Here is a 72,089-nt window from a genome sequence, read left to right as displayed (position 1 = left end):
TTCGGTGTATTTATGTCCTCCATTTTCTTTTGTAAGTCCCTGATTTGTTGTTCCAAACTGCTCTTAGGTGGAGATTGACTTCTTGGACCATACCCCATGCTTGAGGCACCAATTAGAGGAGGAGCATGTTGCATATATGGATGATATTGATCATACACATGTTCATATGGAGGAGGTCTATAATGATGTTGTGTATATGGACCACTTGGTATAGATTCATGTTGAGGAATCCCATATCTATTTTGGGCATGTATACCATATTCTACAGGCATGTCATGTTCCATTGTGTTGCCCCCAAATTTGACATGAGGTTTCCTTGTGTCCAAATTTTGAGCATGCCTTTGAACATCCAATTGTTTTGGTGGTTGATCCTTAGCATTAGTATGTGATTGAGCATATTTGTCTGCATAAAATTTCCATAATGGTCTACGAAGGTAAGTATCATATGTTTGACCATGTGTATGTGGGACCTCTAGTTTTTTAAGCAAAGCTGATGGTGATTCAGGTACCATATGTGGTCCTATATTTCCTCCACTATTAGGTCTCCTTTGATCCATGTTGGAGTGAGGTTGTTGCAAAGGTCAATTTTCCATTATTTGAGACATGTCAAAATCATGAGGTATCTTGGCTCCACTTTGTGCCATCATTTGTAAGAAGTATTGTCTATCCCTCCTCATTATTTCCTCAACCAATCGATTGAAATGGGGATTCATAATGGATTCTTCCACATCTGCTAAATGTACTAAAAAGTTGTCCACATTGTCATTGTGTGTAGCATTTTTGTTTATAGTGTCCATGTTCTCAACATTTGGAATGTTTCTATAGATATCCATGTCAGGTAATGTAGTATGATCAGAATTGAAAAAGATATCATTGTCATACTCATAAGAACTCATGTTTGCGAACTCTTGAGCCTCTTTAGTTTCTCTCCTAGATTTTTGAAGATGGGTTTCAACCATGAACTAGGTATTGACCAAGATGTGTGAGACTAGATGAAAAAAATGGAAAGAGTATGGAAGACCAAGAGTTGGATGGAATGTAAATGAATCTGAAGTGTACTTGCAATGTCCAAAGTGTAAGACCAAGTATGTATGTAGTAGAGTAGGTGTGACTTCCAAAGAGAGGATAGTTTCTCTTGATGAGGTAAGTTGACCTTGACTCTAAGTAAAACCAAATGAGACCCAAAGGTAAGAAACCTTGATGAGGGACCACTTAGCAAAGTGTTGTTGTATGTAGTGTGTTGACAAAGTATAGTGAGGACAAGCAAGTGACCTTTTGACTCAAGTTTAGACAAATGTGAATGTAATGTGAGATGTAAAGCAATGATTGACTTTGTGAGACCCAAGGACAGGTTGAATGCTAAATGAAACCCTAGAGAGATGACTTAGGAAGCTCAAGAATTCTGAAACTGACTGTGTTGTTTGCTGAACTATAATAGTTTTTCAATTCTGGACACAGACGCGCCTGTATACTTCACAGACGCTACTTCCCAACATAGATGCTACTATGTTTAATACAGACGCGCCTCTGCAATTTTCTGTCAAATGTAACATTTTCTGTTGGAGCACAGACGCGATTCTACCCTGCACAGACGCGGCTAGGCAACACAGGCGCTATTATGCCCGACACAGACGCGTTTCTGCAAATTTTGTGCAATTTTTCCAATCTGTGAAGTTGTTTTGTTGTGACCAAATCTGACTGTTTGACTATTTTTCATGACAAGAGGACACAATGTTGATGAGGACTCAATGTTTGCAAGTGTTTAGACTGACAATGACTCCAAGAAAAGTGTGTTGTTTGATGTAAAATTGTTTTGCATACACTTGAAGACACAAAAGACACAATGTTTTTGTTGTTTGGTTTTGAATGTTTTAACATAAGTCAAGCACAATTCTTATGGCTGGCCAAGACAATAGTTGTTGATCCCACATGGGGTTTTACCCCCGAGGCTATGCTATTCAAAGCGGATACTTAGATGCTTGACCTCACTGGCTCCACCCTTGGCACTCACTTCTCGGGTCAGCCAAGCATCAGTCCCCACGAAAACTCCCCGTGGTGAACTTTGTATCTCTACTAAGAACCGTATGTGTGTGGGCCACTACCAGAGGTCCGACCTCCTACCCCAACAACTAGAAGGATTTGGGCTTCTAAAACAAAAAGGTGCTAGTAAGGGCATCTGCTCGTGTGGCAATACATGCGGCACTTTCAGCTCTATAAATATAGAAGGCTCCCAGCCGGTAGGGGTTACGCCCTACAAATGATCAAATAAATTTGATCAAACGGGTTTATGGGGAGACATAGTGTCGGTATGAACTAATCAGCACACGTTATCCATAGTTCTCACTATGAATACAGTTGTTTATAGTGGTTCGGAAGAGGTGGGTTTTCCTCACTACCACTTGGGTCGTTCTCTTCTCACTAGTAGTCCTAATGACCACACGGGAAGACAGGCCCTCTAAAGATTAAACAAAAAGAGCCTATTTCTCAAGACACAAAAGACAATGATTCAATTTTAATGCACCAATTGAAGTGTTTGCTAGTCTATGAAAACAAGGCACACAATAAAAATCCAAAAAACCCTTGTCAAGGACCTGCAACAAAGATTTATTAGTAGTTTGGATTGTTTGAAATAATCACCCTTTCCTGCAAGCACACAAGTTAGGTAAATTTTAAACCCAAAAAGATTTTGTGAAAATAGGGGCCTTCAACCAAATGATTTAGCCTTCAAGAGAAGCTGCACCAATTTTGTTAGCTAGATCTGAAAATGTTAGCTCAAAATAAATCAGATCTGAAACCCTAAATGCAAAATCCAAAAAACTGAATCAATGAAAAATGCGAAATTCAAAATTGGTGAACACAGACGTGGTTACCCTCTACACAGACACACCTCTGTGATGCAGACGCAGTTCTGTGAATCACAGACATGCCCAAATAACACAGACGTGCTTCCAGGACACAGACGCATCTAAAAACAACTCAGACGCGACTTTAAAACCTAGACGTGCTTTCCTGGAACCTACAAAAAATAAAATGATGCCAATAACATAGACACGATCCAAGATGTCGTAGACGCACCAGAGAATAAAAAATGCAATCCGAAAGTTCGCAAATGCGGAAATGTCGAAAATATTGTCGAAAACATCAAATCTGCAACTTCAAAATACAAAATCTGCAACAAGATGTTAAATGCAAAAAGGGACAAGAGTCCCACCGGGCGTGCCAAAATGTATATGGTGAAAATGGATAACAATAATAACAATATTGAAAGGCTAAATGAATCCAACCACAAAACCCTAGCCTAACAACAACAAAGATCCACCATAACATATGAAGATTACCTAAGACAATGCAAATCACATGAAATCACAAAGATTATACCATCACATGTCCAATAGGGTTTTGATCTCCATTCTTCCTATCTCCATTGATCTTGCTTGATATATTTGCTCTCAAATTTTATATGCACAAGAGCTCAACAAAGAACGGAATGTGGTTGCAAGTAGGATCGTAGTGTAGTCAATTGATCAAGTAGTTAGCTCATTAGGGTTTGATAATGAAGGAAGCATCTCCTTATATAGAAGACACTATATGAAATGGAGGGATAAGATTGAGAGGTGTAAAAGGAGGTCAGCTATGATTAGAGGGTAGGTAAAAGAAATAATAAAATAATGAAAGGGGTAGGTAGTGTATGAATTAAGAGATGAATGACATGTGTCATAGGTAGAAAAGGCTAATGAATTAATTAAATAAATAAAGATTTATTTAATTAATAGAAGAAGTGGGATCAATTAAATAAATAAGATATTTATTTAATTTAGGAAAAGGATAATTTAAATAAATAAATGTATTTATTTAAATGAGAAATAAGGCTAGAAGAGGATAAATGAATTAATTAAATAAATAAAGATTTATTTAATTAATAGAAGAATTAAGCTTAGATAATTAAATAAATAAAATATTTATTTAATTAGACATGACAATTTTAGGTGTCTACAGGTATTATTACTATAATAGTGATGGGGATCAAGTTTATTATGATGAGGAGGTGGCTATTAAGGTCATGTCCTACATTGATCTTCCCAAAGGGTCATCTAAAGTCCAAGATAAGTAGGAAAATAGGGTGAGAGAGTTTAGTTCTAGGTTGGAACAAATGGCCAAAGAGTTCTAGGAAAAACTTGAAGAGGAAACACACAAAGGCTAGCTAAGAAAGGAATTAGAAGCAAAAAATAAGCAAGAGGAAGATCTCTTTGCTGGTATGTTTATCAATACTACCACAAAGCCCCTTGTATTAATTGTCCCTTATTTAAATGTTTCAGTGCTCCAAGACAAGGGAAAAACAATTCTAAATGACTCAAATGTGTGTAAAACTTTGAAGGTTGGGACCAAGGAACTCACCAACCAAGAGTTGAGGGAAGAGGTTGAGGATTTGGAGATAGAGTATACTAGACAAGACATGTTCGTAAGAAAGGTTGAATTGCTTAAAAGAATGTTGGATCTGGATAGTCTATCACATAAAGGTATTAAGACTTTATAATCATGAGAACCAGTTCTAAGTAATGTTAGTGGGTCTCTTGTTATTGATCAATTAACTGGTGGTGAAATCATATAACCTTCAAATGTAACCAAATGTATCTATTAATATACCCATGTTTCTATACCACTAGGTCGCTAGTACCTCATAATAGAAATAAAAACACTTTTGGAACTAGGCAAAACCACACAACTACTAATACTTTAGCTACTGCAAATGTTGTAATCTCAGCTTCTCAAATACCCCAACCTTTGGTGCCCCAAAAAATGAATATGCAACATAATCAACTTTACTAGTAGTTATTACAACAACAACAACAATATAAAAAAACACTACAACAATTTCAAAACCTACGAGTGCAAGAAAAAAATGCACCTATTAATCTGTAGGCTCCCAATACTGCTATTAATCACTAAGTTAATGTCCTACAACCATATGCTACTAATATACCCCAAAATATCCCAACTCATAAACCTCGTGTTGCCCCAAATGTAAGGGAGGATCCTTTTGCTAGACCCCCATTCCATATGGACCAGTATAAGAAACTTGACTTTATGAGTATCCCTGGATACTGAAACCCTATAGATAATGATATAAGGTTGGAGTTGCCAAAATTTTCAAGTAGTAGTGTATTATTAGGAGATGATCATAGTAAAGCATTCATGAATGTCATGGACAAATTTGAAGTTTAACATGAGGATGTCTTGATGAAATTATTTATTCAATCATTAATAGATGATGCAAGATATTTCTATAGGAGTCTTCCAAATGCACACATCAGTAACTGGTTGAAGCTTCAAATATTTTTTAAAGAGTAGTATGGAGACCATGCTGATGTTGGCTTGATGATGATTGTAATGTATTAATCACTTGTTGTCATTGATGAAACACTTACACACACACATATGCTTACATTGACTACCGGTGTAACTTTAATTGGTTTACACTGTCAACCAGTATGTTTAAGGTTTATCTCTAACCGGTACTTTGTGTCAACCGGTATGTGCATAAGAGACAACCTCTGGCTACACTAAGTTGGCATCAAAATGAAGATGAAGATGAAGATTGAAATCAAGAGAAAGATTCCAGGACAACAGTTCACATGTTTTGTTCCAATCGGTATTGACTGTTCTACCCGATATCTGATTTTGTGATGAGTTACCAGTACCGGCTTCTTGGTGGTCATTTTTGTGATGAGTTTTGATCACTTGTCTAGATACATTGTACCTAAGAAATTTTGTTTTGATTTCCTTAGGCTGACATAAGATTTGAATGTCTATTTTAAGACATCTTAGTGAATCATTTTATATACATAGAGAATGAGTATGGTTATGATGTTATGTGAATACTGATATACATCAAGAGTGAAAGCTTTTGTTGAATAGCAATAAGTGTTAAGATGAAGAGTAGTGTTGTATGTACTTAGAAGGATCTGATCAAGCAAGTATTGTGCTACTTAGAATAGATCAAACCATTCTTGTTGTTTTCTAATCATTACAACAGAAGCAAATCCCCTAACTAGGTAAGCTCTAACAAGCTTCATTGTACAAATCCTCTAATAAGGTGATCCATTAGTTTGGATTCTCAAATCCTCCAATGAGGTTACTCCTAATAGGGTAGTACTCTTAATAGGATATAAGCTTCTAATCAATCTTTGGGATCTCTAACAAGATTCGCTCCTAGCAAAGCACTTTGTAGACCTTAACCGGTCAGTTATCTATTACTGCAGATAGTTAACTTGTGAGTTCCATCTCACCGTGGTTTTTACGTATTTGGGTTTTCCATGTATAAACACTTGTATTATGGTGGATGATTTACTTTTTGTGGATGTTTTTATATCATTTTGGATAGAATGTATTTTGTTTAAATGCTTGGTTAAGCTCATCTATCGGTTAGTGTTTGAAGTAGTGTTTTATTTGGTGTCATTGATTCACCCCCCCCCTCTCAATGCTTTTCAAGTCCATCAATTGGTAATAGAGCCTAACTTCTTTGAAGCCTAACCGCTTAGAAGGGAGTCTTGAAACTACCATGGGGGACAAGAGCTACTTCGAGATGGCGAGATAGCTAGAAGCTAACAGAGACGAAGTTGAATCCATTAGGGGAAAACTGAAAGCTTCTTAAGTCAAAAGAAGAGAGTTATCTAAAAAACCATTAGAAATATCTGATAATAGTTCTTCAAATGAAGCCAATATTATATCTTTAGTAGAAGAAGTTGAAAAGTTGAATGGCGAGAAACTGAATCTAAGGAGAGAGCTGGAAGGTCTCACTATCTGCATGAGTCGGGAACTAGAACCCAGAAGAGCTACTGAAGATCTTATCAAGGAAAGAGATCAAGAGATTATAAAGATAAAATGGGAAAAAGACACTATGCATGAGATATTGATTGTTGAAACAAAAGAAAAGGAGAACCTAAAGCTAGATCTTGAGCTACCATCATCTCAAAAAGAGAACTTGTCTAAGCATAATGAAGATCTCATCAAAAATCTTACTCAAGCCAATGAGAAATTGGAGAAGTTCGTCAAAATTTCTACCATGCTGGAAGAAAAAATTCAATCATAGAGAAATAAAGGTGATATCTCTAGACTTGGTTTTCATACAACTGAAAAAGGTGAATCCTCTAATATAAAGAGAAACTATCTATAAAAAAAAACTGCTCCTAAAGTCAATAAGACTACTGGTAAGAAGGTTTTTAAACCTGTCTGCTTTGTTTGGCATAAGCCTGGTCATACTATAAATGTCTATAGAGACAAACCTAACATAAATACAAAATACAATAGTAATGCTAGTTATGTGTCAAGAAAGTTTGAAGGTCATTGCTTTACATGTGGAATGTATGGGCATAGACATGTTGAGTGTAGATATGGAGCAAACAATCTTGTACCACACATGCATCCAAGACCAAATGGTGACCGGATAAGGAACTTTGATAACCAAGTAAACCTGAACTAGCAAAGATCCTACGGTAACTAGTTTAGTCCATTCGAGATGGAAAAGGTAACAAATGTTATTTGCACCTTCTGTAATAACTTTGGTCATGTGGCTATGAACTACAGAAGAAGAACAGGAAGACAAAATGTAGGACCTTGGAGATCATCTGGTATGGCTTGTTACCACTGCAACAAACTGGGGCACTCAGCAAAATTTTGTAGATCAAGAAATAGCAAACCGACCAACTCTTTCAAGGATTAGAAAGGAAAGCAAAAAGTTGATGTTGAGGAAACCAAAGAGGATATGAATCAGATTTGGAAGAAGAAAAGTGATGACTCACCTGGAGAAGAAATTGTTCCTTCACCTAGTGAAGAGAACCCAACACCGATGACTTAAGCCTGTTTTAACATGGCTAAGGGGAGCTTAATAGTAAAACATCTCCGGACCCCTTGTAAAATGAGCGGCAAAGAATTTTTGAATCATGAATTTTGGTGACTTTTTGTTGACATGTTATTAACCGGTATTTCACTTGAGTGATGAAATTAGGGTTTGTAACCCTAAAGTGAAAGCATTTATTGTAGTTGGTAAAAATTATAAAAGCAAGTTTTACTTTGTCATTTTTACCCGAACTCTTTCAAGAAATAAATTTGAAGCGATTGCAGAGCCGAATAAGATTGTCTTGTTGTCAACTGGTGAATTGTTTCGTGATTAGAGAAATTAAGTTGAATCAAAAGTTGCAGAGTGGCGAACTGGTGTGCATTTGGGCATTTCAATTGGGAAACGAAGCAACATGCAAGAAACAAGGTATTTATTTGAGTATACCACTTTGAAACTTTCTTATCTAGAATGGCATCTACTTCTAAGTCTGTAGAGAGGTTAATGATCACTATTGAGCCTGAGAAAGATCTAAAGGCAGACTAAATTATATCTAATAATGCATTGTCGCAAGTCTGGAGCGGAGTTATGGTCAAAGGTGACTTGTCCAGTTATATAGACTGCAAGATAGAAGATTTAGGAACTCTACACATTTATACACAGTTGAAATCACTCTGTGATAAGAAAGGAAAGATTGAAACAAAATATGCTAGGGTTTTTGAAAAAGGTTTTCATAATGTCGCCTACTTTCTTGAATATTTTGAAGAAGAACACATCAGAATCATTTTGAGTCAAGTTCACAAAGAGAACATGTATTTAGAAAGGACTCACACAATAACCAAGGAAGCTATTCAGGCTGTAACTAGTTATTTCTCAACTGGTGAAATTTTTGTGCTAAGACGAATTTCAAAGGATACTGTCTTCAAATTAACTGGTTCTACATCTGATGGGCATTCTTTTTCTATCAACAATATTAAAGACCCTGTAGTGAAACTAGCAACAATGGTGATAGGCTACCAAGTATTTTATTCCAGTAGACTTAATAGTGTTCCATCTGTAGCAATTCATACAACACATAGAATGATTGTTGATAATGCAAATTATGATCTCTGTGAAGCCATTAGAGGGAAATTATTTAAAAAATTTCAATCTATTAAGAAGGAAAACACTCAAAAGTTCAAATATGGTCAGCTATTAGTTGGGTTATTTTTCTATTTCCACAACTTCCTATCGGGAATTGGAGACATTGAATGGTCAAAAGGCCTACCGGTCAATGCACAGATCAAGAACATCATTAAGGTTGTGAAGAATACCTTTTTAGCTACCTTGAATAAGTCTTTTAATAAATTTCAGAAAAAGATGAGCATGAGAATGAGATTACTTGAAGATGTGGTAAAACACTTTGCAAAAGACATAGTCTTCACTGTTACCACTGACTTTCTCTTGATGCAAGCAATTGAGCCCAGAGAGGAAGAGATGGAAGATATGAGCTATGAGGTTAATCATTATTTAATGGTTGGCTATGCTAATACCCTATTAGCATCGCCTAAAGATAAACAATAGGCAAAATTGTACACTATGGCAGTCAAAGTTGTACCAACAGAAACCTGTATTGTACCTGTAGCTAATGTGAAAGAAAAGAAAAAGAAGTCTGATGAAACATCTCCTATGATAAAGACCACAAGGGTGACTCAGAGTGTCCTAACCAAAAAGGAACTGACGCCTAAAGTATATGTAAAGAAGGAGAGTGCACCAAAGAAGAGAAATCAAAAATTGATTTTGCAACCAGAGTCTGAGGGAACAGATTCTGAAGAAGAACCAAAGAAGGAAAAAGAAACTGGAAAAACATCCAAGAAGGTAAAGGTAGTGCCAAAAGCAACTACACCTATTGATATAGCTACCTACAAACCTGACATAGTTTTTGAGAGAACAATGAAGACACTAGGAAGGAAAAGGTTTGACAATGTCAAAGAATATTTTGATTCTTTCACTGAAGATGAGTAGAAGCAAGTCATTCAATAGGTAATCACTTATTTGGGTCATTACAATAGATTTTCACATGACTTGGAAAAGGATATTTCAATCTCTTTGTATAATACTCTTTTAGATAAATGGGAGGAAGCTATTCAATTGGAAAAGAAAATTATTGATGAAATATTTGTACAATATTTTCCTAATTTATCCTCAGATGGAATTAGTACTTTAGTTGAGAGCAATAAAAAGTAAATTTTAATTTTAAAATGAGAAGATTGAAGCTTTTTAATGCAAAAAGGGAAATTATTAAGTCTGAGACACATCAGATAGCCTATGTAATCAAATAGAGGGAAGAACTCGTCCACTCTAGAAATAAGGATAATACTACAGATGATGTTCCTCTACCGGAAATGGATGAAGAGGAGATTGTTCAACCTGACATAGTCTATCCAATGAAGAAGAAGGATGATTCCATTATTCTTGTTGATGAAGATGTTCAGAACATAGTGGACCTATCTGGACACAACACTACACTAAATATGGAGCCTCCTACAATTACTCAAGTACAAGTTACATTGGTTGATCAACCGGCTATTCAACTAAAAGTGGACAATGAATTGGCAACATAACAACTGGAGAAACCCCAATCTCCACTGGTCGTTGAAAATACTCAAAAGGAGTCTACTAAGAAATTTGTCACTCAGTTACTTGAAAAGACAAGAGAGTAGAATACAAAGAGAGCTATCATTAAGAGTGTACCTCCTGAACCGGCGAAACAGAAACTACTTGAAGATGATGATGATGATTCTTTAAGTATTTTAGGACCCATTGATATGAACACTTTGAGTGTTTTATAAATGTTGAAGATTGCTAATGTTATGCAATCTAGAGCACATAAGAAGAGACTAAAAGAGCAAAGGATTGAAGCAAAGACAATCTAGAATACGGTAAAAATTTTGTCTGGTTTACTACAAGAAATAGTTGTTGCACATCTTCCTACACCCATTAGCAAACTTGGTCATTTAGTTGCAGATGCATTTGATCAAATCAAGTCACTTGAAGATGCTACTCAATTGTTTGCTGAGAAGAGCCACAAGAAGAAATATGGAGATAAACTGACAAAGAACATTGAAAGTGGCAAAATGGCTCTATCTCATAATGGAAGTCTGTTGAGAAAAGCTATTGAATCTAGAGGAAAGTAACTTGCCTTTTCTCCAATGTTTCTTTCTTTTATTTTGACATTTATAAGAGTCAAGTTGAAACCGAGAAAGAAATGGAAAGTATATGCAAGGCATATGTCCCACTCTAGGACTCCATTCATTCCTTTAACCCGTCTGTAGATGATTTGCATGACAGATTAGATAGGAATGATAATGAGAAGGCTAAGAGACTCTATTCTCTAAAAGAGCTCAAGAGTTTGCTCACATCACAAGTCAACATTCTTCAGAGAGCCTAATCCAATGCAGAAGCTATTCTTGCTACTCCTAAAACCTGCACGCTAGACTCAATGGAAGAATTTCATTCCCAAGTGATGTCTACATTTGAGTATACTACTAACATACTGGAATCATGGGAAAATGCTTTCTCACCGATGACACAGAACTTCAATGATTATTTTTTATGAGATTAGCCAATGAATGAACTTTTTTAAGTTGTTAATATATGTTGAAGAACTTTGATACAGATTTTCTATATATATGTATATATTTTACTTTTTCATTTTGGCATTGTTGTCAAAGGGGGAGTAGAAATATGTATGTTTGTTTTTGAAAATTTTATATTTATGCATGTATTAAGGGGGAGTATGAGTATATGTGTAAATTTTTTGTGTATACACACTTAGCGGTATTGTATTACTCTAAAATTTTCTAAGTGTTGCCATCAATGCCAAAGGGGGATATTGTTGGCTTGATGATGATTGTAATGTATTGATCACTTGTTGTCACTAATGAAACACTCTCACACACATATGATTGCATTGAATACCAGTGTAAATTCAATTGGTTTACATTGTCAACCATATGTTTAAGGTTTATCTCTAACCGATACTTTCTATCAACCAATATGTGCATAAGAGACAACCTATGGCTACACTAAGTCGACATCAAAATGAAGATGAAGATGAAGATGGAGATCAAGTAGAAGATTCTAGGACAATGGTTCACATGTTTTGTTCCAACTGGTATTGACTATTCTAACTGGTATATGATTTTGTGATGAGTTACCAGCACCGACTTCTTGGCGGTCATTTTTGCGATGAGTTTTGATCACTTGTCTAGATACACTACACCTAGGAAATTTTGTTTAGATTTCCTTAGGGTGACATAAGATTTGAATGTCTATTTTAAGACATCTTAGTGAATAATTTGATATACATAGAGAATGAGTATGGTTATGATGTTATGTGAATATTGGTATGCACCAAGAGTGAAAGCTTTTGCTGAAGAGAGATAAGTGTTAAGATGAATAGAAGTGTTGAATGTACTTAGAAGGATCTGATCAAGCAAGTATTGTGCTACTCAGAACAGATCAAACCATTCTTGTTGTTTTCTAATCATTACAATAGAATCAAATCCCCTAACCAAGTAAGCTCTAACAAGCTTCATTATACAAATCCTCTAACAAGGTGATCCATTAGTTTGGATTCTCAAATCCTCCAACGAGGTTACTCCTAACAAGGTAGTGCTCTTAATAGGATATAAGATTCTAATCAAGCTTTGGGATCTCTAACAAGATTTGCTCCTAGCAGAGCACTTTTTAGACCTAAACCGGTCAGTTATCTATTACTGCAGATAGTTAACTTGTGAGTTCCATCTCATCATGGTTTTTACCTATTTGGGTTTTCCATGTATAAACACTTGTGTTGTGGTGGATACTTTACTTTTTGTGGATGTTGTTATATCATTTTAGATAGCATGTATTGTGTTTAAATGCTTGGTTAAGTTCATCTATTGGTTAATGTTTGAAGTAGTGTTTTATTTGGTGTCACTGATTCACCCCCCCTCTTAGAGCTTTTCAAGTCCATCAGCTGATGCAAGATTCAAATAGGGAGAAATAACTACTATACATAAGAATCAAAATGAGATGGTTGTTGAGTTTAATACAAGATTTGTGAAAATATTGAACAAGATATTGCACCATTTAAGGCCAAATGATCAGATGTGTTGGATATTTTACATGAAGGCATATGATCCTAAGTTTTGGTAAGAACTAAGGTCAAGAGAGCCCCCTACCCTTAAAGATGCTTTCAAAGTAGAACTCAGCATTAAGAACAATTTTAAGGTTGTTGGGAAAGTTGGAAAAAGAGATGAAATGAAGATCCTTCAAAATCCAAAGGGACATTAAGGTATGCACAGATCAAGGAAGAAGAAAAGTCTGACAGGTTTATGAGTGCATTGAAGGATTTGAGTTATAAGATTACAAGAAATTAAAAGGGGTTATCTAATGAGAAACCAAGCTTCCAAAAGGGTGATAGACCAAGACTTCATTACTTGCCATATAGTACTAATTAGCATGATGGAAAACCTGTCAATAATTTCAATAATCAGAAAGGGGCCTCAAGTAAAGATACTCCTAATCCCTTGAAAAGGCCGATAGCAAATATAGTGGATGAGACCCCTTGGTGTTGTGTGTGTGTGATCTCCCTCATTCCCCTTCTCAATGTAGAGTCTCTCTAGCATTGCAAGATATAGATGAAGCCTATGATCAACAATGTGATGATGAGCAAACTATAAATATACTCTCTCTGGGCCCAAATGTAATTTTACATGAGTATGACTCATCAGCTGATGAAGTAAAGGGTAATGATGTAGATAATAAGAGACAACATGGTGATGTCATGGAATAACAAATATTTTCTGACATAGAAGATAATCTAGTGGAAAATATTATAGTGGGAATTTTTGACCATGCTCTTGAGAAGGTAAGTTTGAGGAGGCCTTTTGAAGAAGAGATTAAAGCACTCATGGTTGTAGTAGTAGATCAAGCCAAAAGTAATTATCATTTAAGAAATAGAACTATGAATGTTAATCAAGGTTAGCCAGGTAGTATGTTTGTGAAGAAGTCTCAAGCTAAAGAAAAGTTGGTGAGTCAAAATCTTGAAGAAAAATAGAATATTCCTGTGAATCCAAAGAATTATCATTCAGCTTCAAAAGAGGATAGTAAGAAATATCCAGAAAATGACAAAGTCTAGGAAGTAGATGCTGTGAAATCTAATATCTTTGTTGAAAAGAAGAAAAATGATTCAAATGAGATAAGAAAAGGTGGTTTTTATCTTACTCATAGTGTTTCTTTTTTTTATATCGCATAGACTTTATCTTAGATAAAGGTGTTAGTACCTTTGTTAGATATGATAAATATTGAGGAATATAGGAATAGTGCTATGTCTCTAATTTCAAATATTCCTACCCATTTGTTGAGCCTTCCCCATTAGTATCCACATGAGGGAAAGTAAACAAATAGATAAATGCCACTCGGACTAAGAAAATGAAAATAAGTGAAGTCTATTTAGGGTCAACTATTACCCAATGCCCATCCCAAAGTGACCCTTTTTATTTGACTTTATTGATTAGCAATAAGTTAGTGAGAAATTGTGTGATAGACTTAGGAGCAGCTATTAATTTAATGCCAACAACGATCATGAAAGAGCTAGAAATAAAAGTGGATACCCTATATGAGAAGTGTTATGCTATGGATAATAGGTCAATACAAGTTATAGGTGTCATAAAAAGGTTTGGAGTTAAGGTTAGCATCATGTCTTGAAGTGGCATATAGAATGGATGTGACTCTACTAGACATTGGTCCATATTATGGTATACTATTGTCATGATAATGGTTAGTTTTTGTGGGTTGAAATGTACAACTGGACTTGTCTTATTCCTCTATCTCAGTAGGTGGACACGATGTTAGGGTGGATAATGAAAAATTAACCAGGCAAGTTGTTGAAGAAGTAGATCCTGATCAGTTGATATACTTTTGTGATATTGACTAACAATTTTAGAGTTGAACAAGTGGAGCCAATGTTGTAGAACATTGACCCTATGATCGATGAAGTTATTAGTGACTAGGAGGGGATATGGAAAAAATTCTTTGATGGTTCTTGTAGGAGGGAAGGGTCAATAGGTGGTGTGGTTTTCAATGTTCCTAATGGTAAAACTTTTAAGTGTATACACCTAAAAATGGTCTGAAGATAGTTAATTAAATAAGCAATTATTTAATTAATCCCCATTCCTAATTTAATTGAATTCATTAGGCAATTTGATTAAAATTTCCCTTTCATCTACTTATAAATAAATCTAAGGATTTATTTAATAGGTTCATTTCCATAGTCCCCTTTGATTAATTACTTCAAATTAATTAATCTTCTCCCATTTCAATCAATTCTTCTAATCCTCTAATTAATTAAAACAAATCAATTTATGAGTTCTTGAGAATTAATTAGTCTTTTCCTATTATTTGAATTTTTAAATTCAAATTACCCACATGAATCCTAACTTCTAACCACGTAACCTAACCATCCCTCTAACCTAACCCATTCCACCTAACCTTGGGTTTTGCCTAACCCTATCCTATCTTGCACATTCTAACCTCCTTATCCTAACCTCCTATGGTGTGGATATTTTCTTCTTGAGACACATGACACTTTAGCCACATGTCTCCTCTCTTGGACACTTGCCCTTTTATGAGCAAAGCTCCTTGACACTTGTCACCATAGAGATGACAAGTGTCTCTTCCTCCAACCTCTTCTCCAGCCTCCTCTAATTTCACCCTTGATATCTTCAGACTCAATCTTGACTGTTGATTCCTGCCACCTCACCCCTAGCCTTAGAAATCCTATAAATAGCCCCCATTTTGGAGCAATAAGGATCCCATCCCATTATAAATTTAGGCATTGTTACTATAGGCATATTATTTGAGCATTGTTTTTATAAGCAATTGCATCTTAGATTTAGTTTAATTTGATCATTTTCTAGCATACTTGTTGAATCACGTAGCTTAATCAATCTCTTTTCTAGATTAATTACATCATCATCATAGCTTAATCATGCATATCATTAGCTTAATTATTCTCTTGGATCAATCTAGCATAATCAATCTCATATTTGCATATCATTATAATTTCAAATCCTTTGTCTAGGTGTATTCAAGTCACTGGGATTGCTTATCTAGATATGAGAGAAAATCCATACTCACATCTCTTAGGAGGCGATAGGTCGCTTTGTCATGGTTCATCTTTGTTTGCTTATTATTTTCTAATCATGTTTGTAATGATCTATTGAGTATTTTGTGTTGCAGCTGTAGGTATCGCACTTCACAGGCATGATATTTTGGTGCCCACCATGGGGCTGAGAATATCATTTTTGGCCTCTCAATAATCATCAAATCTTCATTTCTAGTTGGGTCTAAATCAAAATATCGTACGAGTTCCTTTTCAGCCTCATACAAGCTCCTTTGTGCATGTAGATGAGAATTCTTTCTACTCGTACGAGCTCCATTTTGCACTCATACGGTCAGGAAAGGATACTCAAATGATTAGGTAATAGTGTCGTACAAAGTTATGCTTCTGTGTTTTCAAAGTGGATTGCTTTTTAGGGTTTTCATGCTTCAATTTGACTATTACTAATGCTAACCCTGGTCTATTTGTGAGTTTTTTGGCAGCCTTACTAGTTTTTGCAGGATGATTATTGAAGATTACACTTGTCAAAGCTTCATTTCACCAAAACACATCATGACTACTAATGCATCTATTTTGTAGGTTGCCTAGGAGGACTCAACCAAACTTTATGTCTTCTTTAAATTTTCTAGGCACACTTGTTTTTTCTAAAGGGAATGAACAAACATGTATAATGTGTTTTGATGATAAGTGAGTATGCTCTCACCTTTCTAAGGTGATCAGAAAGATAGACTCATCCTTTGCTTTAAATAGTGCTTATCTTTAGCTGGCTTGCCCTCCCAAGGAGCTAAAAACTCTAAGCCATTAAGGTCAGTGAGAGGGGAATGACCCAAGTGGTAACAACTAATGCCAAGTACTCCAATCCACTATGAAATAAATGTGATTTGATGAAAATCAAGTCAATGACAATGCTTGAGAATAGCTCTCCTTCATACCTTCAGGTATATCAAACCTTGGTTTTCAAGGCTAGGAGACCTCTTAATTAAGTTTATACCCTAATGCGTCGAATGAATCCCTTACTAGTTCCAATTAAATTAGAAGCTGCCTAATTCACCTTTGAAAGGGGGATAACATTTGTACAAGAGAGATATTAACTCTCCCAACCCTCTTGCCATATCATGCCCCCATTAGCATTTGGAGTCAGATAATACGATGTTGAGAATCCATTGTGTGAGACTCAGTGGCCATATTCTGCTTAGCTATTGGGTGTGTACCTAAGCTTGCAAGCAAAGGTTTTCTCTCTCAGCTAACTTCCTTAGGTAGCTTAATATGCTTGAGGTCACTTATCATATTGCGTGTTTGTTGTGTCTTTATACCTTAAATAGAAAATCAAATCTTTAAAAATGGAAAAAAGAAGCAAAACATCAAACTTCAATAATCAAAAATCTGTCCAAACAACATTTTTTTACCTCTGTTCTATCTTGAGTCATATGAGCTTGTGTTTTGTCGTACAAGCCTTCTTGTTTGTCATATGGTTTAGAAATTTTTGTCGTACGAGGCCTCTAGTTTATCATTTTCCTCAATGGGAATTGTTGTATGAGCTTGTGCTTTGTCATATGGGATTCCTAATTTGTCATATGGGCCTATATGTATTGTCATCTGAAGCTGCTTAAACTATCGTACAAATTTCTATCTCTGTTGGTCCAAAGTTGTCTTCTTGCACATCTTTTTCAGATTTGTCATATTTTCTTGGTTAGTTTATAGTGAGCACATACACCTATTATCTATCATTTTGTGCTTGGATTGCTTTATTGGTTTACTTAGTGTTGGTAAATAGATTTGTATCTCTTCATTTATTTAACCTTGCACATTATGGCTCACAAAAAGAAACACATTTCCCTACCAATCAGTTGGAAAATCATTATATTTGATTAACCTCTGAATTAAGGTACAACTCCCTCTAATAAATATTCAATCGGCTCCAAATTACACACAATCAATAAAATTCTTTTCACCAGAAAGTACCAAAAGGTAATTGCATTCACCAGTCAATACAAAATGAATGCAAGCACTAATCCATATATAACTCTTTTTATAAAGCCAACAGACTTCACACATACACTAAAATAAAATGAAAAGCCTTTTAAAGAAATTCGCTAATAATTTTCTGCACACATAGAAAGTATAATGACTCCTTCCTTGAAACAGATTTTCACAGAAATCAAATTCCAAAATAACAAATGCACAAATTTGAAATCAAAGAGAATTGTTAATGATATTTTCATTCATTGATGAATATCCACCTTCTGCATACACAACATCTTTAGCTAATTTAAAAGATAGTCTTTTCAAAAACTTAGTGAGCCCTTTCAAAGTCATTACAAAACATATATATAGGCCACTAGACCAATAGTTTTTAACCAAATTAAAATTAACTCATAAAAGTTAATAGAAAACAACCTTAACTGTATAACCAAAACTAAGGAAAATGACTAGACTCGCTAGCAAACAACTGCCCATAGTGCTAGTCATGTTGTCTGCTCGGTCCCAGTGTGATCACTCGGGTTGGTGTTTTGGACAGACACCATCACCGCCTTCACTGCACTCCACTCTTGATGCACCTTTGAAAATTATTGAATTACAGTTAGGTGTCGCAAACTGATGTGAATTACCCTCTGCTTCCAGAGCTCCTTCTTTCTCTTCACCATCTGCACTTTGTCTCTATGAGAATCCAGGTGATCGAGGAAAACTATGATCATCGACTCCACTTTGGAAATCCTCGTGAAATCTTCCACAGCCAAGGATTTCTCCACTTTGATTTGTTTAATGTGGCTGTTGAACTGGTTAATCATCTTTGTGGTATCTTCTAGGGTTTCACTATCTTCTTTAAGCAATTGAACATCCACGCAATGCAAATCCTTCTGCATGGTTGCCCTTAAATCTATTAATTTGCCACACAGACTAGCTAATTCATTGTGACCCTGTTCAATAATCTGGTTGCACCATTCAATACTCTCTTTGCAAATAAACATTATATCTTCATTTAACCCTAGCACTTGATTTTCAGCAAGAAAATTCATCAGACCATAACGTTGAATATCGCGCATCTATTTTGAAATCACTGCCCATTTAGTTTTCTCTTTCCGCCACGAGATTAAGTTGGAATCCAATGCTTTGGTGACTTCATTAGCATCTTTAAAGATCTGGACTAAATCTATTATGTAACTGGTCACTTGATGCATGATCGAGGTGAGCCATTCCGTGAAAACTTTGGCAATCATCCTATTTCGTTGAACCTCATCAAAGAATTTCCAATTACCAGGTGATTTTGGGCTAAATGGTCTTGAAATTTGAGACAACGGTAATGGGCTATTCTGTAGAGCATGAATATACTGAGCCATTTGCATTAAATTTTGCTTTAACTCAGCCTTATCTCTTTTGTCTTTCCAAGTACAAGAGATAATTCGTTTAGTCAAAGTCTCCAGATGTTTCACATCTACGGCTCTGGTTCCGATCCTCAAATCAACTCGTTCAATAGCATAGTCTTCTTTTGAAGCAATAACAACATCTTTGTCAGACATGGGTTTGGCAATGTCTATGGTCCAATGCTTTGTGCTTTCGTTGAAATCAATCATGGCCTCCATTTTTAGCTTTTTGGGCTTTGTAGACTTTCCTAGAAATTTACTCACAACATCCTCCATTAATACCAAAATAGGAACCACGTTCCTTTTCCTGGTGATTGAATCACTCAACTAGTTGGGTGCTAGAGTCAGTTCCTTAGATGGCATGGGTGGAAATCCTCTTGAGGGTGGCAATGTGGCACTATCTGGATGAGACTGGATATCAAGTGTCCTTGGATCCTAGAAATTAGTGTCTATGTTGATTGAGACCTTGTCTATATCAGAAACAGGGGATGCCATATCGCACAGTGCTTCCTCTGCATCTAGATCAAGAATGAGATGGGGAGTCAACAGCTGAAAGCTCTTCTTGGACCTTGACCTCATAATTTGACCACCAATAGCAAGCTCAACCCCGGTGTCAAGTTTCCCTTCTTTAATCCTTGCTTGCCTTTTTCCTGCAATAGAAACAGGAATGTTAGCTAAAATAGAAGTTTTGCTTGCAGTATTCCTCTTCCCACTTTTGCTTCTTGAACTGGTTGCTCTTGCCAGCTAGAATTGGCAACTCCTAAGACAATTTTTTGTCCTATGAATTATGCTGAAAGTGCATGTCTGAATACTATCCTCCATATTTTTACTCCAATCAACCTCTGGAAGAGGCTCATTATGCACCCACTTCAGAAACTTAGAGTCAAGTATATCCTCATCATAAGTGGTGACACCTGAAGTGTCCATTGGCAATTTCATGTCGTGGATTTGCTTCAAGGTTAGCCTGGACCAACTCCTTTTCCTTACTTCAAATTCATCCTGGCAACCCTCCCAATAATCCTCCAACTGAAGAACATGTTGATTAGGCATCATCTTCTTCACATATTGGATGATAAAACTTTACTATCAAAATTATCTATTTTCACAAAGGTCTTCAAATGAAACCTTTTAAATTCTAACTCAAGATTCAGTGCATCAGAAATAGATCTGCAACTATAATAGCCTAAATCAATGGGGAAAATCCCACTTGTGTCAGAGTCCTCACCATAATCCTTTGTGACATAGGCAAGGTACCTGGAAATTTTGATCAAAGTACAGGAGTCTGAAACATACCTGGGTAGCCTAAATGGTTCACCTTTAAATCCTCCAACCCTTAGGTAAGTGAAGTGACTAAACTGTGTAAGAAACTATCATAGATGTTAACAAGTGCAACAACTTCTGCAGACATCCTTCTATGCAAGTTACCTTGTAATTCAAAGGTCAACCTCCCAGCGAAAATATCATTCCAATGGAGATAATCATCAACATGCCCTTGTAAAGTCAAATTAGGATGATACTCATAAATTCTTATGCCTTGAACCCATTTTGTATGGGACAATCTAGACCATTCTCTCACACAGGCAAGCATATATAACAGGTAGGAAGACATATAAAAGTTAGGCATTCCAAGATAATTACTCAAACCTTCGTGTAACCTTTCCACGATAACAGTTCCCTAGTCGATGAACTGATTTTTATCCAAAGTGACCTAGATGAAGAAATACATCTAGTCCTCCCAAAAGAAAGAGTGGGAGTTACCCTTTACTCTGCTTAACAATATTACCAAGTCTTAGATTGTAGGAATTAAATGCTCACGGGTTAGAGGTCTCGGCAGCCTTGAACCTCCTTTCTGGAATTTCAAAAGCCAATTCCGTGCAATAACAGTTCTGTAATACTACTTTTTCTCAGAAAAAATTCCATAGAATTTTCCAATAGTCCAATCTTCATATGGGTTCCCGGTGTGGGATACCCATAGCTACCATTATTGTCTGTCTATCTATGGATAACAAAACCTCACCATTGTTTTTCCTTATGTATCTATTACCCTTGTCATAGTGATTCATATATTCTAAAACTAATTCAGGGCAAGGAGTAGCTGTGGGAAATGTGGTCGCTTCTAATAACCCACTCTATGCAACATCTCTCATCATAGGATCTATGGCTGGGTTCCAGACTCTTTCTAAAAAATCATCTAAATCTAGTTGAACTAATGTTGTATCACCTAATTCCGATAAAGAGCTTACAAGGAAAGATGAGCTCATCAATTTGGGAAAAATAGGCTTCATGTTTAGCTTGTGATTTTTTCCAATTAATCCTAGGCAAAGAAGGAAAGTGGAAATGGAAACAAACAGCTAATAGAATACCCAGATCTTTAAAACAAACTACAACAATTTAGAAAGTTGTTGAACATACCTTCCTCTATCCTCTGAAAACCCCTATCATAGTCTATTTCTCCCACTCCAAAACTCCTTCTCAAAACCTTCTCAAGAAAATAATAATATCGACATCACATCTACTCAATTTTAAAGCCGAGAAAATATTGCCCATTATTACCACAAACTGTCTCCCTTACACTTTGTTTGTGTGGCCTTACTCTGAAATGATTGTATTGGAGCATGCCTTAAATTCTAGATCACTTCACTTCTGACACTATGAATCCTCACACATACTTTCTATGAATGACATATTTCAAATCATTAGAGAAATAATATTCCTCTCTTCTGTGGCCATTAATCATCTCTTGAAATGCGCATTGTCACCTCGCGCTAGGTCACATGTCTTCCGAGAAACCTATACATCAAACTTTGAATTTTGTGAAACAATCATGACACAAAATTAGCATGAGAAATGTTGAACTTTGAACTTTGAACCCAAAAGGTTCAAGTTCAAAGTTCAAAGAATGTAAAATACCGACAAGGACTAGCAAAGATTTAAAACCGCACGGGGGGAAAAACATTAAAAAAAATGCCCATTGAACTTTGAACCTTGAACCAAAAAGGTTCAAGTTGAATGCAATGAAACTTAGCAATTGCTAAGCTATATGAGGAAAATTAAACAAATGACTTGACCAATGGATTAAACGAGTATTACTCTGAGCAAGGACATATATGAAATGAAAATTTTATATGGGCCCAACAGTGGCTCTGCATGGGGACTGGGACTTTAAAGTACCAAGCAATGAACCTTAAAATCTCTGGTTTCGCAAAATGACTAACCAAGGTTCGACTTACAACAAAACTGACACACTAAACTAACACAACGAAAGAAGTATGTACAAACCGACAGGGGATGCCTATTTACAATTGATACAGTTTTAAGTTCTGCCCATTATAGGATAGGGGTAGTTCAAAGCCATCCTGGTAAGCAAGTTTAAAAGAATTGGGGCCCTTTACCTCGTGAATCACATAAGGTCCCTTCCACAATGACTCAAACTTGCAATGAGCACCCTTTGGCTCTCTCCTTTTATCCCATAATAACACCATATCACCTTTCATGAATTTTTTGGGCCTTGCTTTCTATCAAAAATCCTTTTAACCTTCATCTGATGCTCTATAATCCTGTCAACCATTTTTTCCCTTTCTTCTTCAGTTCTAGTTAGGTACATAATTACTTTTTCAAGAGAGCTCTAGAAAAACACATCTTCTATCACTGTTTGCAGCCTAGAAGCTGCGAACTCTAAAGGAAGAGAGAGTTGTACGCCAATGCCATATACTAGCTCAAATGGTGACATCCCTATGGCCCGTTTTGGTGAGGTTCGATCTTCCCATAGTGCTTCATGCAACCTCTTGTGCCAATCCCTGAAATTCTCACTAACCAACTTTCTCATGATGTTGATCAAATTCTTGTTACTCGATTCTGCTTGACTGTTACCCTGTGGATAATAATTAGAAGCGTGTGCCAAGGAAATTCCATGATCATAACAAAATAGACTTAACTCAGATGAAGAGAAATTTGATGCATTATCTGTGACTATTTTCTAAGGGACTCTAAACCTAATAAGAATATTATCCTTAAGGAACGTACACACAATCTTTGAAGTGGTTTTTTTAACAGGGATAGCTTCCACCCACTTAGTGAAATAATCTGTTGCTGTTAATATGTGAGGATGCCTTGCACTGGAAATGGGGTTCAAAGGGCCAATGAAATCTAATCCCCACTATTTAAATAGTTCTTCAATTACCACGGGTCTCAAAGGCAAGGCAACTAACTGGGGTTTACCTGTAAACAACTTGCACTTCTCACACCTTGCCACACAGGAGTATGCATCCTTGAACATTCCCAGCCAGTAGTAACAATTCCTCAAGATTTTATATGCACTATCCATAGAAGAGAAATGACCCCCACATGCCTCATTATGAATTTTTTTCAAGAGAGCTTCTTGGTGCGGTTTATCCACACATCGGAGGAAAGTGACATCTAAGCCTTTCTTGTATAATATGTTATTTGAGATGATGTACTTCATAGCTTTCAACCTTAGATTTCACTTTTCCCTAGGAGAAAGATGATCTAGACAGTCTCCATACATAAGATAATATGCAACATTGGTGAACCAAGAAGCCTGATGGCCAACGAACAGGGTTAAAGGTAGACTATCCTCTTCTTTAAACTCATTCTCTACTATCAATTTACAAAGGCCCTGTTCTCTAACCAGTTTAGTGGGCTTGATGTCCAAATTGAATTCTTGAATCTTGGAGACCCAAGATGCTCTATTGTTGATGCCAACATCATGTTGAGTTAAAACAACTTTTACTGCAGAATTGGGAACAAATATAGTTGCATGTGAATGAAGTATGTAATACCTGAATTGCTTCACAACTTTTACCACCGCATAAGCCTTCTTCTCTATCTGTGAGTATTTTAACTCATGCTTCTTCAAGGGGATACTCATGAAATAAATTGGCACCTCTTCACTATCCTCACCCTTTTGTACCAAAATCCTAGACATGGTATGCTCAGATGCATAACAATAAATAATAAAGTCCTTATTATAGTTTGGATTAACTAGAGTAGGTTCATGCGTGATGGCCCTTTTAATCTCTTCAAAAGCTTTCCTACCTACTTCATTCCATCTAAAGGCTACTTTTCTGCTCATCATATTCACAATGTATTTAGTAGTTTCAGCAAAATCAGGAATAAAACACCTTAAGAAGTTCACCTATCCAAAGAAGGACCTTACTCAATTTCTATTTGAGGGGAGACTGAGCTACTATATCACCTTTACTCTCTGTGGATCAACCTTTACCCCCTCCTGTGAGATATATGTCCTAGAATTTTTCCTTTTGTGACACCAAAAACAAACTTTTTAAGATTCAAAGATACCCCATGCTCCCTACATCTCATCAAAACTTTTCTCAAATCTCGCACATGATGCCTCCTTCTTCTGGAGAAAATATTTAGGTCATCTAAATATACCATGATAATCTTATCCTTCAAATGCCTAAAGGAAAGATCCATCACCCTTTGAAACATTGCCCCTACATTAATCAACCCAAAAGGCATTCTGTTATATGCAAAGGTACCCCAGGGGGTTATAAAGGTTGTCCTATGTTGATCCCACTCCACCACACTAATTTGATTATACCCAGAGAAGTCGTCCAGCATGGACATCATCTCGGACCTTGAAATAGTTTGTAAAATATGATCCATTGCAGGCAGGGGGTAGTTGTCTTTCAAAATTGCTTGGTTTAAGTCTCTGAAATCGACACAGATTCGTATCTCACCATTTTTCTTCCGAATAGGAACCATATTTGCAATCAAGGTAGAGTGATTCAGAGGATAAATAATTCGGGCCTTCAACATTTTGTCAACCTCATGAAAAATTTCTTCTCCTAACTTTGGATTAAAATTTCTTAACTTCTGCCGAAAAGGATTGGCACCTAGTTTCAAAGGAATTTTATGCTGGAACTTACCATCCCTGAAATTATTCAAATCATCATAGCTCCATGAAAAAACATATTTAAACTCGACCAACAAATCGATGAACTTCCTTCTCTCCACTTTAGAACAACATTTTCCCAAATTAACAAATTTAGGATCCTCATTGGTACCAATGTTAATTTCCTCATACTCACAAGAGCTTTGAATTATAGGAGGTTCTCTATCCCTTTGCCTAACATATCCATCCTTCTTGTCAAAAAGGAATTCAAGAGAAACTAAACCCTTCGGGATTTTATTCCCTTTTAGCCGCAACATTCCATCATGTACTTCTTCTAGTGTATTGGGAGAAAACTATTTACAACTCGCCTCTGACCCCTCATAAAACAAGGTTGTAAAAATGTCATCACATTGTAGAAAATTTTGAATCTGTTTATCATTTTCAAACACCTGCTAGGATTTAGAATTATTAGGCACATTGGGTCTATAAACTAGGTCAACCCTATAAGTGTCTGTTGTGAAATCCGGGTGTGGTACCAACAAGGCTGCAGATACCGCCAAAGAATTAGCCTTCGAGTTAAACTCCCTGGGAATGACCTCAATTGAGAAAGCATCAAAGGCTTCGATCTCATCCCAAACACGATTCCTATAATGTCTCAATCTCTCATTTTTGATAGAAAATAGGCCCCTCACTTGTTTAACAAAAAGTTCAGCATCACCTCTCACCTTCAACCTTTAACAAGGCCTCATATTCGGGCGTATTATTCATGTTTTGGAATTCTGATTTGAAAGAATAAGGAATGACCTTTCCATGGGGAGGTATCAATATGACCCCAGCCCATGATCCAGAAGATGAACAACTCCCATCAAATTCCATAGACCAGAGTGCATCAGACATACCTGAATCTGTTAACATACTCTCATCTTGAGGATTAGTCGATATCATGTAATTACCAAAGCCACAATCCTGGTACAAAATTTGAGCTTTCGGATCATTTGAGGGAAAAACTATGTATTTGGCCTTTGTTTCAGGGTGCAAAAGGACTCTCTGTTTTCCAACTATGATCATTTCTTGAGACCAATCCATCCTAATTTCCCCTCCCATGTCTTTACAGAAGGTGCGACTCAACAAAATGCCATAGCTACCAGGGATGTCATCCACTAGGATTGTCAACTTGATTCTCTTGGTAGGGTGTGCTACTAAAGCGACCTGTGCATCCTTAATTTGCCCTAATAAAGGAACCTACTTGGAGTCCATGGAGTAATAGTTGCCAAAGGTCTTTGTTAGGGTTAAACCTATATCTTTTTCTATAGCTGAGGGCATGACATTGTCATATGCTCCTGAATCTATTATACAATTACTCAACTTGTGCCCATTAATATATAAGGACACATAGAAAGGTTCTAGTTTATTTTCAAAATTGGGTTCAAGGAAATCAACTTGTATAGGAATAGTCTTTGATGAGCCTTCAGGGATTAATAAAGCAGGACTGACATTATCATTTTCTTGAGAATCACTACTCATGGGTGTTTGGGTTTCACTTTCTAAAGAATGGGCATCATTCCCTTTGACAAATCCAACCAATCTATCTAGCTCCTTCGAGTTTAATTTCAAATACTCAGCCGGAGTAATCTGAACACAAGATGTCTTGCAAAATTCAATGATATCAAAAGGGTTAGTAAAAGAATCAGAACTCAAAGAAGCAACCTCTTGAACAACCTTTGATATACCTCCATGATGAGTCAAAATTTCTTTTCCTTTCACAATGCTGTGGACGGGTGTTACAACATCTTGAGATTTCAAATTCTATTGAGTTCTTGTAAGAATTGCGTATGAGCAATCTTCCAAAGAGACCAACATGTTTCCTCCCCTTTCTGAGTCGGAGACATATTCCATATAATGAATTTCTGAGTTGCTAGGCATACTTTGAGAACTTCCTTCATCAGCTTCTAAGATTGTCTCTCCTTTACTGATCATTTGGGAAAAATGAACCATCTCTAGACATGAAGAACCATCATGTTCATCAGTAAAATGAAACACACAAGAGTTTACCTTGGGGGTGGTGCTTCAATAGAAAGTCTTTGCTATACAGGGGGTAGTTGTAATTGTCCTCCTCTGCCTCCTCCTTGTTGATTAGGATATCTCCTAGAAATGTCTTGATATGGTTGGGAATAGGAAGTACTTGCTTTAGGAGTCTACCTCTTTAGGGAAATTACATCATTCATTAACCATTGGATAACAGGATCTGAGGAAGTAGTTGGTTGGGCATTAGATGTTTGTACTTCTCTTTTCCATTTGCCCACAATGATCAAATCATCCTCTAATTCAACTACGAGAGTTTTAGCAGCATTCAAATCTACAACCCTTTGCCTACGAATCAAGAAACTTATTTCAGAGGGCATAGAATTAATAAAAAAACATTTGAGATTATCATTTGAAGGTTTTTGGTTAATCAAAATCTTGTGTAGGATCTTATCAAATCTCGCTACAAAGTCCCTCATGGATTTAGGAAGCTCCTTTTTCAACTCAGATAACTGAGCTAGGAGTGGGTGTTCATCTTCAACTACCTTAAATCTAGCTTCAAATCTTGTCTTCAAATCCTGCCAGGTCGTTATCACACTATTGGGCAAGTGATAAAACCAATCAGCCACCACTCCTATCAATATTTGGATAAACAACTTGATATCCACATCTTCATGTTGAACCACTAATACTCCACATGCTACACTAAAATCATTCAGGTGCTCATCTATAGTGACAATCCCATCCCCACTAAATTTAGGTAAATGATCACTAGTAGCTTTTGGCAAGGGATTAAGGTTCAAACCTAAATTCAACGGGCCTACAGCTGCCCCCAAGGGTTATTGGCTACCATTGGAAGTATGATATTAAGAGGAGTAGGGTTAAATGAAATTGGTAAGGCAACACCGTGCAGGACTAAAGCTTGGCAAACTAGAGACGTAGGTGATGATGGTAATGAGGATGGAGGTCTACTTCTTGCCCTTCATTAAGATGAGAAGGTAGGTTGGTAAGTTAAATTTTGCAGTTCTTCAAAGATGGGATCAAAAACCCCCCCTCCCCTTCTTTGGGATCTAGTATATGGCCCGGAGTCCAGTGTGGAACAATCAGGGTAACAAACATCTGGGATTCTGTAATTGATTATCAGGAATGTGAATAAAGAAAACCCTAGGAACAAGTACCCTTTCAAAGGCTAACACAGGCTAATCTGCTTGTCTTTCTATTGTGCTAAGAAGAGCACTTATTCTATCATACTCCACTCAACTTCTTCTATGCCTTGAGGCTAGAGTATCCAGCTCAGAGGTAATGTTACTTTGTTCTTCTTGTACCCAGTTTAAATTTGGTTGTAGAACAGGAAAAAACCCTTCAAGAGGCAATACCATTTATGAAGAACAAAGCATAAATGTAATGATGACCTTGTTCTAAAATTAATTGTTCTTATCTCTCCCCAGCAGAGTCACCAAAAATCTGTTGATAAACAAATTTGTCTCTTCATTTATTTAACCTTTCACATTATGGCTCACAAAAAGAAAGACAAATTCCCTACCAATCAGTTGGAAAATCATTATATTTGATTAACCTCTGAATTAACATACATCTCCCTGTAATAAATATTCAATTGGCTCCAAATTACAAACAATCAATAGAATGCTTTTCACCAAAAAGAACCAAAAGGTAATTGCATTCACCAGTCAATACAAAATGAATGCAAGCACTGATCCATATATAACTCTTTATATAAAGCTGACAAACTTCACACATACACTAAACAAAATAAAAAGCCTTTTAAAGAGGAAATTCGCGAATAATTTTTTGCACACATAAAAATTATAATGGCTCCTTCCTTGAAACAGATTTTCACATAAATCAAATTCCAAAATAACAAACACATAGATTTGAAATCAAAGAGAACTGTTAATGAGATTTTCATTCATTGATGAATATCCACCTTCTGCATACACAACATCTTTAGCTAATTTAAAAGATAGTCTTTTCAAAAACTTAGTGAACTCTTTCAAAGTTATTACAAAACATATATATAGGTTGCTAGACCAATAGTTTTAACCAAAGTAAAATTAACTCGTAAAAGTTAATAGAAAACAACCCTAACTGTATAACCGAAAGTAAGGAAAATGACTAGACTTGCTGGCAAACAATTGCCAGTAGTGCTAGTCATGTTGTTTACTTGGTCCTGGTGTGATCACTCGGGTTGGTGTTTTGGACAGACACCATCACCACCTTCACCGCACTCCACTCTCGATGCACCTTTGAAAATTATTGAATTATAGTTACATGTGGCAAACTAATGTGAATTACCCTCTGCTTCCAGAGCTCCTTCTTTCTCTTCACCATTTGCACTTTTTCTCTATGAGAATCCAAGTGATTGAGACAAATTGTGAGCATCATCTCCACTTTGGAAATCCTCATGAAATATTCCACAGCCAAGGATTTCTCCACTTTGATTTGTTTAATGTGGTTGCTGAACTGTTAATCATCTTTATGGTATCTTCCAGGGTTTTGCTATCTTCTTTAAGCAATTGAACATCCACACAGTGCAAATCTTTCTGCATGGTCACCCTTAAAGCTGTTAATTCGCCATGCAGACTGGTTGATTCATTATGATCCTGTTCAATAATCTGGTTGCACCATTCAATACTCTCTTTGCAAATAAACATTACATCTTCATTTAACCTTGGCAATTAATTTTCAGCAAGAAAATTCATCAGACCATAACATTGAATATCACACATCTGTTTTGAAATCACTACCCATTTAGTTTTCTCTTTCTACCACGAGATTAAGTCAGAATCCAATGCTTTGGTGACTTCATTAGCATCTTTGAAGATCTGGACTAAATCCGGTACGTAATTGGTCGCTTGATGCATGATCGAGGTGAGCCATTCTGAGAAAAATTTGACAATCATCCTATTTCGTTGAACCTCATCAAAGAATTTCTGATTACTAGGTGATTTTGGGATAAATGGTCCTGAACTTTAAGACAACGGTAATGGGCTGTTCTACAAAGCATGAATATACTGATCCATTTGCATTAAAATTTGCTTAAACTCAGCCTTATCTCTTTCATCTCTCCAAGTACGAGAGATAATTTGTTTAGTTGAAGTCTCCAAATGTTTCATATGTATGGCTCTGGTTTTGACCCCCTAATCAACTCATTCAATAGCATAGTCTACTTCTAAAGCAATAACAGAATTTTTGTTGGACACGGGTTTGGCAATGTCTGCAGTCCAATGCTTCGTTCTTTCGTCAAAATCAATCATGGCCTCCATTTTTAGCTTTTTGGGCTTTGTAGACTTTCCTAGACATTTACTTACAACATCCTCTATTGATATCAAAATAAGAACCACGTTCCTTTTCCTAGTGATTGAATCACTCAACCACTTGGGTGCTAGAGTCAGTTCCTTAGATGACATGGGTGGAAATCCCACTGAGGGTGGCAATGTGGCACTATTTGCACTAGACTAGATATCAAGTGTCCCTGGATCCTGGAAAGTAGTGTCTCCACTGGTTGAGACCTTGTCTATATCAGAAACAAGGGATGCCATATTGCATAATGCTTCTTGTTCATCTAGATCAAGAATAAGATGGGGAACCGGCAGCTAAAAGCTCTTCTTGGACCTTGACTTCGTAATTCGACCACCAATAGCAAGCTCAACCCCAGTGTCAAGTTTCTCTTCTTTAATCCTTGCCTGCCTTTTTCTTGCAACAGAAATGGGAATGCTAGTTAAAATTGAAGTTTTTCTTGTAGTATACCTCTTCCCACTTGTGCTTCTTGAACTGGTTTCTCTTGTCGACTAGAATCAACAACTCCTAAGCCAATTTTTTGTCCTACGAATTATGTTGAAAGTGCATGTCTGAATACTATCCTCCATCTTTTTACTCCAATCCACCTCTAGAAGAGGCTCATTATGCACCCGCTTCAGAAACTTATAGTCAAGTATATCCTCATCATCAGTGGTGACACCTGAAGTGTCCATTGGCAATTTCATGTCGCGGATTTGCTTCAAGGTTAACCTGGACCAACTCCTTTTCCTTACTTCAAATTCATCCTTGCAACCCTCCCAAGAACATTCCAACTGAGGAACATGCTGATCAGGCACCATCTTCTTCACATATTGGGCGATAAAACCTTTACTATCAAAATTATCTCTTTTCACAAAGGTCTTCAAATGAAACCTTTTAAATTCTAGCTCAAGATTCAGCGCATCAGAGACAAGTCTGTAGCTGTAATGGCCTAAATCAATGGGGAAAATCCCACTTGTGTCAGAGTCCTCCCGATAATCCTTTGCGACATAGGCAAGCTGCCTCGAAATCTCAATCGAAATACAGGAGTCTAAAACATAACTGGGTAGCCTAAATTGTTCACCTTTAAATCCTCCAACCCTTAGGTAAGTGAAGTGACTAAACTGTGTAAAGAAACTATCATAGATGTTAACAAGTTCAATAGCTTTTGCAGACATCCTTCTATGCAAGTTACGTTGTAATTCAAAGGTCAACCTCCTAGCAAAAATATCATTCCAATGGAGATAATCATCAACATGCCCTTGTAAAGTCAAATTAGGAGATACTCATAAATTCTTATGCCTTGAACCCATTATGCATGGGACAATCTAGACCATTCTCTCACACAGGCAAGCATATATAATAGGTAGGAAGACATATAAAAGTTAGGCATTCCAAGATAATTAATCAAACCTTCGTGTAACCTTTTCATGATAACAGTTCCTCAGTCAATGAACTGATTTTTATCCAGAGTGACTTGGATGAAGAAATACATCCAGTCCTCCCAAAAGAAAGAGTGGGAATTACCCTTTACTCTGCTTAACAATATTACCAAGTCTTGGATTGTGGGTATTAAATGCTCATGGCTTAGAGGTCTCGATAGCCTTGAACCTCCTTTCTAGAATTTCAAAAGCCAATTCCACGCAATAACAGTTCTGTAATACTGCTTTTTCTTGGAGAAAATTCCATAGGATTTTCCAATCATCCAATCTTCATAGGGTTCCTAGTGTGGGATACCCATAGCTTCCATTACTGTCTATCTATCTATGGATAACAAAACCTCACCATTATTTTTCCTTATGCATCTATTACCCTTGTCATAGTGATTCATACATTCTAAAAATAATTTAGGGCAAGTAGTAGCTATGGGAAATGTGGCCACTTCTAATAACCCACTCTGTGCAACATCTCTCATCATAGGATTTGAGGCTGGGTTCCAGACTCTTTCTAGAAAATCATCTAAATCTAGTTGAACTAATCTTGTATCACCTAATTTTGGTAAAGAGCTTACAAGGGAAGATGAGCTCATCAATTTGGGAAAAATAGGCCTCATGTTTAGCTCATGATTTTCTCCAATTAATCCTAGGCAAAGAGGGAAAGTGGAAACAGAAACAAATAGCTAACAGAATACCCAAATGTTTAAAACAAACTGCATCAATTTAGAAAGTTGTTGAACATACCTTCCTCTGTCCTCTGAAAACCCCTATCGCAGTCTATTTCTCCCACTCCAAAACTCCTTCTCAAAACATTCTCAAGAAAATTATAATATCAACGTGACATCTACTCAGTTTAAAGCCAAGAAAATATCACCCATCGTTACCACAAACTGTCTCCCTTACACTTCATTCATGTGGCCTTACTCTGAAATGATTGTATCGGAGCATGTCTTAAATGCTAGATCACTTCACTTCTAACACTATGCATCCTCACACATACTTTCTATAAATGACATATTTCAAATCATTAGAGAAAGAATATTCCTCTCTTCTGCGGCCGTTAATCATCTCTTGAAATGCTCACGGTCACTTCGTGCCAAGTCACATGTCTTTCGAGAAACCAATACATCGAACTCTGAATTTTGTGAAACAATCATGACACAAAATTAGCATGAGAAATGTTCAACTTTGAACTTTGAACTTTGAGCCCAAAAGGTTCAAGTTCAAGGTTCAAAGAATGTAAAATACCAACAAGGACTAGCAAAGACTTAAAACCATGTGGGATGAAAAACATTCAAAATAACACCCATTGAACTTTGAACCTTGAACCAAAAAGTTTCAAGTTCAAGGTTCAAGTTCAACGCAATGAAACTTAACAATGGCCGAGCTATATGAGGAAAATTAAACAAATTACTTGACCAATAGATTAAATGGGTATTACTTCAAGCAAGGACATATATGAAATGAAAATTTTATTTGGGCCCAACACTTAGTCAAGTTATCATCTATCAAATCAGACTCTAGAAATAGACACCTCAAGATTTTCAAGTATTCACATTCAACAAGTTCAAGATATAAACATCTCAAAGTACATCATCACCCTCTTTGATAAATTGATCACTCAAAACATAGTTTCTCATCAGGATCTATCATCCTTTATCATGAAACTAGAACGTTTGCTCAGGAAAACCTTGTCCCACATTGTAGGATATATCATTCCTATTGGACTTGGTGTTTATCAAAATCATCATCATTGCACTCCAAAACCAAAGATCAAAAAACTTGTAAACTTTTAAACACTTGAACCATCTTTTCATGTCATATCGCTCTATCGCATTTACATTGATAGTTGATCACTTATCAAAACAACTTTTGGACAATTGAATCCTAGTGCAATATCTAATACACTTGTATGCCCATTCTAACTAGGGCTCAGAGATGAAAGATCGTAGAGATGAATGTCGAAACATTGGAAATAACTGAAGATTATAGAACCATGGAACACGAAGATGAAATACAAGTTGAAGAAGAAATAATAGAACAACATGTCAGAGACATCAAAAAAGATCCCCAATTCGATAAATTTATGCAAAAATTATTGGAGGGAGAAAAAGAAAAATATTTCCTAATGTTAGCAAAATGTGGTGCTACCTTCCCCCAATATTTTGATGTGAACAAATTGACACAAACCAGAAGTGACCCTCCCCCTAATAATGAACAATATGAGGATATTTTTAGTCTCAAAATGAATGACACGTCAATTCCTAGTAGCACCAGAACCAATGAGGAAACTTACATTCCCAAAAGGGATGAAGTAGAAATTCTAAATAACGTTCAATCCAATGAAGATACAAAAAGGGGTAGAGATGATACAAGAAGAGACCAAGATCCTCCTAGAATACAAAATCATGGTTATGCAAGAGCAAATCATGTTGATAATCCTATCACAACTCTCATGTAGAAAATAAAAACACTGCAAATACAAATTTAAGATATGCAGAGAGGAAATGTTAGAAGATACTGAGTTCAAGAAATTTGTCCTTATCTATTTGAAAGAAATCTAAACATGATACCATTTCCTATAGGTTGTGAGACTCCTAGATACAAAAAATATGATGGAAGCACTAACCCTCAAGATCATATATGAGAATTTTGCACAATGAGTATGGAGTTTGCACATGAGGACACCTACTTGATGAGATTATTCCCAAAAAGCTTAACAGGACAAGCTATGGAATGGTTCTCCAAACTTCCACCTGGAATCAGATCATTCTCAAAATTGATGGATAAGTTTGTTTCACAATACTCTTACAACATACAACATGAAGTAACAATGCTAGACCTATGTAATGGCAAACAAAAGAGTGAGTAACCTTTCATAACATTTTTACAGTGATGAAGATGGTTAGCGTCACGATATCCTCGTATAGTGCCATAGTATGAAAAAATGGACATATTCATCGACAACCTAAATTATCAAATGAGTTATCATCTAAAAATACAAGGAAATCAAAGTTTCAAAAAGATGATTGATAATGGAATCAGAATGGAGGAAGCCATGATAAAGAAGGGTGAGTTGAAAATATACAAAGAAGTTCATCCTCCTAACAAAACTAATAACAACAATCACAATAATAAGCCAAAGTTTTGGAATAGAAATCATAATATTGTCAATGATGAAATAGTGGATAACAACAATGTGAAACCAAAACAATCGGTTTTTAATTTATCCCATCACTTACCAACCGCTGAGCAAAACAATCATCACCAAAAAGCAACTATCAAAAATTTCTTTCAAGGGTAATTTATAAACATTGGTGAACCCTTTGGGTCAGCACTAAAGACACTTCTCACAAACAAAATGATTACTTTGCCAGAAGAAAGGAACTACGAACCTCAAGTAAAATCACCTTGGTGGAATGATAACCATTATTGTGATTTCCATCAAAACAAGGGACATCACATAGATAATTGTCAGCAGCTCTAACATGTCATCCAAGATCTGATTGAGAATGAAGTAATAATTTTGGATGGACATACAACAAACGAATCTCATACAACTTTTAAAACTCCTCTTCCAAACTATGAGAAGGGTGAATCATCGACAACAAATAATGATAAGGGTAAAGCGAAGGTAAACTACGCTCATACATATGGTAATGTGGTAAATGTGATTGTAGTTAAAGAAAAGAAAAATCAAGAACCTTCTCATGCTATCACAAGAAGCAAAGCTAAAGTTGATTTGTCGAGTCCTACAAAAAATATGTCATCCATTACAAAACAATATAATCTAGTGGAAGAATTGCAGAAAATGCCCACCCAAATATCCATCTTAGAACTTTTAAAGCTTTCACCTGCACATAAAGAAATTATAGAAAGAGAATTAGTTGATACAACAGTGTCTAAATATATGGATATAGATCAATTCCAAACCATGGTGGGACACCTCATGACCCCTCACTTCTTATCATTCATCGAAGAAGATGACATGTCCTTGCCAAATCCCCATAATGCTCCCTTGCATATCAAAGTCATCATTCATAAGACATGAGTTAAATGTGTCCTAATAGATGGAGGAGTTGGCTTAAACATTTTCTCATTGAGTTTTGTCTATGCTCTAAGGTTATTCAGAAGATGGAGTTGATCCCCATAAAAATATCACCATTAAATCCTATGATGAAGAAGAGTATTCCTCTAAAGGAATTGTGATGTTACCCATCAGAGTGCGACCTTTACAGAAAGACAGAGCATGCCAAGTTCTAGACTTGGAATTATCATACAACATACTCTTCGGAAGACCCTGGATACATGACATACAAGTTGTTCCATCAATATATCATCAGTGCTTAAAGTTTCCCTACAATGGGAAAGAAATCATGATCTCAGTAGATTCAAATCCATTTCAGTATTGTAGTAATCTCAAGCCAGCTCAAGAAGTCATTGTTCCTCATAATAGAGAGGCATCATCTTCAAACACACAATCTAAAGAAAAATCATTTGCCTCAATTTTTTCAAGTATGGAAAAACAAATGCAACTAAGAGATCGAGGGAATCGAGAATATTCAATATCACAATTACCCCTTTCTCCTAAATCCTTTGGAAAACCATCAAACTCTAAACAACAACCATTTATGAAATATCTTTCGATATTTGATGGAGCATTTGTTAGTGTAGGAACCTTATCAAGGGAAACAAAAGACAAAGATGTACTACAGTGGCTATACAAGGATGAAGAAGTTCAACAAAAGATCAAAAATGTGCACATACCTACAGAAAATTATGGAAAAGGATTTAACATTCTCAGAAAGTTGGGATACACAAGAACAGGTCCTATAGGGAAAAGAAAAGAAGGTATATTAGAACCTATCCAGACTTACACTCAACATGATACAAACAAAACAGGCTTAGGATATGGACAAGTTACTTCACTAGAAGACACATCTTTTACCCAACAACAAGAGGAATATGAAAACAGACAAGAACAACTGGAAATTGAAAGAGAAGAAATATCAACTAAGCAACAAACACAAGCAAACATGAAATGGGAAAAGAAGCAAGCTTCAAATTAACAAGAAAAACAAGCTAAAAGCACCTCTCAAGCAACCTTAAATCTCAATCAAAACAAGCATGAACCTAGTACTTGTTGGTATTTTGGTATGGTTTTGTCATTGATGTCAACACCTGCTAACACACCTACTTTGGAGATCTAGCAACATTCACCGACAATCAGTAAACTGTTCAACAATCACCGGTATATGGTTAACCGGCAGGATATAATGTTCACTGGTACCTGCAATGACATGGAAGACACTTGGTAATGTTGAAGACATCATGTGGACACTTTTCCTTGAAGTAATATCATTGGTATATTCTTATTTGCGTATTTGCTTTCACTGGCAAATAGGTCCAGGTTATCTAGGGTTACATCGGCAGGTTTATCTTTTCCAGATCAGCATGGCACGCTATGGAGATGATTTATTATTGTTGTAAATGCATTAAGACAACATGCTTAATCTGTTATTGCATTGGATATTGTATTATTTGTAAAATGTTTTATTGTAATATCTTGTAGAGCCGACCTACTATAATTGGTCTTAGGGTATGGTATAAATGTAAGATCTTATTTGTAAGATCAAGTGTGGAATGCGTAAAAGAATTATAAGAAGGTATATGTGAGATTAAGCAGAGATATACACAAAGACATCATTTGAAGGTGAAGCTAGGTTTTTGTAGAAGCATATCAGCATTACACCAGTACTGAATCCAGCATATGAAGATGCTATTTTGTGCAGTACATTCTCATTGGATTTAACCATCCATCTGTAGTCAGTGTGACTCCCATTTGTGTTTGAGCAGTGAGCTCTAGGCTATTGGCCTTTCTGCATGTGCAGACCCCTCTTGTACACTTACTATCTGCAGTAGTATCATCTGATTGTGGGTAAGGTTCCCACTGTAGCTTTTCCCCTTACAGGGTTTCCACGTACAAATATTCATGTCATGTGTTGTGGTTGACTTTGTGCTTATGTTTCATGCATTAATTCTTACTGGTATAGCATTTCTTGTTAACACTGTTTACCGGCACAATTAACTGTCTTACCGGTATTAAGCAATAAGTTGGTTATTAAGATTTTGGTTTGAATTTATTAGACAACTAATTCACCCCCGCCCCTCTCAGTTGTCCCCGGGACCTATAGTACTAATCAAGGAGAGCTCATAGAAAGATTGATGGAACTCAATCTCAGTCCTGAAGAGGTTGAATATGAAAGAAGAAAAGATATAGAAACAAAATCTGAAGAAACAAATCAAACACTATATGAACAAATCTATAGATTGTAGGCTACAAGTGATATAGATTCTAATGAATGGGAATGTTTTTCCTATCACTCTAAAGAATCAGCTGAAGAATATTTAGGAGTCGATGTAGTTCACACGTATGCAGGGCAAACATTAGGAACTAGTTCACTTGAATCAGAATCACATTTGGCTGGCTTGGACTTAATCAAAGATGATTGGGAGCTTCTTGTATGAGGTCATTCTGATGAGAGTACCATTCTAGACATTAACATACATATTTAAAAATTTAATACATCCATCATGACCCTTGATACTCTCGAAACATCTCAACTTGAGGGCCCCCCTACCTCTAACCCACCCTGAACTTATTGATTGGAAAAATGAAGGACATACTGCCATTGATACCTTTCCAAATGACAATGCCATATCTGTATATCTTAATGCAATCGAACTCGCAACAACTCTCACTAGGAATTTCAGCAACGCATCTTCCTATCAAGTGGGTGCCAAATCTCCTAGTCGCAAAAAGAAAAATAAAGAAAACAATATCAGGTCTAATGCTGAAAACCATTTCTTGGCAATATTAGATCAAGAAAAAATAAAAAGAAAGGATGCATCTAATGGTGAAAATGTCCTCGAGGTGCTAGAAGATGGGAGATTTGACACTTTACCTATGCACTATCAAGAAAGGTCATCTATTTTGATCGAACCAATAGAGGCAGTTAACATTGGGGCAACAAAGCAACCAAAGCTCCTACATCCAACAACTTCTCTATCAGAAGAAGAAATGCAACAATATATGGAATTCTTCAAATGATGACAAATCAATTTTGCCTTGTCATATGCAGACATGCCAGGGTTAGATCAAGAGCTTATTATGCATCACGTAAATGTCAGTCCAAGAGCCAAACCAGTCAAACAAAAGTTAAGGAAAATGCATCCGCATATCGCTCTTCTACTCAAAGCAGAATTAAAGAAATTATTGGATGTCAGATTCATCAGATCTATAGCTTATCCTTAATGGGTATCCAACATCATTCCCATTCCAAAACCAGATAAAAGCAATAGAATATGCACAGACTTCAGAGATATTAATAATGCATGTCTAAAGGATGACTTTCCTTTGCCTAACATTGACATCATTGTAGATTTAATGGTTGGACACTCCATGTTCTCTCTAATGGATGGTTTCTCCGAATACAATCAGATTAAAATAGTACCTAAAGATCAAGAAAAGACAATGTTCACATGCTCATGGGGTACTTTCTGCTAGAATGTCATGCCTTTTGGACTAAAGAACGTAGGTGCTACATATCAATGAGGTATGACAATGATATTCCATGACATGATGCATACATTCATGGAAGTCTATGTGGATGACATCTTGGAAAAATCATACAACAAAGAAGACCATATAGGGATACTAGAAAAGATCTTTCACACGTTAGAACAATATAAGCTACAACTCAATCCTAAGAAATGTGCCTTCGGTGTCACTTCAAGCAAGCTATTGGGATACATTGTTTCAGCTAGAGGTATCGAAGTAGATCTAGCTAAGGTCAAAGAAATCATGGAGATGACATCTCCCAAGAATATAAGTCAACTTAGATCACTCCAAGGAAGACTCCAGTTAATTAGAAGATTTGTTGCTCAACTGGCAGATAAATGTCAACCATTTACTCATCTATTACACAAAAATGTTCATTTAAAGTGGGACCATCAATGTGAGGACACATTCAACAAGATCAAGGTGTAGATAGGAAAATTGAATTCATCAAAGCAAATAGGAATTTAGACTAGCTCAATCACAAAAACTAGATTGCAATTATAAGAAATCCTAAAAACATTCAACAGAGATATGAAAACAAGACATTCAAATCAAATGCAAACCATAACAAACGTGAATATCTCCTTCATGATTCTCCATTGTCCTTCTTTCTCCTTCAAATTGCTTTGTCTGTGGATCTCACCTTCAAATGCAAAGGCATAGTATGAAAGCAACATGAAATGGCAATGTAAGGATACTAGAAGTGTGATTGATTCTCTGAAAATGTGATTAGATCGATTCGAAAATGTAATTAATTGGGGTCCTTGATTGAAGAAATTCATCCACTTTATAGACAAATTGGAGAGATGACAAGATTAGCATGAAGAGATTTGAAAGGAAATTTCAAATCAAGAACGACAAATATAACAAACTATGACAAGATTGACAAATTATGACAAAATTGACAAGATTGCTATGCAAAATAGATTGATTGACAAATTATGACAAATTATGACAAGATTGAAATGTCATTCCCATGAAATTAGGGGAAATATTAGAAAAATAGGAGAAAATAAAAAATTAGATGAATTGGAAATTAGAAAATTAGAAATTGATGAAAATTAGGTAAATTAATTAATAATTTTTCATTCATTAATTAATTCACAAAAAGAGGGGGAATTAATTAGCCAATTAAATAAAAATTTAATTGTGACAAGAAGACTTAGGATAAATAAATAAATTATTTAACCTAGAGAGAAAATGACAAACAAGATTAAATGAATAAATCATAAAACCCTAGAAGATGAATTAGAAATGCAAGGACGACAATTAGGTCTTGACAAAAGATAATTGATGCAGGGTCGATTTGATCATGATTCAGACTGACAAAGGACCAATGTTGATAAATGATTGAGATTGGTTGACAAATTGACTAAGATTGACAAAGAGATCAAATTGATAGGCGCCAATTGATGAGGAACAATGACTAATTGATCCAAATTGACATGATTGAAAAGGGCAACGATCAATGACAAATCAACCGCAAAATGACAAGATTGACCAGGACAAGGATCGATGACAAATCGATCGCAAAATGACAAGATTGACCAGGACAAGGATCAATGACAAATCGATCACAAAATGACAAGATTGACAAGAGGACAAAACCCTAATTCTATCATCGATTAGAATTGACGATGTCCAAAATATGACAAATGAGCATGCACATTGATGCGACAGGATAAGATTGACCAAAATCATGACTGAAGATTGCTATCAACAAGACCTAATTCGAAAGCGAGAAAAATGAGGAATGCAGAAGAAGGACTCGATGCTCGCAAATGATAAAGACCAAGTGCACAACATAGAAGAAATGTTAATGCAACGCAAGAACCCTAAAATAAGGCAATGCGCGAATGTTAAAGTATGACTCCACAAGCGTTGACCATTTTTAGACATCTACATTTTTCCCCTCTTTGAGATAATGCGATTCTAAGCGTTGTTTCAAAGAACAATAATGAAAATGTCCCAGACAATAACAATGACATATACATGCCCCCTAGAGGAATTGGCCGGAAACATCCAAAAAAGAGGCCAATTAGTCAATAAGAATAATAGAAAATGATAGGTTCGAATAGATCAAGAATTGAAGGTCGGATGTACAAATTAGAAGCAATGGAAGGCGCAAAAGACCATGACCAGACTGATGGAAGAAATGTTAGTAAGAAGAAATTAGATAGAAGATAGTTAGAGATGAAGGAAAACTTGCTTTCACAAATGCACATAAGTAGGTGATTACCTTTATTTATTGTAGCAAAGCAGATGCAGAGCATCATGGCATTGAAGGCCAGAGCTGGAACACAATCCCTTTGGAAAAAGACAGACACATTGCACACAAGGAATGAGTGAAGCGTCCTAGGGTGCATACATCAAGGGTTGAGGTATGTGCAGCGTTCACAAAGTGAACGTACTTATCACAGACACCCAATGATATAGTTGCCCCAGTTTGTGACAAACATTCCACAAATAGCAAACAAGGAAAGGGACCATGAACCATCCTAACCACTCTAAATCACTCAGTGACATCATCGAGCAACATAGGAACATAAGTGAAGCCAAAGATAAATCAGTAAAAAGATAAGACACACAAATTCAACCAAGTCAAACAAACATTTTGATCGTCATTGTCAAAAGTGGAGAACAAGAAAGATCATGCTGTTTGGTTATGGGGAATGCGGTACCCCGTCTAAGACAGGACACAGTCTGGTTTCGAGTATACCACACCCTATATAAGACCCATGATAATAGTAACAAGGACAAATGATATTGATGTTGATTGATTGATATGACAATTTTGATCAGTTTGAATGTCTGGTTTGATTGAAAAATTCATCTGTTAACACATGATTTCAGTAAAGCGCAGTGTTGTAACATGTTATCTGTTTGTTGTCTACACAAATGTTTGATCGATTGTCGTTGGATTTATGCTCAATGATCTGTCTATGCATAGAGGGTACCATTTATTGACAAAATGCAAAATGCTAAAGGAATTGTTTTTGGATTTTGATGTTTTGTTCATTTTTCAGGACTTTATTTAATTTTTAGGGATTTTTTTAGGACATTATTTGATTTTTAGGGATTTTTTTAGGATATTATATGATTTTTTAGGGATTTTTTCAAGACATTTTAGCTGAAAATGAACACATGATTTTTTTGATGTTTTTGAATGTTTTCAGGATTTTTTTCAATTTTTTTTATTATTTCAGGACATTTTTCAATTTTTATGATTTTGCCCCCAGTGTCTAGCAAGGCAAGGAATATGACAGGTGAATAAACAGGCTTTCTGAAATGTTAGTGGATAGAGGGAAGACAAAGGCCTTTTATCATGGAGACAATACAGATGCAATTTTCAAGGGCTATTGCGTGATGGGACAAGAGACTGGATATGACAATGTAAAGCAAGAACATGGCATGAGGGACATGTCCAGAGGTTTTAGAAACTATGTTTAAATTTTGCATCCTTATGTCAGATCAAGATCAAGAAATGAAAAAGAGTGTATGGATAGTGATAAGATATGGATAGGATAAGCAAGACCAAGAATGGATAAGGGACATGGACTGAATGTCGGGATAGGATATGGGATAGTGGCAGAAAGTTGCAATAATCTAGGGAATATGGATGAAAGGTTAGAATAAGCAAATGGATAAAGACCAAAAGCTATGATGGAATAAAAGCTGCAAACAAGATGCATGATGCTCATGATGATCCTTAGCCTTGTCAAGATCAAAGGTGAAAAGGGAAACTGGACATGAGGGACAATAGGATATGAAGGGTAATGAGAGGGGTTCGATAAGATAATGGAAGGGCAATAAGATATGAAGGAGGAAACCTGCCCCAAAGTGTGGTGTGCAAGAAGTTCATGGATTACACATGACACCCATTTGCCAGGTTTTCACCAGTGGATGAATTATTTTTGCTTTACCATTTTTTTTCTTTTTCTTTTTTTCTTCACTTTTTTTTTGTATTTTGACTTTTTCAAGAGAAGATGGACACATGATAGGGGATGGAAGAAGGACTCAAGCGTCTTTATTTTTTTGGATAGTAGCCTTGAAAAAAATGGACCATGACCTTTAAAAGAATGCTCAAAGATGTTGGTAGGATAAGGACATGGAAAATGAGATGAAACTAAGGCAAGGATTTATGCAAAGGATTGGACTAGAGGAATGGAAGGATGGAAAATATGCATTGGATAATAGGTAGGGTATTGGAAGAATTGGGCTTCAGTGGACGAAAATGTTGGCAAGATCATCATTGAAACAAACCTTGAGGGGTGATGGACTGATGGAGGAAAGATGTATTTTGGATATTGAGATTTTGACGGAGGAAAGGCTATGGATTTTGGGACATAAGGGCCCAAAACGGATGAAGAAGGTGATGGAGGAACAAATTTGAGAGGGTTGGATGGAGGAATAGCAACTTTGGATGCCAAGTTGGATGTTTCTTTAGGCTTTTGTGCTTCAAGGAGCCGCTTAGGGATCCACATGGTTTTTGATTTTTCATGCTTTTGTGGTTCCTTGGAGTGCATTGCTTGCATAAGGGATTTAGGAACCCATATATATTTTGACCTTGCTTTATTTTTCTCAGTGGGCCTTTGTGGCCTTTTGGATATTTCTTTTTCTTTATAGATCATATTGTTCTTTGTTTTGACATGTTGATTATATTGGACATGTTGATCCTTGAATACATGTGGATTTCTAGACTTATGACTTTTATACTTGGCATCTAAATTGCTTGGAGGGGGAAAGAAATGCATGGATGGATAGGAATGAAGTGGAGTTCTTTTGGTGACTAGAAGGTTCTCAAAGATGTGTGCCTTTGCTGACCTTGCGTAGAGGACGAAGGGATATAAGGACCTAAGATGGATGGAAGGGATGATGGGGAAGGGATATGTTTGGGTTTTGATGGAGGGATACCAATGTCTTGAGAGTGAGTTGTGTAGACATGACCCTTAAGATCTTCTTTGATATGGAGGGTTTCTTTCTCATGAAGGTCTACCCCTTTGCCTTTATGAATATCTTGACTTGTAGGATACTCTTTTCTTTGGGAAGAAGACACGAGTTTGTTATGAGGTGGATATGATATGAGAGAAATAATGAGATCTTGAAGTGGATCGGATTGCACCAAAGTGGAAGAACCCATTATGCATGTCAAGGGTTCATGAACATCTTGCACTGACACGTTAGAATCATGAGGGGGACTAGGATTGTGATGGGGGACTAGGATTGTGTAGTGGACATGGTTCAATGACAAACTCTTCAAGAGATGGAATGGGAGAAATAATGGGATCATCAAAAGAAAAGCGATCTTGGAGTGTATATGGAGCATTAAGACAAGGAGATGGAGGAACAAAAGGATCTGGTAGAGAATTTAAAGGAATAATTTGATCTTGAAAAGGAGGAAGATCATTGGAATCCTCTTTAAAGTTGCTTTGCTCTAGACTTTTAATGGGATCATCAGAAAGGATGGAAGGGATATCTTGATCTTTCTTAGGAAGTGGAATGCCAATGGGATTTGAAAGGACATTTTTTTCATGAAATGGAAGGGGATTGTTTGGGATTGGATGGACTGGGATATCTTGATCTTGCTCAGGGAATGGAGTGTCAATAGGACTTTAGATAGGATGGACAAGAATAGGGGAATCATCATGAGTGTCTGGGAAGATGGGCTCCTGGTCAAAAATTGGATGGGATGATAAGGTTTCGAGATCTTGATCTTGATCTTTTTTAAGACATGTTTCTTCATGCTCTAAATTATCCTCTTGACATGAGGTTGGACTTTGGATATGCATTGAGGATTCTGACAAGGAATCAATGTTTTGGCATGAAGGAAATGCACTTTGAACATTTGTGATGGATTTTGACAAGGAATCAATGCTTGAACATGAGGAAGAGGGATTTCGAATGGGGTCCTCTAAAACAGGTAATGGCAATAAAGTGCATGGTCGAATTGGGTCTTGTATTTCTGAAACATGACAAGGATGTGCATCATGAATTGGATTATCTTGGCAATAAATTATGGATAGCCCTTGGATAATTTCATCCTTGGGTGTATTGTTTGATGAGGACAATATGGAAGGTTTTTGTGAAACTTCTAAAGGTGTAGGGATAGATGCCACTGGAGAGTCAATTTGTTTATGGGGGGATGAGGCATTGCTACACATAAGTGTATTATTTTGATCTTCCTCAAAGAACTCACTTGGTAGTTTCCTTAAGATCCTTGCAATAAAGCCACCTTTCTTTTGAGGTTTTGACATAGTTGTATCTGAAATTTGAACTTGTTTGGAAAGGAGTTGGTTCTGGTCTGATGTCATGTTTTGATTTCGAACTAGATGTTGATCAAATTGGTTTGACATGTTCAAAATTTGGCTTGGTGTGTGCTACAACCTTTGTTTTTGAATGTTTGGTTGTGGTTGTTGACATTGATATGTTGATTGAACTTTTTGTGGACATTGTATAGTTGGTTGGACATATTGTTGAAATTGGACCATTGGTTGTGTCTGTTGTATATGTTGGACCATTGGTTGTGTCTATTGGAAATGTTGGACCATTGGTTGTTTCTATTGGAAATGTTTGAACTATTGAACAATTGGTTGTGATGGTTGAAAATCTGATTGATAGTAAACACCTTATTGTTCTTGTTGTGAAGGCACATAATGTTGTTGTCTCTTTTCTTGAAATTGTTTCATCACTATTTGTGAGAGGAGAGCTGGTATGTCTAATCGTTCAATAAGAGATCTTACATCAATTGGCTTAATTTTTGGATTTCGACCTGGAAACTTTTTAAACATTTTGGACATTTGTGATCTATTCTTCTCAATGTTTTTCACTTTTTGTTCCAATATCTCCTTTTCTTGAGCTAATTTCTCCTCTAGTTTTTGTATTTGGAGATTTACATCATCATGATAAGTTTGATCCAAGTTTTGAGACATGTAGAGATTGGATTGACAGGATTGATTTCTCAATTGTGATGACATGGCTTCGTAAGAAGGTTGAGATCTTATTTCAACAAACATGTCACTATGCAATGCAATTAATGGGATTGACAAATGCAACCTAAAAGGATGACAATGCAACTTAATGTTTTTGTTGTTTTTCAAGATTTTGACAAACTTTTTGGAATGCAAACCTAAAGACTGAACCTTGGGAAGTTGAAATGAAGCCAAGACCTTACAGGACAAAGGACCAAACGACAATAGGACAAATTGACAATGTCTCACCTATATGCTTGGATAATAAGCTAGGTTTAACAAAAATGATATTAATGAAAGGACAAATTTTTAGACCAGGTCAAGACTCCCTAACAACAACTTAGGGTATTATCCAAAGTTTTGATTTTCCAAGTTTGACGAATCAAATTTTGAGACTAAATGCAAGAAGGCAATGATTATGACAATGACTTAGGATATGACATGAAAATGATCTAAGGATATGATATGACAAGATGAAGCCAAGACAAGATGACAATAAAATAACAAGGATATACGAAGACCAATGACTTGGTGTAGCGTCCTAAAATTGTGACACTTGCAATTTCAACTGCATTTCGGTCTTCACGATGGCGACGCAACATGCAACCTGAATGGAGACCCTGAAACCTGATTATGACACCAAAAACTGCATTTTCTTGCACCCTGGCCTGAACCTCCTTTGCACCCTGCTGTCCCGGGAGGTGGGACCAGAGCGCCCAGCGCCCTGGTCCCTGGGTCCTATTTTGGGCCCGGTCTCTTTTGGGGTCTCGGGTCTTTTTGTTTGCAAATTGGAAAATAAACTTTCCTGGTCAGCCTAAGGTCGGGAAAATCAGTCTATTAACCCTAATTGACAAGTATATAAACTACATTTTCCTCTTTCATTCGATATGATGGAAAAAGCGTGGAAACTATACTCAAGCATTCAAGCATTCAAGCATTCTTTCAAGAAATTGATCATTCTAAGTCTCCATTCAAGGCTAAGTGTTGCATTCAAGACAAGGATTCAACCATTGAAGAGGAGATCACATACTACATGCTACATACAACATACAACAATACAACAAACAACAACATCTATACCTTCGCACATAAGGATACAAACATCCTTACAACAAGGTATTAGTACTTGTTTTACATTACATACATTTACATTTACAACAATTTCTCATTTCTTGGTTAATTCCAAAATCGGGGTTTGACCTAAAGGCAAACCCCTAATCCCTAACCCCCCAATCGTCTTCACTTTTCTGTGTGTAGGTTGCAGGTACGCGGCTGAAATTGAAGATCTGGAATCCTTGTGCAGAGACGAACAGATCCCCCTTCGTTTCGCAGATTTTTCGGAGGACCGTGGAACCGGGCGCCATCGTCCCGACAACTTTTGCTCAAATTTGTAGGACAACGCAGTATCAACATTTTACTGCTAATTCCAGGTCCGCAGCTTCATCCTATATCCCTATCTCAGTTTATAAGCGAATCTTTGTCACTTTCTATGCATTCCTAGCTTAATTCTTCTATCAACATTCTTTACAAAAGAGGGTAGCCTTGCTTTCTTAACCCTTGAAACACATTTAGCATCCAATCTTGCATTGTGTGGGATTGGATCTTGTGGGTTTCAACCCCTCTTTTGAATGTAAAGTCTCTCCCCTAAGTGAAAACCATCAACCCTAGTGAATCTCCCTTCTCTCTCTTTGGAGTTGGAAGAGGGGAGAGCAACTAGGGTTCGATCGCGATTTTCTGCTTTACATTTTGGTGAACCCGACGTGAACATCCTTTCTGATTATTCATAGTTAGATCTGAAAATTGGATTCCTTGATTACATTTCCATGTTTGATCTTTTGCAAAATTTTAGAGGTTAATTGCATAAAAACCCTAAGTTTTCTTTTTAAGTAATTAAACTTGTGAAATGTTTAATTGTTAATGCTTGTTTTAGATCTGCCCTTCTATTACAAATTATCAATTCATATTTGTGCTTTAATTTTGAAAATTAAGTGGTTAAGTGTCAAAACCCTAATTTTTGAAACCCTCTTGATTCAACCTTTGTCCGACAATTTCACTGATCAAAACACTTCCAAATCGGCTGTAACTTTGGATTCCGCAATAAAATCACAATATCTTTCATCCCTGAAAATTTGGAAAAAAGTTGCGAGGACCGTGTGCACCCCGAGCGCCATCGTCCCCGACATTTTTTCCGAAATTTCGGGAGCTAGATCTTACTGTATTTTCTTGCTAAAATCTAGAATTTTGGCTGATTTTATCAATTTTAACACCTTCAAAATTACAATCAAAGTTGGTCTTGTGATTCCTTGGTTTAGGGCTTCTAATCATTCAAAAATTGTTGAAATTGAAATTTGTGTCAAAATTGTGTTTCTTACAGTCCTAAATCTGAAAAGTGTGTTATCATTCATTCAAAATTTCAATGCTTTATTCAAATTTTTGCAATTTGTGACCTTTGAAATTAAGTGCTTAATTACAACAACTTTGATTTCCGCTTTCAAAATTGAATTTTGCGTGAAATTGAGTCAACTTTCAAATTTCGAAACTTACATTGCTTTTGGTATTCCCTCTAAAATCATAAAATTCAAAATTTCAGTTTCCCTCTCTTTTTCAAAATTCAAATTTTGCATTTTTTGACAATCTTGGTAGGGTTCAATTTTGAAATTGCAACTTTAATTTGGCCTATCTACAGATCGTAAAATCACTCAATTTTTTCAGGTTAGCTGTAAAATCATCATAACTTTCATCCCTGCAAATTTCAAAAAAAAGTTGCGAGGACCGTGTGCACCCCGAGCGCCACGGTCCCGGACATTTTTTCCGAAATTTCGGGAGATGGTCCTGATTGTATTTAACAGCTTAAATCTGGAAGATTGGCTGGTTTTACTGAAATTTGCTACCTTTAAAATTCAAAATCTTCTCTCTTTCTTTAGTGCATGAGTTTTACAACAATAAGTCCTACTTACACTATTCCCGTTAGACAAAGCCTTAGAATTAAGTCCTTCCAAGGTTTAATTACTGAGGAGATGGAACCTAATTTGAATGGCCTTTTTAATGAGGACATGGGTAATTCCTCTAATCCTCTTAATGATGAAGAAGCTCTCCATGAGGTTTCTGTAGAACAACTTTCAAAATTGGATAACCAATTTGACGATTTTCAACAATGGATGTCTCAAGAATACCCTGATAGTCAAGCTCTTCCTTTAATTGAGGGTCTAAAATGTATGCTTCAAAGTGATAAGAATGGAATTGATATTTTGCGTGGTATTGCACACATTGTGGATTCAAATGTGATGCCTATGAAAAGTTGTGCCGAAACCTTAGGTTATACACAACCTCCTACTCAAGTCAATCATTCTATTCCTTTGACGACTCCTATTGCTAATATACCTACTTTTACATCAAACATAATGACTACTTCAACACAAGACATTCCTCCTATGATCACCAGTCATGGGGGCAATCCCTCTTCTTCAATTAACCCTCTTCCTTCATTCAATCCGACTTCTTCATTCATTCCTTCAATGAGTGTTCCTATTATATCACCACAAATGAACATGACGCAAGGGGGCAATTCATTTAACCATTCCATTCCTCCTTGTAGTGTTCCTCCTGTCCAATCATCTCCTATGACTAACTATCATAGTGTCCCACCACCTTACTCTCTACCTTCTTTCAATAACATAACACCTCCATCACAATCTAACACGTCTAATATGAACTCTTCGACTGAAGCGACCATTAACAATCTTGCATAGACTGTCTCTTCTTTACAGCAACAAATTGCCTCTATGAATCAATCTAAGTTTAGTGTGCCCACATTTGACGTTGCGAGCCCACCTTCTCTTGACATTGTCTGAGCTATTCCCCCTAAACATGTTGAAATTCCACATTTGGAACTTTATAATGGTAAAGGAGATCCTCTAACACATGTTAAGACCTTTCAAACAATATGTACTGATTTTGCTTATGACCAAAGGTTGCTTGCAAAATTGTTTACTAGAACATTAAGAGACAAAGCCCTACAATGGTATTGCTCGTCGCCTTCCTATTCTATTACTTCTTTCGAACAACTTGCAAATGCTTTCATTCAACAATTTCAAAACAATATAAGTCCTCAAGTTACTTTGATTGATTTAATGCATTGTAAACAAGGTGTTAAAGAAAAAGTGACTGATTTCATCGATAGATATAAGCATTTGTATGCTCAAATTTCTTTTCCAGTGCCTGACAATGATATTCAAAGAATCTTTATTTCTAATTTACAAAAAGATATTCGAGACAAACTTCTATTTTCTGAGTTTACTTCTTTCCAACAGTTGTGTGCAACTCTTCACAATTATCAACTGACTGTGAGTCAAATGGAACAATCACATCCTATGGCTCCGAGTGATAAGGGTGATAGTAGTCAACAACCATTTGGAAAGTTTAAACCGAATAGAGATTCCATCAAATTCAATGAAAACATCATCAACAACAATGTGAATGCAGCATCAGGTGTGCCTCCTATTTCTAAATTTTTCAAGAGAGAAAGAAAGTTTACTCCTTTGAATGAATCATTGCATAGTATTATGAATAAATTATTGGAACAAAATGTGCTTACTCTTCCTCCTATAAGGCAAATTGATCCTGCAAAGATTACTTCACCTTATTTTGATAACAAATCTTTTTGTCAATTTCATCGTCAGCCTGGGCATGATACTGAAAAATGTTTTGCTTTAAAGGGGAAAATTCAAGATTTGATTGATAATAATACTATCTCTGTTTCTGGAGTGAATGATAGAGGTAACACATCTGTAGCTCCTCCTAACCAAAATCTTCAGATTTTTACTGATCCATTGCCTTCTCATACCTCTAATGCGATTGATACTACTGATTCCTCTGTCTCACCTGATGATCTCGTGTCTATGACTCCGAATGTGATTAACTTTGTGGAGCAGCAGAAAATCCCTAAAGAACCTTCCATCACCTTTGATTCCAGTGAAACTATCAGGGCACCTGATGGTCCTTTATATATAGTTGCAAAAGTCAAGAACACACCTTGCCGTGGAGTGCTTATTGATCCTTCTTGTATGGTTAATGTCATTACTGAAGAATTTCTTTTTACTTTGCAATTGAATCAAGTGATCTATGACAAAACAGATGTGATTGTGAAATTATTTGATGCATTTTCTTCTCCTGCAATTGGTTCTATTACATTACCTATTGAGGTCCATAACAAATCCCTTGATGTGAACTTTGTTGTTATTCCATCTTCCGAACAATTTCGTGTGAAGCTTGGCTATCCTTGGCTATCTTCCATGAAAGCTATTGCTTCTCCTATTCACAAGTGTTTGAAATTTCCCCATAATGGTGAAGTTGTTACTGTCAATCATAGTCTCTTTAAACCAGCTGAAAGAACTTCTAGCGTTCCTATTGATTACTTTTGGCCTAAACAATTCCAATCTCTTCCACCGCGAAGTGATCATCTGTTCAAATCTTATCAAAAGTGGAAAAAGGATATGATCCTTTCTCTAAGTGAACCTAGAACACCCAAACTTGACATTCCTATCGTTCTTGAGAAGGAAGTTCTTCCTTTGAAAGATAAAACTAATATCTTTCCTCAAGACGATTCCCAACCTGTCCCCATGGATGTGACTATGCCTATATCTAATAAACTTCCTAAGAGTAGACCTATCCCTCCTCGTCATGATGGACTTGGTCTCCTTCCTAAACCAAATATTCCTCCCTTATATGGAGCAGTTCCTCCTCCTTCCTCTTATGGAGAGAAGAGACCTTCCTCTTCTCCTATTATTCAACCTAAGAGACCACAACCTAAACACCCAAGTGATAAGGATGAGAACATTCCTCCTCCTCAATCTTCACAACTTCCTACTAAGACTCGACGAAATCGTTCTGCACGTGAATGCCGGCGAAAGCGTCGTCTTAGAGCTCAAACTTTGCAATCCCCAAAAACACCTTCAACAAGCGTTATTCCATTTTCTCCTCAGCCAACGATTGAGCCGAAATCTCCTAAACATAAGATGCATGATGGTCTTGATCCTGTGCGAGTTAAAGATCCTATTTTTATAAATCTTGATGATGATATAGATGAAAATGTTATTCATGATGCAAATGTTACTCCTGTTCATTCTGATAGTGAATATGAACTTGTTGATATTGATAACCATTTTTCTAATGAATTTTCTAAAGCACTTATCCTAGCTCCTAGACAAGAACACCGTGGCTTGGGATATGAACATAGCCCTTGTTTGGATCTTGTGATAGCTCCATCTGCTGTGTTGGATGTTCCTCCTCTAGTGTGTTCCCTACCTTCCCAAAACATTGATCAGCAAGATCAGGGGGTAGATGACGTGCTAGACTAGTTTCATTAGCATAGCAGATTCTCTCCCCCTCTCTTTTGTTACTTCTTCTATGTGCTATTCTCATTCTTCTATTTGTTGTCCTTAGTGTTGTCTACTTGAGGACGATGCAAAGCATTGAGATCTCTCGATCTCTCTCATGTTGACTCAAAAGACACATGTGTTCCCTTCTTCTAGGTGACCTTCCTTGATTGGGGAATGAAGAACAATTATGCATACATACATATGATATACATGAATTATCATACAACATACTGACCCCGAGGAAAGCGAAGTCACCTTGTGCTTTGTGTTTTGTGTCTATTATCCTTGGGCTTATCTCACACTTGGGGGCTAAATCCTTGTGATAATGTGCTCCTCTCCTTTCTCATTTCTTATATGTATCACTACCTTAAAGCAATCACCCCCGGTGAGGCGTGTGTGATCACTTTAACGTAGGGGGGCATACATCCTGTTCATATCTTTTCAAGATACTTGAAAATTTCTTGGCAAATTTAGACTTGCCTTGAAAATTTTTGATATCTTTCTTGCATGACTCATAGTGAGGGAACCTTGCTACTGACAGTCATGGTTCTCCCTCGTGATCTTCCCTTTTACTTTGTCAATCGAAGTCATAAGATCCTTAGTCCACTGGGGGCTTGGTGTATCTTGCCTCCTTGACGTGGTGAAATTTTTTCAATGTTGTTTCCTTGTACTTTACCGGAAGTATGAGCGTGCGCTTATACTCCCGCTAAAGTGGGGGCTAAATGTAGCATCCTAAAATTGTGACACTTGCAATTTCAACTGCATTTCGGTCTTCACGATGGCGACGCAACACGCAACCTGAATGGAGACCCCGAAACTTGATTATGACACCAAAAACTGCATTTTCTTGCACCCTAGCCTGAACCTCCTTTGCACCCTGCTGTCCCGGGAGGTGGGACCAGAGTGCCCAGCGCCCTGGTCCTTCAGGACCAGGGCGCCTTGGTCCCCAGGACCATGGTGCCCAGTGCCCCGGTCCCTGGGTCCTATTTTGGGCCCGGTCTCTTTTGGGGTCTCGGGTCTTTTTGTTTGCAAATCGGAAAATAAACTTTCCTGGTCGGCCTAAGGTCGGGAAAATCAGTCTATTAAGCCTAATTGACAAGTATATAAACTACATTTTCCTCTTTCATTCAATATGATGGAAAAAGCATGGAAACTGTACTCAAGCATTCAAGCATTCAAGCATTCTTTCAAGCAATTGATCATTCTAAGTCTCCATTCAAGGCTAAGTGTTGCATTCAAGACAAGGATTCAACCATTGAAGAGGAGATCACATACTACATGCTACATACAACATACAACAATACAACAAACAACAACATCTATACCTTCGCACATAAGGATACAAACATCCTTACAACAAGGTATTAGTACTTGTTTTACATTACATACATTTACATTTACAGCAATTTCTCATTTCTTGGTTAATTCCAAAACCGAGGTTTGACCTAAAGGCAAACCCCTAATCCCTAACCCCCCAATCATCTTCGCTTTTCTATGTGTAGGTTGCAGGTACGTGGCTGAAATTGAAGATCTGGAATCCTTGTGCAGAGACGAACAGATCCCCCTTCATTTCGCGGATTTTTCGGAGGACCGTGGCGCCGGGCGCCATCGTCCCGACAACTTTTGCTCAAATATACAGGACAGCGCCGTATCAACATTTTACTGCTAATTCCAGGTCCGTAGCTTCATCCTATATCCCTATCTCAGTTTATAAGCGAATCTTTGTCACTTTTTATGCATTCCTAGCTTAATTCTTCTATCAACATTCTTTACAAAAGAGGGTAGCCTTGCTTTCTTAACCCTTGAAACACATTTAGCATCCAATCTTGCATTGTGTGGGATTGGATCTTGTGGGTTTCAACCCCTCTTTTGAATGTAAAGTCTCTCCCCTAAGTGAAAACCATCAACCCTAGTGAATCTCCCTTCTCTCTCTTTGGAGTTGGAAGAGGGGAGAGCAACTAGGGTTCGATCGCGATTTTCCGCTTTACACTTGGAATATGCAAAATGCAACCTAGGCAAGACCTAATTTTAGCATGACAAGGATAATGCATGAATGTGACCTAAATAGAAATCTAGCTTGGATATGACAATGAAATGCAAACTTAGGGAAATTATTTTGAGCCTAAGTGCAAAATGAGGACGCTTGCAATGAAAAGGACTAAAATGAAGGGAGATGACAATATGTCCTAGGACCTAAGTTGGACTATGCAAAACCTAGCTTAAAGTGACATGAATTTTGAAACAAAGATATTCAATGTCTTGACAAGCCATGTTCAAATATTGGATGAATACTTGGACCAATTTGGACTTTTGTTTGGATTTTGTTTTGAATTGAAGGTTGTTGATTTTGAAAAACCCAAGTTGATTATGAGCACTTTTAAAAGTTTGTTTTTGTTTTAACCTTTGACAATCACAGAAGACAAAATGTTTGTTTGACTTTGACTCAAGACAATCAAGCACATTCACAGCAAATCCTATAGCTAGCAAGGGCAATATCTATTGAATCCTCTAACCATAAAATACAACACTCAGCCGGATAGCTAGACACTTGGTAGCACTGGCTCCCCCTTACAGTGCACTCACTTCTCGGGCATACCAAGCTTCGAGTTCAAGGGGCATCACTTCCCAAGAACTTGCTATCTCTAACTGAGGAGTACATGAGAGGTGTCTTCGGCACACGCGTATCACAACACCTGAGCCAACAAATAGAAGGATTTTGGCATCTAAAAACAAGAGAGTCTAATAAGGGCATCCATTTGGGTGGGTATTGATCCGGCGAATAAATCATCGCAATACCATTCCAGCACCCATTGTCTACAACTTTCATTGCATCCATAGTTATTTAGAGTGGTTCGGAAGAGCTTGGCTTTAGCCCGTCACCACTTAGGGTCGTTCCCTCTCACCAATGCCTATGCGAAGTGCTAGGCAAATTGAGAGGTAGGCCCAATTCTAAGGTTTAAAACATGCAATCAAGATAAAAACAAACAAAGCATGCATGGTGTTCATTAACCTTTAAGAAATTAAATCTGCAACTACTTTAAAAAACGCAAGCACGATGTTTTAGTGAAAGTCTTTGACCACGTCCTGCATAAGATTTGTTAGTAGTTGTATTTTTAGTCTTCGTCACACATAACGCCAAGATGCTGCACAGAGAATCAGTACCAAGGAAAGACCAAAATGTAAAAAAAAATAGAATGAAAAACAAAGTAATTTGCAAGTAAAAACTTTTTTTTTTTTTTTTTTACACAGGGGCAGAATGCCTCAACACAGGTGCAAAACCCATCAAGATGCACCTGTGTACCTTACACAGGTGCAGAATGCCTCAACATAGGCGCAAAACCCATCCACACAGGGACAAAAGTGTCCAGAAAGCTCTGAATCGCCCTATTTCTTGAGTTTTTCACCTACAAATCAGCTCAAGAGCACTCAAAACATGGTTAAGGGGGTTAATATTCACATCGAGTTCACCAATTAATGTAGATAGGAAAATGGAATTCATCAAAGCAAATAAGAATTTAGACTAGCTCAATCACAAAAACTAGATTGCAATGATAAGAAATCCTAAAAACATTCAACAAAGATATGAAAACAAGACATTCAAATCAAATGCAAACCATAACAAACGTGAATATCTCCTTCATGATTCTCCATTGTCCTTCTTTCTCCTTCAAATTTCTTTGTTTGTGAATCTCACCTACAAATGCAAAGGCATAGTATGAAAGCAAGGTGAAATGGCAATGTAAGGATACTAGAAGCGTGATTGATTCTCTGAAAATGTGATTAGATTGATTCGAAAATGTAATTAATTGGGGTCCTTGATTGAAGAAATTCATCCAATTTATAGACAAATTGGAGAGATGACAAGATTAGCATGAAGAGATTTGAAAGGAAATTTCAAATCAAGAATGACAAATATGACAAACTATGACAAGATTGACATGCAAAATTGATTGATTGACAAATTATGACAAAATTGACAAGATTGCTATGCAAAATTGATTGATTGACAAATTATGACAAATTATGACAAGATTGAAATGTCATTCCCATGAAATTAGGGGAAATATTAGAAAAATAGGAGAAAATAGGAAATTAGATGAATTGGAAATTAGAAAATTAGAAATTGATGAAAATTAGGTAAATTAATTAATAATTTTTCATTCATTAATTAATTCACAAAAAGAGGGGGAATTAATTAGCCAATTAAATAAAAATTTAATTGTGACAAGAAGACTTAGGATAAATAAATAAATTATATAACCTAGAGAGAAAATGACAAACAAGATTAAATGAATAAATCATAAAACCCTAGAAGATGAATTAGAAATGCAAGGATGACAATTAGGTCTTGACAAAAGATAATTGATGCAGGGTCGATTTGATCATGATTCAGACTGACAAAGGACCAATGTTGATAAATGATTGAGATTGGTTGAAAAATTGACCAAGATTGATAAAGAGATCAAATTGATAGGCGCCAATTGATGAGGAACAATGACTAATTGATCCAAATTGACATGATTGAAAAGGGCAATGATTGATGAAAAATCAACCACAAAATGACAAGATTGACCAGGACAAGGATCGATGACAAATTGATCGCAAAATAACAAGATTGGCCAGGACAAGGATCGATGACAAATCGATCACAAAATGACAAGATTGACAAGAGGACAAAACCCTAATTCTATCATCGATTAGGATTGACGATGTCCAAAATATGACAAATGAGCACACACATTGATGCGACAGGATAATATCGAGCAAAATCATGACTGAAGATTGCTATCGACAAGACCTAATTCGAAAGTGAGAAAAATGAGGAATGTAGAAGAAGGACTCGATGCTCGCAAATGATAAAGACCAAGTACGCAACAAAGAAGAAATGTTAATGCAATGCAAGAACCCTAAAATAAGGCAATGCGTGAATGTTAAAGTATGACTCCACAAGTGTTGACCATTTTTAGACATCTACACAAGGCATATCTCATGCAACCACCTGTCCTAATGTCACCAATTCCAGGAAAGTTGTTGTTACTCCATGTATCGACCACTGAAGTATCATTAGGGGTTCTGCTCGTGCAACAGGATAACAAAGAAAAAGAACAAGCCATCTACTACATCAGCAGAACATTAGTGGGATACAAGCTCAACTATTGTCCAACAGAAAAAGCATGCTTGGTGGTAGTTTTTGCTTCTCAAAAATTAAGACACTATCTCCTATCTCACTCCATCAAGTTGATAGCTAAAATTGATCCATTGAAGTATTTAGTCAGCAAGACAACATTAACAGGATGAATAGAAAAATGGATCATGATCCTGAGTGAGTTTGATATTGAGTATGTTGACAGAAAATATATAAAGGGGCAAGTCATTGCAGACCAACTAGCTGAGACACTGCTTCAAGATAATTGTCCTTTGCATATTGAATTTCCCGATGCTGACATCCTAACGATCACAACAAAAACATGGCAATTATACTTTGGTGGTTCATATACATAACATGGATTAGGAGAAGGTATTCTATTCATCACACCACAAGGTCATACAATTCCAAAAGCATACAAATTAAGCTTTCCATGCACCAACAATACAACGGAATATGAATCTTTGGTTACAAGCATTAAAATGGCTATAGAATGGAAGATTACACAACTTCAATTCTTTGGAGACTCTCAACTCGTCATCAATCAAATTAATAAAGATTATCAAACAAAGGACGAAAAGTTAATGCCTTATAAAAATATGGTTGATGATATAAAGAAATACTTTGTAGAAATAACTTTTCAGAAGATTCCAAGGAATGACAACAAAGCAGCAAATTCCATGGCTACACTTTCTTCTCTCCTTCAGACACATGAAAATCAACAGCGTTATGAATTCCTGGTGGAAGAGTTGTTTTACCTTGCTCATAATTGTCCTAATTCCCAAACTATATGTCACCTTGTTGGGCATGATTCCTCCCACTATGGCCAAACTTATGCATACCTAAAAGATAATATCCTCCCTCCTGACTTATCGAAAAATCAAAAGAGAAACTTTATTCGCCAATCTTCCCATTATACTCTCATCACGGATACCTTGTTTAAATAAGGTCTAGAGAGTACTCTTTTAAGATGTATCAAACAAGAAGAATCTGAGAAGGCCTTACATGAAGTCCATAATGACATTTGTGGCACTCAATCAAGTGGTCTTACCCTTTCAAAAAAACTCATACGCTTGGGCTATTATTGGCCAACTATGGAACGAGATTCTTTTCAGATAGCTAGAACATGCAAACAATGTTAGATCCATGGGAATTTGATTCAAGCACCAGCACAACAACTTCATGCTTTGGCAACATCTTGGCCTTTTTGTCAATGGGGTCTTGATCTATTAGGAAAGATAAATCCTTCTTCATCTAATGGTCACAAATTCATCCTTGTAGCTACAAAATATTTCACAAAATGGATCGAGGCAGTACCTCTCACAAATATCATAGGAAAACAAATTGCATGCTGCATTTATCTTGAACTACATCATCTGTCGCTATGGATTACCCATGACCATTATCACTGATAATGGATGACCGTTCAAGAATCAAGATGTACAAGAGCTATGTGAGAGATTCAAGATCCAACACAGATTTTCCACACCCTACTATCCACAAGGGAATGGGAAACTAGAAGCATCAAACAAAACTATTTTGAAAATCCTCAAAAAGACAGTGATTGATGTTGGAAGAGATTGGCATATTCAATTGAACCTTTCTCTATGGGCCTACCATACTAGTATCCGCACACCAACAAGTGCCACACCTTTCTCTCTTGTTTATAGATCAAAAGTAATACTACCAATCAAAGTAGAGATACCTTCTCTACGAGTATCATTAAATGGTCTTATCCTAGATGAAGAACAACGAGTATCTAGATTGCAGGAGTTAGAATTGATCCATGAATGAAGACAAAGTGCCTTTGATCATTTAAAGGTATATCAGCAAAGAATGTGCCGAAGTTATAATCACAGGGTCAAACCACGAGTCTTTCAAGTTGGGGAACTAGTACTAAAGGAAAATCCATGAAACCAGTCAGATCGAGAAAAGAAAGGAAAGTTTGAACCAAACTGGTTAGGTCCATCTATGGTCACAACAATATTTGGGTCAGGAACATATCAGTTATCAACACATGATGGGGATTAGCTTGACGAACCTATCAATAGCATGCATCTAAAGAATTTTTATGTCTGAAAAAGCAAAAATATCCAAAAATAGTGAAAAAGCAGAAAATACAAAAAAAAAAATCAAATATGAGAAAAAGTGCAATAAAAACAGATGGTGAAAACCTGGCAAATAGGCGCTATATGTCCACTATCTCTTCCATCTATTAGTTCATGCATCCTTCCTCTTGCCATTCATTCAACGTTGTTCATATGCATAATAAAGCCTTGTACATATGTAGGCATCTCGGGTGGCTTCTCGCCATGGTTTGGATCAGTGGGTATATCATACTCAATTTGTTTCTAGGCTTGGGGCAAAATCCTGCACCTAGCTGGGGGAAATTTTTTTTATCATTTTGAGCTTAATCAAATAGGTAGAACAACAGTTAGGCAACCCTTATCAAGTGAAAATTAAGACACATCCAACGTTGAACACAAGATCAAATTGTCAACTATCAAACTATCAAAAATTCAGTCTAAGCACATTTACACACTTTTCAATGGATGAAATCTTTTGGATAATGATTTTAACATGATTGTTCAACTTTCCTATCTTGATTTTCGCCATCATGATTTCTGAGTAACTCCAGGATGTCTTTGACTAGAGGACCAAGGAAGGAACATGATATTTTTCTTGTCTGATGTCTGTAAATTAATCATTAATATGTGCAAATTTGTCTCGAGACATGATCATTGGAGTATCATCGAAGAAATTTATGATTTGCATATTGAAATGGTTAATATTGCATGTTTTACACAAGCAACACTCAGGTCATCTTGGCTCAATTATACCTCAATGCTTGTGCTAACTTGCCATATCAAAATCCAAGAAAGTCATGCTTAGGTCATCATGGTTTAATTATACCATTGATGTTTGCATTACTTCCCACATTTAAAAAGCTCAATTATGAAAAAATGCAATAACCTAGTGACTGGTCCGCTCATAGCTTTGCATTTAACTTGCATTTCATTCTTGCATGGGATCTCGCATGCTCATTTTAACCAAGGTTAAATATATTGCAGGAATCATCAAGGCATCATCATAAGTGTATACGCAATTAGAATGATGACTCGTCTATCTCCAGATATTGTTGACCCGGCGAAAATCTTATATTCCCCCCTTCAACAAAACCAACATCAACATATCTAAATCTTCCCGTAACTTGATATCAACAAACTGTCAGTTCTTTATCCAATCAATATTATCAATTATATCAATCGAACACGTCTAATATATTCTATCATATCCTATACAAGATCCATCTTTCCTGAAACCAAACATTTTGATCATGTCTTATATAGGATATATTGTTCCTGAAATCAGACACTTTGATCATCTTTGTCTTATACAGGAGGTGTCATTCCTGAAACCAGACTAAATCTTGATCTTATTAATCTAATCAATCAAGCTTTATCAATAATCAAAAGTCACATGACCGTGATCGTAGAACTCACATTTTAATCAACCACAGTTGCAAACATCGAATCATTTCTAATCGGGATATAAATTTCTCAAAGATCCAAAAAATCCAAAGGTCAATTATCTCAATTGATCTCCCGAGGGGGCATCATCATACCACAATTTATCAATCAATGTCTAGGGCATCCTATCGAACCAATATCATCATCAAAATGAGATTATTATTTGAATCAAAGTGTCATCACACCTCACTTCAAAGAGGGGCAAAATGTATACACCTAAAAATGGTATGAAGATAGTTAATTAAATAAGACATTATTTAATTAATCCCCGTTCCTAATTTAATTGAATTTATTAGGCAATTTGATTAAATTTTCCCTTTCATCTACTTATTAATAAATCTAAGGATTTATTTAATAGGTTCATTTCCATAGTCCCCTTTGATTAATTAATTCAAATTAATTGATCTTCCCCCCATTTCAATCAATTCTTCTAATCCTCTAATTAATTAAAACAAATCAATTTATGAGTTCTTGAGAATTAATTAGTCTTTTCCTATTATTTGAGTTTTAAAATTCAAATTACCCACATGCATCCTAACTTCTAACCACCTAACCTAGCCATCCCTCTAACCTAACCCATTCCACCTAACCTTGGGTTTTGCCTAACCCTATCCTATCTTGCACATTCTAACCTCCTTATCCTAACCTCCTATGGTGTGGATATTTTCTTCTTGAGACACATGGCACTTTGGCCACATGTCTTCTCTCTTGGACACTTGCCCTTTTATGAGAAAATCTCCTTGACACTTGTCACCACAGAGATGACAAGTGTCTCTTCCTCCAACCTCTTCTCCAACCTCCTCCAATTTCACCCTTGATATCTTTAGACTCAATCTTGACCACTGATTCCTTCCACCTCACCCCTGGCCTTAGAAATCCTATAAATATCCCCCATTTTGGATTAATAAGGATCCCATCTCATTATCAATTTAGGCATTGTTACTATAGGCATATAATTTGGGCAATGTTATTATAAGCAATTGCATCTTAGATTTAGTTTAGTTTGATCATTTTCTAGCATAATTGTTGAATCACGTAGCTTAATCAATCTCTTTTCTAGCTTAATTGCATCATTATCATAGCTTAATCATGCATATCATTAGCTTAATTAGTCTCTTGGATCAATCTAGCATAATAAATCTCATCTTTGCATATCATTATCATTTCAAATCCTTCATCTAGGTGTAGTCAAGTCATTGGGATTGCTTATCCAGATCTGAGAGCAAATCCTTACTCGCATCTCTTAGGAGGTGATAGGTCGCTTTATCATGGCTCATATTTTTTTTCTTATTATTTTCTAACCATGCTTGTAATGATCTATTAAGTGTTTTGTGCTCCAGCTACAGGTATCACACTTCATAGGCATGAAATTAAGTATTCTTTCATCTTGTGATTTGAATGTACCAATAACATTGCATAATATGAAGCATTACTACTTGCTCTGAATATTGTTGTGAAACATGGTGTGAAGATGTTGGTTATATTTGGTGATTCAAAATTAGTCATTTCACAAGTTAGATCCAAATACTCTTTCGAGAATAAGAGATTGAAATAGTACAAGTTTGCAGTGTGGCTTACTATTGAGTTCTTTGATGTATTTGCGATTGGATGTGTGGAGAGATCGAAAAATATCATGGTAGATATCTTGGCTAATGTTTCTTTAAAAAGTAGTGAAATTACCTTGGCAGGGATATCAAAGATAGCGTAGAAGGTTAGACCCTCTATTCCTAATAACATTTGCAATTGGTAGGTCTTTGAAGATGATGATGATCTTCTCAAGTTTTTACAGAACATTGATTAGTATGAAACATAGGAGATTGATTTCAATTCCTTTGTTGAGGTTGAAGGTGGTAAAGTGACCATTTTTGGAAATAAGATCATCCAGTTAAAGACCAATAAAATTCCAAAATGACTAGTTTCATTAGAGTGAGCCTTTGATGGAAATGACAACTGCGCACCGAAACTTGCTTCAGTGAACAAGGAGGATCTAGAAGAAATAAACTTAGGAATTGAAGCATCTCCAAAGAAGGTATACATTGGGAAGAAGATCACTCCCAAGATTAGGACAATGTTGATCACCTTACTAAGAAAATACAAGAATGTTTTTTCTTGGTCATATGATGACCTCAAGGCATATAGAGAAGATCTATTCTAGCATGGAATTCCCCTAAAACTTGGTGCAAAGCCTTTTAGGTAGAAACAAAGGCTAACAAATCCTATATTAGACTCTAAAATGCAAGAAGAATTGATGAAACTTAGAGATGGGGGCATAATTAAGACAATCAAGCATTGTACTTGGGTATCAAATTTGGTACTGATAAGGAAGAAAAATGGGGATATAAGGTTGTGTGTAGACTTCAAAAATATGAATAAATGATGTAATGTATGAATGTTTTCCATAGTGATAAAAGGGAAGAGACCTTTGAATAAAAATAATCCTAGACTTGCAAGAGACAATCGAGACAGTGTCATAGGCCTTGAAGACACTATCATGATATAGATAACAATATAAATTATTGTGTATACACAAAGGTCACTATCACAATCCTCAAAAGGACTATAAAAAATAAATGAAGCCATAGTGAGGAAAGCCAACCATGAGCATTATCAAAGTACAATCAATATGGCAAAGGAAACAAAGTGCATTGAAGGCGTTAAAACAAGAGATACAAAAAAGTTGTAGGTTTCCAAAAGAAACATTTCAACAATGAATGATACAAGAAATAAAAAATAAGTAAAGTGGTTGTAAATTTATTGAAGTTAATGCCTCAACACATGTCAGTATATTCAAGAAATCATACATCTAGTTGAAGACAATCATTAGAGTGTCATTTGGGTTAAGGGAAATCAATGAAGAGAAAACTTAGAAACCCTACGCATCATGAGGGTAGGTAAGCCTCCAATTCAGATTCAAGCTCAAGTGTACAAAGTTATTAATTTGTTAAGTCATCATCAAGTTATTGAGTTTGATATAAAAGAAGTGAAGTTCACATTAGTTGGACCCTAAAAAGAGGGAGTCTGCAGTAGTTTAGATGTATCAGAAGCCCCTCATGGGTTAACCACCAGTTTAGAAGCCCCCAATGGGTTATCCATCAATTGAGGTCACCTTTTGAGTAGTTAACATTCAACTAGAAGTAGTTTGAGGTGCCTTTATGCATGATTTTCAATCAAATTCAATCTAAAGCATATTAACCATGCAAGATGTGGATCAGATCAAGATGTAGACCATCATTTCTAGATGAGTTCATAAATGAAGAAGGAGAGTTCAAGTTGTTCCATCCTCAGTTTCATTTCATTATTCCTTCTATAAGTCTTCCTCTATTTTCTTTTCTTAGCTATCTTTTTTCTCTCTACCCTTTTCTTTTAGTAGGTCATAAAGCATTGTAGCACATTTTTTTTTTGTAACAACAATTAGCTCCTTTATTTCAATAAATAGTAGTTTTCACCTATTCTACTCTATTATTTGTGTGTTATATGGATGACTGATGTGATTCTTGTGAGTTAATATGAAAACTCCTTATTTCATGTCTCATTTGAGAACTTTTAGATATAATGCAATTGATGTATGCAGGTTGTGAGTTCTGTTTATCCTTGGTAGCAGTTTGAAGTTGTAAGAACATCCAATTCTTCTTCAAAAAACCTAAAATCCCAAACCTTGTTAAGATTGCCAAACACCCTGAAGAGCATGCAGACATTGGCTCTTATCTATGTCATGACTCCAATAACTCACTGAACTATCTTATTTATACTATCATCTATATCATGATACTACCTGCAAGGCCTATGTCACTATGTTGATTGTCTGTTCTAGGTCTTGGATTGTTTATATACAAAGATCTCTTCACTTTTATCACTATGGAAAACATTCATTCATTACTTCATTTATTCAGTGTCTTGAACTCTACACACAACCTTATACTCTTTGTAAAGTATACTCTTCTAGGATAAAGTATTTTCATAAAGTATACTCCTTAACTCCTTAAACTTAAAGAGTTAAGTTTAAAATGTATACTTTATGAAGAGTATAAGGTTGTGTAGAATTCAAGACAATGAATAAATGAAGTAGTGTTATTGGACATGTTACCTACCAACTAAATTATTAAATTACTCTTGACAGTTAAATAACTTTTAGATTAAATTGAATGTTATCTAACTAAAATGATCATGAAGAGATAATCATAAGATTCAAGATCAAATTAACTTTTATTAATTCAATTTCCTTTGTTACCCAAAGCCTTAAAAGAAATAAAGAGAAGTAAGAGCAATTGAATATCCAGGATCACACTTGTAGAACATCATCATCACGAGTTTTCTCAAGATCCTAGAGATACATGATTTTAGGAAAAGAAAGAAATTGGACCTCAATGATATTTTTCTTAAATGCAAATTTTGTTGTGTAGTGCCCCTCTCTCTCTTGTGGCCTGTTAGACCTTGTGTTTTTGAGTTATGTGTGGTTCGACCCTTTTTGGTGTTGGTCAATTTTGGTTTTGGTTTTGATGTTTGGTTATGTCTATTAGATTCTTATGTGACATTCATACTTTGTGCTCTATGATTCATTGCATTGTGATGTACTTCATGCTATATAATTGGGAATGATGATTTATTAGCTAATGTCTATGATGGATTGTTATGATGTTGTTTACATTGTAGCTATTAGATGTTACTCATGTTCAATAGTTAGATTATTGTGAATGAATACTTATAAATTCTCTGCATTTATCGATGCATATTGAGTTGATGTACACCAGTTCTTTTATTATGTGCTTGGGTGAAAGGGAAAAATGCCACATTGCTCTTCATGCGCAAGCTACGTCACTTCCATTCCCTTTTCACGCTAGATATTATGTGGTTTATATATATATATATATATATATTTCCACTTTACCATTGGTTTGTAGATAATGCTCAGACCTAAAGATTCAGGTGGAGTCGATGCTCAAAACCTGTAGCTACATATATATACAGGTACTGAGCATTGACTCCACCTGAATCTTTAGGTCTGAGCATTATCTACAATCCAATGGTAAAGTGGAAAAAGGGAGATATCAGTCAGACCCCGTTGTACCATCATTCCTATGGAACGAGACCTATGTCAGGTGAGCTTGTTTTGTTGGTTTGTGGTTGTTCAGTCCTATCCAGTTGTCTTCATGTTTCACAGTTTCTTATTCCATGGTATTGTTGTGTGGTTAATGTGTTAAGAAGAAAATTAATATTAATTATTTAGATAGATTAATGAATGGAAAATCATTGAAATGTTTTGTTAAATTAAAAATGTTGAGTTAGATAATTTAAGTATTTAACTACTAAAATTTCTTGTAGAGGAATTAATAATTTAATATCTAATTGCTTATTTAGAGAGTAATTAAATTAATAAATGAAAGTGATTTTTTTTTAACATTTTATTAGTTAAAATTGTGTGGTTCATAGATTTAAGTTACTTTAATATTTAAAAAAAGATTGTGTTTATTAGACTTTTTATTATTTATTTGGTTATTTAAAAGGAGATTATATTCGAATGAATTTTATCATTTTCATGAGACAATTCATTAAATAATATAGTTATCATTTTTTTTTTTTGGAATTAAATTATTTGCATATGCATGTGGGAGTTACATAAGTAAATTAATTTATCAATTAATGATCTAGGTTCTTGGTATGCCATTATTGTGGGAGTCATATTTTTGAAAAATGAGGGATTATTAGTATTGGGGGCTATCCTTTTTTAAGAGAGTTCTTTACTGTGAAGTTTTGGGGGTTCTCTTTCTTTGCATACGTTTTCTCTCCTGGATATGGGATTTTGGGTAGAAGAAATTACGGAAAAAAAATTTGGAGGATTTGTTTGAACATTTTGGATTGGAGCACCTTGGATTGGTGCCCTATGATTACCGCCTCTGTCTCTGTTCTCCTTTCCAGATAGCATAATAAGGTAGGGTTCTGGTTCTTTCTTCTGCATGTTAAAATTTATCCTTGTGTTGAAAGTAAATCAATCTGTTCATGTTTATTGAAAAGAGAAAATGAAAATAAATATTGTCTAGATAATGGGTTTAGATTTTAGAGAAAATGGGATTAGATTAGATCTATTTGTATTTCCGTGTCTTGAAATTCTTAATTAAAAAAAAAAGCTTAAATGTATCCCATTGCTCTGATTTTGTAAGGTATTAAATTGTTCTTTATTTTTATCTCATTTGAAAATCTAGGATTTCATCAAATTTGTTTGTAATTTCGAGGCATTTGAAATCTTGTATTCAAAAGATTTCATGTTATCTATGTCTGAGAAACATTCTAAGACTATTGATTTTTGCATTCATGTTTATATATTTACCTCTATATACATAATTATACAAATTATATATATATATAGTCGTATTTGTTTTGGTTTATCGTTTGTTGTGATAACCGAAATACTATTACAAGTTTTTCTTCTCTGTGCATGTTTATGTTTTAGCTGGGAGTACATATGGGCATGGATGGGGAGCCATCCATGGTGTGGGTGGGCTCAACCCATAGTCGTGGGGGCTGATAACCCACGACTGTGGGGTGGGGACTCACCCACTGTTGTGGGTGATTTCCATGGTAGCTTCCCCCACCCCTATTCCTCTCTTGCCTTTTTGTTGTGCGAACAGTTGCCTTCGACCTTTGGGTTTTTGCGTTGAGCTTTGTGTGGTAATATTGATGTTTTAGGATAGTCGTATTCTAATTCGTATTTTTTATTTAAATTAATATATATATATATATATATCATGTGTTGTATACGTTATCTTGAGCTTTGGGATTCCTCTTTTGTATTTTGTTTCTGAATTAAATCATATTTGCTTAATGGTAGTTTCATATTATGTAATCTTAAATAATTGATCATTGTAATGCTAATTTTATTGTGTACTTAGGAAGAGGATGAATTATTAATGTTTTGAATTTGGGTATAGGGAAAATATATGTTAAAATTGTATTAATGAAGTGTTTGGCCTCCTTAGTATTATATTAATATTAGATTTCTCTCATGCTTGAATTTATGTGATCATGATATTGTGTTGATTCTTGTCAATTATTGTGGGTTGCTCAATCATGTTGTTTTGATGCTTATAGCTTCCAGAGGCTAGGACAATGTTGAGTCTGTCTTGTGTATGGTATCCCTTTATGATTGATATTGTGAGATTGGTGCCCTACATGGATTCTTTTGTTCCTTGTTTCTTTGAACCATTTTCAATTACTAGCATGTTATAGCAAGTGGGCTAATCCTTGCTATGGTGTGAACCTTGTCACCTCGTGTTTTGGGTATCATGGCCTTGTGATTTATTTTGATTTCCTAGGTTCAAGTCAAGGGGGAGTGGCTCTCATTGCAGATCGGGACCCAAAGTGGTCACCAGGGTAGCTGAATGATAGTTTGTAATCAACTGAAAAGCTAATTAATGAACTAGGGTGGGTAGTTAGTACACACTAATAAAGTGTCACAACCCTCCTTTATCACTTTTTGATTTAAATACAATTCTATCATATTTTTGGATAAGCTATTTAAATGATTGAATAAGTGCTATAAAAAGAATGAAAATAATAATACACACACACACACACACATGGAAAATATACATTATTTTTATTTATTTATTTTCCACTTCCAATTATGGCACATGTTGTAGGAAGAATAAGAAGCTTCTAGAGGATTCTCCACCACCTTGCATGTAACTCCCCCGCTAAGTTTAATCAATTTGCATGGAGTCCAAAATTGGGAAAGAATCTCCTTTTTAATTAAAATTTTCTAGATAGTGGAATGGAGGGGTTTTTCTTATAAAATTGTATGCAAGTTTCAAAGAAGGGAGTTGATTATGTTTTGAAGAAATTTCCCAAGTTTTGGAAGTAGATATTCTTTGGTAGTCTCATTTTCATTGTAGGAATTTTAAGTTGTTGTTTGAAGGATTTCTCTCAAGTTGCAAGGAAGGATCATAAGGATAGCTAGTGGATTCGACATCAAGCTCGATAAACTAGGTACTCTCTTTGTTGTTTTTTTTACATTCACTTAAGAGGAATTCGTAATATCAAAAAAATATAGTTATAGATCTTCCTTTAAATAAAGAAATTTTAAATTGTAAATCTCTTATTTAGGGATAAATAATAATGATAATTCTTTCATACAGCGCATGTAAAGGATAGTTTATTTATTTATTTATTTTATTTCCCTTGAGAAAATATGCACATGATCTTGCCTTTTGTTTTTTTCCAAATATTTTAGCAAAAAGAAAATCATATTCCTTTATTTGTTTAAAATCTCTTTTTCTGAGATTAAAATTCTTCCCTGTGTGATTTGAGTCTTTATTTCTTCCCTCTAATTCATTTCTCTGGTTCTTCGAATGGAAATCTGAATCTCATTCTTTAATTTCTCTGTGATTATTTTAAATCTCTCTGTGAGTATTTTAAATCTCTCTGTGATTATTAGTTAAATAGATCTCTCTGGGAATATTAGTTAAATAAAATCTCTCTGTGAAATGAGTTGAATAAAATCTCTTTGTGAATATTGGTTGAATCTCTGTGAATATTAGTTGAATAAAATCCTCCTGTGAATAGTGGAAATGAATACTGGAAATAAAGAATTCCCCTGTGAAATCTGGAAATAAACTTCCTCCCTGCGAATGCTGGAATAAGCTCTCTCTCTCTCTCTATAAATATTAACCTCCTGTTACTGTAAAATCAATCTAAAACAACTGTTTGATCATCTATTTTATCCATGTTCTTATTTTCATAAATAAATTCTCTTTTGTTTTTATATATCATTAAGTAATTGGGAATATGAAACCATATATATATATATATATATATATATATATATATATATATATATATATATATATATATATATATATATATATATATATATATATATATATATATATATATATATATATATAATTTATTCCAAATGTTAAAATATATTAATGTTGCATGTAATTATAATGGCATAGTCTTTGAAAAATATTCAAATGAATATCAGTGGCGTACAAGGGTGGTGGGTATTGTAACCACCGAGAGCAGTGGTACCCCCCACTACCCCCACGGTCACTGTCACAACAATGACAGCAGGGGAGTGGAGGGGACCATGGTGTCCCCTCAACCCTGCGGGCTTGCATATGCAAGACCGCAGGGGTGATGGGACTCGTGGTCCCCAGCCCCCCCCCCCCCCCCTATTTACTATTAAAACAAAAAAAATTCGCTTATTTTATTTTTGTAATTGGTTTTTTTAATATATATTCTTTTTAATTTGCAATTTAGAATTTTTAGTAATTACTTTGGAGTTAAATTTCAAGTTAATTGCTAATAATTATTTTTTGTTTAAATTTTAAGTTTAATTGTTCTTAATTATAATTTAGGAAATGTTAATTCTTTCCTTAGTATCAATTTTAAGTTGTTGAATTTAACTTAGAAAAGTTCATAAATATTGGGGATTATTGTGTCGTAAATTCATAATTAAATTATCCTTGGTAAATTTCTATATTCATAAATTATATTATATCAAATTCTTTTAATTAGAGTTATTCATTCCATTTAAGATCCATTGGGGCACTTAGTTGGCCTTTAGCAATTAATTCACATTAATATGATTTGAATCAAATGCCTAAATTAATCACTATTTTTGGGTTGCTTAATCATGCACGAAAGTTACACTATTCTTATAACATGAAAATTACTTATAGATTAATTACATTTATTGACCTTTTTTCATGCAAGTACACATGTAATTATTAATATCCAAGTTTCATGATGGTCATTGTTATGCAAGTTATATTTCAAGTAGTTATTTCAATCAATTAAATTTTGCGCGATCAAGTAGTAATTGTTTTCAAGTATGATGTTTTCATAGCTTGTAGTTAGAAAACTAAATAACGGAAGATGGCAACCAAAACATGGTAGCGTTCGGTATATACGGTGCCTCTGGGTCATGCTTATGGGTAATGTCGTCATGTTGAACTACTGCACTTAATGCCTACTAAAGCTACATCAACGATGTTTGTGGCATCATCCCTATAAATCATCGGTGAATAATAAGGGACACTTGGAAGTTAAAACCCAAGGGGCGGGTAATCCCCCTTGGATCGATAATCTAATAAGATAATTTTTAAATGATTTTTCATCTGTTGAGATAAACCATAGTAAACCCCCTTTAGGGTTGGTTAAGTAAAATGCTTTATGAAATTGATTTAACCTTGAAGAGATATTGGTGAATTACAAATTGGTCAAGGGTGACGCTTATGTTAGGTGATAGGATGTAGTTGTTTTAGGCCACAAACAATAGGCCATCTTGAGCCTTTGTTTAAGTGCTACCACCGTGGGTAGCAACCGTAGAGAAACTGTCTGGGACATTGACCCTAGAAAAGGTTGCGTACCCAATAATCAGTTTACATCAAACCATAGAGTAGAAAATAGAACTACATACTTTATTCCTTGATCTCGTGCCGAAACAAGTATGTAGGCAGTCTTGGGACGGA

Source organism: Cryptomeria japonica, chromosome 4, assembly GCF_030272615.1.
Source record: "Cryptomeria japonica chromosome 4, Sugi_1.0, whole genome shotgun sequence".
In the NCBI taxonomy this organism is placed as follows: domain Eukaryota; kingdom Viridiplantae; phylum Streptophyta; class Pinopsida; order Cupressales; family Cupressaceae; genus Cryptomeria; species Cryptomeria japonica.
This window is presented reverse-complemented; position numbering follows the sequence as displayed.